Here is a 72,089-nt window from a genome sequence, read left to right as displayed (position 1 = left end):
AATAATTAATATTAATTAATTAATATTATAATTATTTATTATAATTAATTGTAAATAATATAAATAATAATTATTATTAATAATAATATTTATTATTATAAATGAATAATTAATATTATAATAATATTATAAATTAATATTATATTAATTAATTTAATTAATAATTATTTTAATTTTATATAATTTATATTTATATTGTATAAAAAATGTTATGTCCTGCACATGCCCCTTTGAGGGTCTCTGCACGGGACTGGTTCAAACACTTCCTTTACAGATAACATGACTAGAAGACTGTTAGCATTTAATCATATTTGACCCTGGAGCACTTCTTGTTGCTCTGAAGTATATATTGTTATGTGTTTAAGTTGTTAAATAATGAAATGGATAAAACGTAACATTCAATGAGTCTACTGATGCTGGATGAATGAGAAGACGTAACCGCTTGTTAAGTGAAACAAAAAGTATTTATTAAACAGAGAATGTCAAACAATGAATAGGAAATGTAATGTAAATGTAACTCTAAATAATCAAATTAAATAAAGAAAACAGGAGTGTTGCCAAAACAAAGAAATAAACATAACAAAACGATCTAACTAAACCCCAACCCACTAAACTGACTGATCAAAGAAAAATGCAGAAACAAAACCGTAATCTTCAGCTATAGCTTAACCAAACGTCATAATAGAGGTCTGCAGATCCGACCAGATTTCTGCGGCGCGGAAATAAATTTCCGAATAAAGCGCGGGAGCCGTTGGTAACGGGTTTAATTTGGGACGGGATCCGGCTGTCTAGCGATATCGCTCCAGACTCCCAAGCGAGCATCCGTATGTATGTGTGTAAATGAAATAGCGCGATGGTTTTCGGTTTTGTTCTCCTCCCTGCTCTTTAGCGGGATCGGGCACGGCGGGTAGAAAACGGGGCGGGGCGGGCAGCGGGACAACAAATGCTGAATGTAAGAGAGAGCGGTCGGGTTCGGGCTAAAACCTGGCAGGTGTGGGCGGGAGCGGGATTCAAAATTTAGTCCCGCGCAAATCTCCACTTCATAACTTCCAAACATAATTACACATGTGGCAACGCCTCCTTTAATTAACTAACACATAGTTATCCTAAGCTGCTCACATTACTAGAGTTCTCGTAAAGTACACACTGTTAGCTATTAGCAAAACAAGATCTCATATAATCCAATTCTCATAAAGATTGTTCAACTTCTCACTAGACGATAATCTGAGCTGCACAAGTTCATCTAATAAATCAATCTCTCAATAAAGAGAAAACTAGAACACAGCAACCGCAACCAAACTAATCGAAGCAAACAAGTGAACACGCCGGCCGACACAACTGAGGAGACTGGCTGTGAGCCAAGCGCTTCTCAAGAACAGCGCAAGCACATGGCTTTTATACTGCGCGGATCCAATGCTTATTTGCGCGCTGATTGAGTGACGATGGTGATTGACAGCTCACTCGACCAATGGTTGCACACATGAAACATGACAGGATACACAACGAGAGAGAAGAGAACGCAAAACGGAAAACAAGCAACAAAACATACGTGAAACGTAACAATATACACATCTATAACTAAATAACCAAATCTATAACAATATCCAAAATAATTTGTATGGCGAGGATGCAGTGGCGCAGTAGGTAGTGCTGTCGCCTCACAGCAAGAAGGACGCTGGTTCAAGCCTTGGCTCAGTTGGCGTTTCTGTGTGGAGTTTGCATGTTTTCCCTGTGTTTGCGTGGGTTTCCTCCAGGTGCTCCGGTTTCCCCCACAGTCCAAAGACATTCGGTACAGGTGAATTGGGTAGGCTAAATTGTCCATAGTGTATGAGTGTGTGTGGATGTTTCCCAGAGATGGGTTGCGGCTAAAATAAACGCCAAATGGAAAGAAAAAACGTCTGCATTTCGCGATTTATGTGTGTGTATGCGGCCCTTTACTGACAGCCATGTGTCTGGATCTTGTGGGAAAATATGCCAAAGTCCTACATGACGGTTAAAGTTTAATTGCGGTGTTTTCTTCAATAATGCCACTAATAATTGCCTTTCGGCAGAATTCAAATGAGCCATTTAAAACTAGATCAGAGGTTCTCAAACTTTTTTCATCAAGTACCACCTCAGAAAAAAATCGTCTCTCCAAGTACCACCATAATGATGAGGCAGATTAATTGCAGTTTGTGTTAACCGTACACAGAGACTAACTTCAGTTATTCTAGCTTCAAGCATGGCAAAGTTGCTTGATTTGTGTCCCGGGACATTTGAATCACATCCTGATTAATTAGCCTAAATCTGAGGTAACAAATTAACAGAAAGCCACCTTTGGTTAACAAAACAAACTTTACAAAACTAACGCTTAACAAAACAAATAACATCGAAAACATGCATTGTTTTACACAGACACAAACACAAATTTCTATAACAATGATGCAGCATGAGAAGATTCCTGAGGTAGTAACTGAAATGCCAACACAACAGTACTGGTCTGCAAAAGCGCTTCTCTAGAGCAGGGGTTCTCAACTGGTTTGGCCATGGGACCCACATTTTTACATGGTCATCAAGCCGTGACCCAACTTTTTAGGAACTATAATACAATTTTAGCAATTATACTTTTTTGTATTTATTTTTAACATAAACAAGTAGTGACAGATGCATCATAAGAAATTCACCAAGACTTACAATGAAATACTATTTTATTGCTGTTATTTAACAAAATGAATCAAATTATAGAAATATTACAAAGTAAAAACGACAAATACTGTTAATAATAAACTGTTAATAAAACATGTTTTCTGGTTTCTAAATGTTGTTTAAAAGCACCTCACTACATATGACACCGAGGCTTTAAGTCTTTTTTGTCGTCAATATATATATATCCATACTTTACATATTCGGGGTCGTACTTGTGCTTGACATATTTGTTGCAATAATTAAATGAAATTTCACATGTCAAACGGTAGGGTTGTTGCGCACACATTTCAAAATAAAAGTCCGGTATAAGCAAAATAAGTAAAAATTTTACTTTGTTTTACTTTGTAATTTAATTGTTTTACTTTTGCTGTTTTCTTTTTAAACACACACTCTGCGACCCACTGAAAATGTTCCCGCGACCCAAATGTGTATCTCCTCCACAATCGCCGCTGCCACACATTCTCTGGCTCTGCACCAAAGCGGGTGGATTTTTAGCATCTGATGTCGCGATGCACTAAAGTAAGCATTCTAAGCACACAGATGTGATCATACGCTTCAGGGAACAGCTTTCTTCCATTATTTAGTTTACCTCCGCATACCACTAGAAGGAAACCCGCGTCCCATTAGTGGTACACATACCACAGTTTGAGAACCACTGATCTAGATTAATTTCAAGATTACAGTGAGAAGTCTAGATAAAAAAAAAAACATTTAATCAATGCCCACCTAAAGTATAAACCCTGTTAATGGCGCTCATTTAAGATCAATATTATTAGCCCCCTAAAGCAATAATTGTTTTCGATTGTGTCCATAACAAACTTGCCTTCTGAACCTTAGTTAAGCCTTTAAATGTCACTTTAAGCTGAATACTAGTCTCTTAAAAAAAATCTAGTCTAATATTATAACTTCAACTGTTAGTTTTATTATTGTTCATATTATATTTCATTTATTCATATTATTATTCTTGGTTGTTTTTCACAGTTTTGAAAGGTTTTAACTTTCCAATAATTTTATGTAGTGCGCTTAAATCAGCTTAATAATCAATCCTGACTTGCTTTGTCTTATGTAATCCTTTTAAAACGCATCATTCAGACTCATGATTTAAACACAGCAGTTCATTAATTGCATGTCGATGTGTCCAAACAGATGCTGGACGTCCCGACGGTTCTGAACCTGCTCCGGCAGCAGCGAATGATGATGGTACAGACACTCTCACAATACACCTTCATCTACAAAGTCCTCATTCAGTTCCTGAAAAACTCCAGACTGATCTGAGAGCAGCGTTTCCTCCGTCCCATGATCCTCACTAAGCCTGTGAGTCCCGCCCGGAGCCCGAACGTATCAGAGCGAGACCAGAAAAATACGGGCAAGTATGAAGGACGCTGAGCCGCGCTCCGTTTTTTACAGTATTATTCACACGGATGTCAGTCCCAGCACTTTTACTCCGCTGTACATAGACATGCTGCAGCTCTGATATTTAATATACATGCAGACTGCTTCTTTTATACCCGGGTGTCTTGTGGATTTTACTAGTTTACGCATGAAGGTTTTAGCGAGCGGACACAGTGTTTGAAGACGTGTGCGTGTGTGTGTGTGTGTGTGTGTGTGTGTGTGTGTGCGGGTTTGACTTCAGTTTGCAGGACTTTGGGTGAATCTCATGAAAAGACGCGATTAAATGAAGACTTTGGTGGATAGAATAATGTTTATTTATTTATTTTTTTAACTAAATGGTCAATTAAGTGGCAAATCTACTTGGTTTTATCATGATAATAGTGTCAAAATGCACGTTTTAGGGATAAATGTGCTTGGTTTAATGGAAATTAAGCTAAAATGCCAAACTTATTGGCAAATGTGCGACATTTTCAAGAAAATAAAGGCAGATTATGCACACACAATGGTTGTGTATTTTTAAAAATGCTCAAAAAATAGTAATAAGTGGTGTTTTGAATCAATATAATGCCAAAATTCCCCCCAAAATGACATTTAATAGGCACTTTTTAAAAAGGAATGATACCTAAATGCTAATATTTATCTTATCAAAATATTGTAGAAATGTGCAGTGATGATAAATGTGCTGTTTGCATTAATATTATGTCAAAATGTGAGAAAGAATCCAAACGTTTGCTGAAAATGTGCTGCTTTCATGACAATAATGCACCAGTTTGATGTCAAATTGAGATAATCTGCAAATAAACAAATAACAATGCCAAAATTCCCCCAAAAGAGTCAAAAATAAGTGTTTTTTTCCACCAAAATGCTAAATTATTATAAGATATGTGGTAACTTTTAATGGAAATGTGCAGTGATGTTAAATGTGCTCAATTTGCATTAAAATAATGTCAAAATGTGCAAAAAAGAATCCAAATATTTGGCAAAAATGTGCTGCTTTCATGATGATAATGCACCAGTTTGAAGTTAAAAAGATAACACCCCCCCCTCCAAAAAAAAAAATTAATTATAATAATGCCAAAATTCCACCAAACGAGGCAAAAATCAGTTTTTTTCACACCAAAATGCTACATATTGATAAGAAATATGGTAAATTTTTAATTTGAATGAAAATGTGCAGTGATGTTAAATGTGCTCAATTTGCATTAAAATAATTGTGAAATAATGCTGAAAATGTGCTGCTTTCATGACAATAATGGAACAGTTTGATGTTTAAATAGAGATAATCTCTAAAAAAATACCAATGCCAAAATTCCCCCTTAAGAGGCACAAATATGTGCTTTTTCATCCCAAAATGCTAAATTATTATAAGAAATGTGGTTAATTTTAATGAAAATGTGCAGTGATGTTTAATGTGCTGGCTTGGCATTAAAAGAATGTCAAAATGTGCAAAAAGAATCCAAACATTTGGCAAAAATGTGCTACTTTCATGATAACAGTGCACCAGTTTGATGTTAAAAAGATAACCCCCCCCAAAATTATTAATAATGCTAAAATTCCCCCAAGAGAGGCAAAAATCTGTGTTTTTTTACACCAAAATGCTACATTTTGATAAGAAATGTGGTAAATTTTACTGAAAATGTCTAGTGATTTTAAATGTGCTCAATTTTCAGGCTCAAATTAAATTTTAGAAACAGGCAAAATCTATGCTTTTAACTGTTTAGAGGGTTAAAATAATGTCAAAATATGAGATAAAAAATCCAAACATTTAGCAGTAATATGCTGCTTTCATGACAATAATGCACCAGTTTGATGTTTAAATAGAGATAATCTCAAAAATAAAAATAAATAACAATGCCAAAATTCCCCATAAAGAGGCAAAAATCTGTGTTTTTACACACCAAAATGCTACATTTTGATAAGAAATATGGTAGATTTTAATGAAAATGTGCGGTGATGTTAAATGTGCTCAATTTGCATTGAAATTATGTCAAAATGTGAGAAAAAGAATTCAAACATTTAGCAGTAATATGCTGCTTTCATGACAATAATGCACCAGTTTGATGTTTAAATAGAGATAAACTCTAAAAAATAAATAACAATGCCAAAATTCCCCAGAAAGAGGCAAAAATATGTGCCTTTTTATACCGAAATGCTAAATTATTATAAGAAATGTGGTAAATTTTTATGAAAATGTGCAGTGATGTTAAATGTGCTCGCTTGGCATTAAAATAATGTCAAAATGTGCTAAAAAGAATCCAAAAATTTGGCAATAATGTGCTGCTTTCATGATGATAATGCACCATTTTGATCCCAGATACCATTATAGAAATGCCAAAATCAATAATTCCAAAATAAAGGCATAAATATGTGTTTTTTTTTAATGAAAATTATAGCAAATGCTACATTTTGGTATGAAATATGGTAAAAAAAAATTAATGTGCGGTGTTGTTAAATGTGCTCAGTTTGCATTAAAATAATGTCAAAATGTGCAAAAAAGAATCCAAACATTTGGCAATAATGTGCTGCTTTCATGACAATAAGGCACCGCTTTGAGAAACCATTATAATAATGCCAAAATCAGTAATTCTTAAATAAAAGCAGAAAGATGTTTTTTCTTTTCATAATAATAATACCAAAATGCTACATTTTTGGTAAGAAATGTTGTAAATCTCCATAAATATAATGTGCTCAGTTTGCATTAAAGCAATGTCAAAATGCAAAAACATGCTAAACCAAATCCAAATGTTCAGTTTCATGATAATATTAAACAATTTTATGCAAAAACAACCTCAATTTTTATAAAAACAATATCAAAATACCGCAAAACTATTCACAGTTTTCATTTAAATAAAGCCACAATGTCATTTAAGTGGCTTTGTTTTAATAAATAAAGAATAAAATAATAATAATAAAAATGCCAAAGTTCACTGAGAAGTGTGCTCCGTTTTAATAAAGGTATGCATTGTCGGAATGCACAAGTTTTGTTAGAAATGTGCAACATTTTCATTAAAATAATGTCAAAATGTGCAGTGATGAATGATAAATGTGCTCAGTTTACATACAAATAATCTCAAAATGTGCAAAACAAAGTGAAGATTCAAGCCAATGCACAATTTCGATGTCAAATAGATAAATATGCAGAGTTTTCATTAAAATAAAGCCATGGTGTCATTTAAGGGGGTTGTTTTCATGAACATTATCTTAAAGTACAGAAATGAGGTGGAATATCTTCTTCTCAAGAACATAAAAGAAAAGCCAAAATTCACTGAGAATTGTGCTCTGTTTTAATGAAAGTTTGCATTGTCAATGCACAAGTTTTGGTTAGAAATGTGCAACTTTTTTATTAAAATAATGTCAAAATGTGCAGTGATGAATGATACATGTGGTCCGTTTACATTAAAATAAATAAAAATGTAAAGTACAGTTTTTTAGACAATAATGCACAAATTTGATGCCAAAAACATAAATATATGCACAGTTTTCATTCAAATAAAGCCACAGTGTCGTTTAAGTGGCTTCATTTTAATTAACAGGATCTTAAAATACATATATGAGGTCTTTTTTAGAAGAATGTAAAAAAAAAAAAAAAAAAAAAAGGCCAAAATTCACTAGGGATTGTGCTTTGTTTTAATAAAAGTTTGCATTGTCAAAACGCTCAAGTTTTGGACAGAAATGTGCAACATTTTCAATAAAATAATGTCGAAATGTACAGTCATGAATGATAAATGTGCTCAGTTTACATTAAAAATAAATGAAAATGTAAAAGTATCAAGTCAATAGTGTGCAAATTTGTTGTTTAGAAGAGCTCACTTTTCATGAAAACTCAGGGTGCACTCACACTACACTATCTGAACCGTGCCCGGGCGTGTTTCTCAGTTTGTTTGACACGTGTGAGTGCTCCAAATCAGGCCCAGGCATGGTTCAGTTGGGCGACCCCGGCCAGGGGTGCGTTTCCCAAACAACGATGTAACTCGCAGCTGAACTATCATAGTATGATGCATCGGTTGGGAAAAGACAGATGTAGTGACGAGTGTTTCTCAAAACCCGTAGTTTCTCTACTATAAATGAAAAGCATTAGCGTATCCTGTGTTTTTTGTGTTCACAAGCTTTGGAGACGTGACGTAAATTCTGCTTTTAAATAGTAGGTCACCTATAGCTTTCGCCATGAGGTTGTGTTCAAAATGACATCAATGTTATTTAAGTGCACTGCAGAGGGAGCACAATTGTAAACATGAAGACTGAACTTTAAAAATACTTTGAAACCAAAGAGAGATGACTTTAATGCTTATTTTATTTTTGTTTATTCCAAGTTTAAATGTTAAAACGTTCTAAATGAATAGGGCATTGGGGAGATAAGTGGGAATAGAACACAGCCAGGAACTATGTTTCTAACTGCAGCTCCAGAGGTGTAGTTGCAAGTGCACGGTTCCGCGACGCAGTTTGTGAATGTTCGTTGGAACGATGGATTTGAGGAACGGCAAATCAACAAACTATGTTTGTACCGACGGAACTTTCGACCTTTGTTTGCTAACGATGGTTTTGGGAAATGCACGCCAGGTTGGAAGAGGCGTGCCAGAGGGCAGTTCAGTTGGGCTTTGGCGCGGTACGCTTGTAGAGTGCAAAGTGTGTCTGAGCCCCAAAACCGAAGACCCAATGTCACTTTTAAGGGACTATTTCATATGGATTTAACAATCATTCCTAACGCAAACTGTTGTAGTTTATTAAAGATACAAACCCCTCACTGCACGACAGCTGCACCTTCAGCAAACCTCCTAATACCTGCAGCACGAGGACTTTCATGATAATTTGTGGCACTTTGGCACAAGGCAACTGTATCTAGTGTGAGTACACCCTCAATGAAAATGCCCCCAAAAAAGTGTTAAATAATCCACAGTTTTCAGTAAAATCATGGCTTCATCTGAATGAAAAGTGTCAATATAAACCAACTTTGCCAAAATTAACTGTTAAATGTGCTCAGTTTAATAAAAGTTTGTATTGTCAATAAAAAAACACAAATGCTGTGTGAAATATGCTCTATTTTCTTGAAAATATAGCCAACATTTGTTCATAAAAGAGCTCTGTTTTCATAAACACAAGGTCGATATGCAAAGAAATGTAATATATAATTCTTCATTTGTTTTCCTGAGATTCATCCTGTTGCATGATGGGAGTTTAAAGCATCACGTCCAGTGTTACACCGCATGCAAAGCTGTTTTTTGAGATTTTACAAGTAAGCCCTAGCAATGGGTTTCCCTGATCAAACGCAGCTCAGACGGGAGGTTTATTTCCTATAAATATTTTACAGTATGTATTAAAAATTGTATATGAAATCTGTCAAATGTATTCTTCGTATCATATTCTCGCTTCGTTAGGGATCTCTTTCTATTTATTCCGCTCTCGCCACCTTTCCACCAGCATTCAAGAAGGAAACACCAAAGAGCGTCACAGACTCCTCCTCATCAGCTATAGTTTGGTATTTTCTAGCGGTTTGTGAGCTCACCTACTCAAACACACACCAGCTATGAACGTTTACCAAAGAATTTACAGCATTTCATTACTGATTAAGTCTTAAAACACTGTGGAACTGCATTATTCCTTGTGTTTGTGGGGGAAATTAAGAGCAGAATGTGTGAGTATCATTACTAAGATTCATATTGTCAATGCAGTATGCAAAACGGCTGTGTATTTCTTTACTTAACCCTTGTATATTATTTAAATTGACCCCTCTTTGATTATGTTGGTAGTAAATTTGCTACATTAAAACTGCATTAAGTTGATTTCAAATGTACATGTTTATTTTGCACATGTCATGGTGGATGCATAGTAACCCTTGTGTGCTGTCGATTCGGTTTCATCCACTCTGGGGGGATTTTGAGGCTTAATTTGGCCACAACTTACTCTGTGTTTCAGCAAATGGGATGATTTTTGCTGACTATTATATTTTGGGAAAATGCTTTTTGGGAAAATGTTCAACTTAACAATACACTCTGGGCAAGTTGACTCCCCTTTGGTTATGTTAGTGGCTGTTTTTGCCCCATTGACTTCCATTATAATCACATTTATTGATTGCAAAGCCATGACCTCATATAATCATGCATATCTGATTGCAGGTTTTCTCTATTGGAAAGAGGCAAAGTTGTCATTTTTACTGTTGATCATTAGTTGTAATGTAAACTAATGTAAACAAGGCACGTTTATTTCTATAGCACATTTCATACACTGGCATTTCAAAGTTCTTTACATAATTTCAATTTCAATCAAGCCTTTATTTGTCACTACACTTTCGTATAGCGAAATTTCTAAACAGGAATAAAAGAGACGAGCATTAATAAAATAAAAACAAATAAGATGAAAACAGAGTAAAGGTGGTTTTTCCATATTCCAAAACAACGGTGTATCATATTTTCTCACTTTACTCTGGGACTTGCCCATTCTGGTGATCACTCCCCACTCTGTGGACTTTTTCGGTACCTTTTAATCTATTGGACGTCTCCAACAGATTTTTTTTTTCACCTATGATCAAATGGCTAAGCAGCTTTACTAAATTACTCCTCCACCCCCCACCCCCAATTTTAACTTCTTTCTGGAAGTGAATCGCACAGCCCCTGATTTCTATCCTCTTCTGGGAGTAGATCGCTTTAGCTAGCCAAACGTAATAGAAGGTCTTGATCTCAGCCAAACGTCAGGGACTTTAACCCCCTCGCAACAGTTTTCTGTAGTTATCAAGACAAGTATGCAAGGCTCTCTTACACATATACACACACACACCGAGACACTAAACTTGTTTTGCACGGCAACAGATTGCACATTTTACCTCTTTCCAACAGGGTAAACCATATTAAAATATGCATGATTATATGCTGTCATTCCTTGGCATTTAAAAAGTGTTTATATAATGTAAGTGGGATGAAATGGGATAAAAACAGCATCAACATAGCCAAAGGGAAGTCAGTTTGCCCAGTGTATTGTTGAGTTTCAAACATTTTCCCAAAAAGCATTTTCCCAAAAGAAGATTTATTAGCAAAAGTCATGTGATTTGGTGAAGCACAGAGAAAGTTGAGTCCAAAATAAGCCTCAAAATCAACCCAGAGTGCATGAAAACATTCCAAAAGCACATTAAAGGTAAAACATATGTGCAAAGTTTGGTGCAAAATAAAGTTGTACATGTGCAATTTCCTAATACAGTTTTAATATGTACAGTGCTCAGCATATTGAGTACACCCCATTTCGAAAAATGGAAAAACATTTTGATTCATTTCTCAGTGAATATAGGCAGTGTGTTTTGGTGCATTTAAACAAAACAGATTTATTACACAGATATAATTATTAAAATATTATTTAGTCACCAAATATATTTAGAAATTGAACGATAACACAATTGAATTCAAGCCAAATATTGCAAAACTAAATTACAACCTACAAAATTTTCACAATTTATTTATTTTTATTTATGGTATTTATTATTTTTCTATTACAGCTGTACTAGTTTTTGGAGCGTTATCGTTAGTTATTTTGTTAGGCTTCAGTACTGACTAATGTAATGTATATGCACAGATATAATATTGTAGAGCTTCCTATTAAAAATTATGAATTTAAAAGATAGTGAGGGGTGTACTTATATATGCCGAGCACCGTATATAACGCAGTTATAAATGTTACTAAATTAAATTCAAAATGTAATACTGAAATTGGATAGATGTGTAAATGAAGCAGAAATGGTAGGAAAATGTAAACATCATTTGCATATATGCTAAGTGTTGGAAAAGTACATTTGCATTTTCGTCATTAGACAATGGGATGTTTTGGCAAAATTCAAAATACATTCTTAGGCCCCATTTACACTGTGTTTTTGCTTTAAAACGCTTAAGTTTTGCTACGGTTCTGCCATCCGTCCTCACTACGTCAGAGTTTTTGAGCGCCAAAAACGGAACGTTTTGGAAACGCTGAAGAGGCCGTTTTCATTCTGCTCCGTCTCAGTGTTGATGGGGGAAAACGGAGACATCTGAAAACAGAGGCGGGGCTGCAGACATTGGCCTCTCTGATTGGGGCTTTCCCTCAATATTAAGTAGCCTACACACACAGTTCAGTCCTGCATCCTCTCCTTGTAAGTTCAGACTTAGCAAGTTAGATATGGAAAACCTACTCCCGAGGACATGTCGGGTAAACCTTCAAAGGGAACAGTGTACTACATAACCTCATTCACATCATCCTAGATACATGCGTTGTTTCAATAACATGAAAACGTGATGTAAGAAACTGCTATTTTCATTTTGATATTAACAACTTAACAGACAGCAGAAATGTTGAGGCGTCGTGCTGCATATATGAGCGTCATCTTCGCTGTGTGCATATTTATAACAAAGCAGAGTCTATAAATTCACTGCCTGCTTTCATTTTCATTGAAAATTCGAAACACACCATCTCTTTTGCTGAATGTCAGTTTTAATAATCAATGATAGCTATTATAACAGTATAGAGTACAGTTTATACATTATAGGAAATAAAAGCAAGCAATCAGTCTATATGCAGAAAGTTTGGTTACATTAATCATTAACTTATCTTTGCGCTCAGCCAAAACACGTTACCTGAGAACAAGTAATAGATTCAAAAGAGCAAAGTCGGGGAACATGTCGTTAGATGTAGACAACAAGATGAATTAAATATCACGTTTAACAATTAAAGTGAGATTATTAGATCCAGCGAGAGATTGATGAACAGTCCCACAAGCACAGCTCTCCTCTGTGCTCATCTGTGCATGCCAGACTGTGTGTGTGTGTGTGTGGTCACGTGATGTGCATTTTCAGCGGTGTAACGTGGATGGAGAGCTGTTCAGAAACGCTGGGTGAAACACTAGTGTGGACGTGGATCGTTTTCATTCTAAAACGCCGTTTTAAAACTAAAACATACTAGTGTAAACAGGGCCTGAGCCAAAAAAGATGGCGAGTTGAATATAAGTGTAATGCATTGACACTCACACTTAAGATGTTTTGATGAATAGATTGTGACGAATGCTGCATTGCAGTGTGCAGTTCGTGAACAAATCATTTAACAGGTTTATTTTACGCACGTCAATTAAATTTCTGTACCACATTTTTTATTAAATTTACCAACTTGGATTAACTAAAGTTACATATGAGAATGTCATTTCCATATTAAAACCATGGTCGCAAACGTTCAATTTGTTGAAAGTATGTAACTAAATTTTCATCTTTTCACATATGTCATAGAGAATGCATATTTAAATAAATAAACACATCGCTATTTTACATGTTGCTGTGCCGTTTTGCATATTACATTTCTAAATGATTTTTTGCTAGTGATAATCTTCCATATATCCAATCTTTTCGGCCTTCAATTATCATTCAGGTTACAATTGAAGTCAGAATTATAAGCCCCCCTGAACTATCAGAGCCCCTGAATTATTCGCCCCCCTGTTTATTTTTCCCCCAATTTCTGTTTAACGGAGAGCAGATATCTGCAACACATTTCTAAACATAATAGTTTTAATAACTCCTCTCTAGGGCCAGACAGAATCTGCGGATGTTTTTTGCTATTTCTGCGGAGAATTTTGGTAAAAATCTGCGCAATTATTTTGGGAGTATCCAGCGGAGTATCTTAACTAAAACCTTAATGTATTAAATAAAAAGTAATAAATTACTGAATAAAATCTGAATAAATTCATAATTACACATTTACTCAAGTAAATAAACAGAATTAATAATGGGCTAAAAATCTCCTGAAATCTGCGGAATTCTGTGGAAAATCTGCGGAATTCTGCACGCGCAGATTCCGTGTGGGCCTACTCATCTCTAATAACTGATTTATTTTACCTTTGTCATGATGACAGTAAATAATATTTGACTAGATAAATAGCCTAACGGGGCTAATAATATTGTCTTTAAAATTAAAAACTTATTTTATTCTTGCCGAAATAAAAAAATAAGACTTTTTCCATAAGAAAAAAACTGTGAAAATTTCCTTCATCTGTTAAACATAATTCGGGAAATATTAAAAAAATTCAAAGGGGGTTTAATAATTCTGACTTCCACTGTAAAATCAGCTCATATAATTATTAGTTATCATAAAGTAATGCTACATTCCACCATATTCAGTCCTTCCAGAAGTCCGATAGTTCTTGAGATCATATATTTGACAAGATTTTTGTGTATTTTCACAGAAAAAATGCAGGAATTAAAGCAATTAATGCCTTACGTTTTGAGAAAAGCTGTTACAAATATTCATTTCAGGCTACGAATATATAAAGATGTCTGTGTAAAATCCTGGAGGACTGTAAATTGGTGCTGTTGCGGGTTTTAACCCAAACTATAGGTCATTAATATACACAAAAACAGTACATTTACATTTACAGTTTATAATATAACGAACATATCCAGACAAATGTCACACGCACGCACTCAAGACAGGTCATATTTTACTTTAAAAAGAAATCAAAAGAATAAAAAATGCATTTAAATATCTATTTTTGTAAAGTGTGCAGTTTAGTATTTAATTTATTGTGTCCACATGATACTAAACCACAGCAGTGAGCTTGAGATTGCTTGTAATTAAGGAGATCAAATTGGGAGATAATGACGTCTTATATATTATTTAAAAACGCAGAACGCTAGACCAGTCCAAGATTAGGTTTTAATAATATTTTCATATTTTTTCTTTTGATTTTTGCAATAATATGTGACCAGAAACGTTCTCAAAACAACAAAAGCATTGATTTGTTTGGGGTTAGAGAGTGAAATAAAGTGTGTTGTGTTGTTGTTGTTGTTGTTGTGAAGGACAATCACATGAATATTTCACAGCAGTCAATCTGAACAAAAAGCACAGCGTTTGGAGGTTTTGCTCTTGTTAGTGTGCGAGTGGACGATGATCAGTGTTCCCCACAATTTACTATCAACCAATCTGAAAACTGGACCTTTAAAGCCCTTTCCTGAGCTGCTTATTGGAGTACGTGGATATTAATAGCAGATTTATGTTGCTGTTTTTAAGTGTTATTAACTTTTTACCACATTCAGTTTGAAGCTATAGTGAACCTGCTGTTTACCCGGACTGATTATCACGAGCGAGAGTGTTTTATTCTGATGATGTACAGCCGCCAGAAGAGCTAAGTTATATCTCTCTTTGTAAACAACTATATTTTTCATGCAGAAAATAAACATATTTTAAATTGATGTGATGCTTTTCTCTGTCTGCTTTTACTTGTGTGGATAAAAATGTGTAGAATTTTTTTATTTATATTATGACAATTATTATTATGTATTATTTTTACTATTATTCTGCTTTTTCTGTGGGTTTTTACTTGAGTGAAAAAAACTGCATTATTAATAGCTATATATATTATTATTATTATTTTTATAATTTACTGTTATAGTTATTATTATTAATATTATTATTATTATTACTATTATTATTATTACTATTATTATATGTTTTATTATTATTATTTGGCCATTTTAGTACTTTACTAAAGTACAGCATACTGGAATAAATTAATTCAATTATTTTATATTTTCCATCTAGTTTTCTTTTAAATTTCTGTTTTATTTCAGCATTTTTTAAATGAAACAACTATATTTTTCATGCAGAAAATAAACATATTTTAAATTGATGTGATTCTTTTCTCTGTCTGCTTTTACTTGTGTGGATAAAAATGTGTAGAATTTTTTTATTTATATTATGACAATTATTATTATGTATTATTTTTACTATTATTCTGCTTTTTCTGTGGGTTTTTACTTGAGTGAAAAAAACTGCATTATTAATAGCTATATATATTATTATTATTATTTTTATAATTTACTGTTATAGTTATTATTATTAATATTATTATTATTATTACTATTATTATTATTACTATTATTATATGTTTTATTATTATTATTTGGCCATTTTAGTACTTTACTAAAGTACAGCATACTGGAATAAATTAATTCAATTATTTTATATTTTCCATCTAGTTTTCTTTTAAATTTCTGTTTTATTTCAGCATTTTTTAAATGAAACAACTATATTTTTCATGCAGAAAATAAACATATTTTAAATTGATGTGATTCTTTTCTCTGTCTGCTTTTACTTGTGTGGATAAAAATGTGTAGAATTTTTTTATTTATATTATGACAATTATTATTATGTATTATTTTTACTATTATTCTGCTTTTTCTGTGGGTTTTTACTTGAGTGAAAAAAACTGCATTATTAATAGCTATATATATTATTATTATTATTTTTATAATTTACTGTTATAGTTATTATTATTAATATTATTATTATTATTACTATTATTATTATTACTATTATTATATGTTTTATTATTATTATTTGGCCATTTTAGTACTTTACTAAAGTACAGCATACTGGAATAAATTAATTAAATTATTTTATATTTTCCATCTAGTTTTCTTTTAAATTTCTGTTTTATTTCAGCATTTTTTAAATGAAACAACTATATTTTTCATGCAGAAAATAAACATATTTTAAATTGTTGATGTGATGCTTTTCTCTGTCTGCTTTTACTTGAGTAAAAAAAGTGTAGACTTTTTAAAAATTCAATTTTTATATTTATTTTTTTATTTTATGACAATTATTATTATTATGTAATATTTTTACTATTATTCTGCTTTTTTGTGTGTTTTTACTTGAGTGAAAAAAAATTGCATTAATAATAGATAAATATCTTATTATTATTATTATTATTATTATTATTATTATTATTATTTGTACTTGTATTTGTATAATTATTAGTATTCTGCCATTTTAGTACTTTACAAAAATGTACAGCATACTGGAATAAATTAATTAAATTATTTTACATTTTACATCAAATTTTTTATTACATTTTTTAAAATTTTATTTCAGCATTTTATTTAATTAAACATCTATATTTTTCATGAGGAAAATAAACATTTTATATTGTTGATGTGATGCTTATCTCTGGCTGCTTTTACTTGAGTGAAAAAAAATATAAAGTGTTTTACATTTTTATTTATTTTATGGCAATTGTTATTGTATTATTTACTACTATTCTGCTTTGTCTATTTTTTTTTTTTTTACTTGAGTGAAAAAAATGCATTATTAATAGCTAAATATATCTTAGTATTATGATTATGATTTTTATTATAATTTTTTATTGTTATTTTTTATCATTATTATTATTATTATTATTATTATTATTATTATTATTATTTGGCCATTTTAGTACTTTACTAAAGTACAGCATACTGGAATAAATAAAATGAATTATTTTCCATTGTCCATCTAATTGTCTAATAAATATTATTTTTCATGCAGAAAATAAACATATTTTACATTGTTGATGTGATGCTTTTTCTGTGGGCTTTTACTTGCTAGTGAAAAAGATGAGCATTATTAATAGCTATCTATATTATTATTATTTTGATAGTCTGTCTGTCTACAATTAATTTAACTTTTTCTATCTAGTTTTTTTAAATACATTTCTATTTTATTTCAGCATTTCTTTTTAATTAAAGAACTATATTTGTCCAGCAGAGAATAAACATATTTTACATTGTTGTTGTGATGTCTCTTTATCTGGGTGAAAAATGTCAAATGCATCTTTTATATAATAATAATAATAATAATAATTATTATTATTATTATTATTATCATTATTATTATTATATTATTTGTATTATTATTTTTATTATCATTATTATTATTTTATTATTATTATTAATATATTTTATTTTATTAATATTTATATTATTATTATTTTATTTTATTATTATTTATATTATTATTTATTATTAATATTAATATTATTATTATTATTTAGCTATTTTAGTATTTTACTAAAATGCAGCTGACTGGAATAAATGAAATAATTTTACAGTTTCCGTCTATTATTATTTATTTATTTACTATATTTTCCCTGTGGAAAATAAACATTTTAAATCGTTGGTGAAATTTTGTATTTTTTGTGTGTTTTTTTTAATAGTGCATCATTTCTTTTATATATGCTAAATATAAAGTTCTCTTTTTGTGGGGCAGTTTTTTCTTTTATAGGGCTTTTTTAAAGTCTTTATAACAGTATTGTAAAAATGTGAACATATCTAGAGGTTAGTATTTCTATATAGTCCTGAAAGGTCAAACTGACCGAATTTATGGTGCAAAATAAATGATGTAAATGTTGAATTATGTTCAATGTTTCACAGCAACCACAAGAGGGCTCCACTTTCATTTGATGGCTGATGAATGCATCACAAATTACCAACAGTAAGCTGGAAATAGACACCATGGGAGAAACCACAGTGCATTTACCTCTCTACACTTTAATACAAATGAAGATCCACCTTTTTCTGCTCATAATAAAGTCCAATATCTCTTGTTCAGTTGTGACCTTAAACGATGTTATCATGCAAACACTACCAGACACTTTCAATGATTTCTCAGTCATATATACCAAGCTTATATATGCAAAGACAGCTTATATATTCTTTAATATTGCTCATTTAGTGTATTATTTTTTTACTCAGCATAAAAATAACCATAGATGCGGAGATGATATTAAAATGCTAACAATTACTCGTATATGGCATTATATACGAGGAGTTTAGATGCAAAAAAATCGAAATAAAATCTAAACTTTTATACTAAAATGAGCATTTTTGTTTCTGTAGGCTCGGAAATGTTATTTTTATGGTGATGTATGGGTTATTTTCATTGCATGTAAAGTGAAATTACAGAAAATAAATGCAGGAGGTTACATAAAAAGCTAATTTATGAGAGAAATTTCACTTGCTATTGAATGGGTATTTGCATCTGAGCTCTTCATATCCACATTCAGCCTTCGAATATATAAACTAAGCTAAATACGTCATAAATAATCTGTATTTATTATATTTTTGAATACTATCCATCATCTGTGTAGGGTCAGATGCTGTTAAGATTAAAAGAGTTCATATCATAAATAGATTAGGAGCAGTAGTGTAGTTTATTGCAGGGGTGTCCACACTCGGTCCTGGAGAGTTTAGCTCCAACCCTAATCAAACACACCTGAACAAGCTTATCAAGCTCTTACTAGGTATACTAGAAACTTCCAGACAGGTGTGTTGAAGCAAGTAAGAGCTAAAGTCAGCAGGACACCAGCCCTCCAGGACTGACTTTGGTCACCCCTGGTTTATTGTCCTTGGAAATTAATTTGTTATGCACACCATGTTGCTGCAGACATACAATAAACAAACAGTATTAACAACAGCAACCCATCAAAATTCAAGATAATCTCTGTTAAATAAACCTACTGCTAGAGGTATGAAGGACTTCCTATATCAACATAGTTACATCATTGATTGTTAAATCAGGAACAGCCATAAATTAAGTCTCCTATTGGCTGATGACTTCTAGAAGCTTCCTATTGGCTAGTCTACAAACTCTACAGGTCCAGAGGAGGATCAAAGGGTAATCAATTAAGCTGGAAGGGGCGGAGCCAACCTAATTCAGAGCTGTATAAAAGGTCAAAGCCGAGCAGAGATGAGCATTGTGGCATTGAGTCTTCAAGGATGGAGTTCCTTCAAGGTGTATTAGTGCTGGCAGTGCTTGCTGTGTTTGATCTGACCAACGCACAGGGAAGTTTGAGCAATGTTCAAAGTCCAAGAGGTTTCAACATGAATCTCAGAGGTGTTCCTGCTCCTCCTGGAGCCGTTTTCAGTCCTGATGTGATGGTGGCTTTCAACAGTCTTGACTCTAGGAAACCTGTGCAAGCTCCTCTCAGTCTTCAGGAGAAGCTGATGCTGCAAGCTCCTGAGCCTTTCACATGGAAGTTCCCCATTGTTGCTGAAGCCCAGAGAGAGTTTGCCACAAACTTCCAGCTGAAGCAGCCTGCATCTCCTGGCAGCACTGTTGCGGTTAACTGTGGTTCAGATCGGGTTCATGTGGAGGTCCAGCAGGATCTGTTCAGCAATGGGGAGTTGATCCAGCCAGCGGGTCTGACTCTGGGAGGACGCCCGGTTGTTGGTCAGGACCCAAACTCTGGTGTGTTCATCTTTGAGTATGCAACTCAGGACCCTGAGAGTGTTGTGATGGTAAGAACCTATTTTTGGTGGCTTATTTGTGTTGGGTAAACAAAAGTACCTCCAGGTAGCATTTTGTATGTCCCTGTCCCCCTTTTTTTTTGTTCAAAATAGGCTAATTTTAGACATAACTAAAGAATGTCAACTCTACTTTCTGGATACTTGTCCTGTTGGGTCAGATAATTAAGTTTACAGGTCTTCCCATTGGTCTACCATTATTTCAAACTAATATGAAGCCAGTATTGCTTTAACTGGGTGTTTAAAGAGGGTCAGATTGCGTGTGCATTAAGATCTGGAATAGAAACCTGCAATTGTTTATTTCCATTAAGCATCAAAGCTTTAATCTTTACTAAAGTCTTTATTTAATTTGACAGATGACTGAGGATGAGCTTGTCTACACCTATACTCTTACCTACACCCCTGAAGCGTTTCCTGGGACTCCTATTATCCGGACCAATAGTGCAGTGGTTGGTGTTCAGTGCCACTATCCAAGGTTGGTTAACTTTGTGTAATCCAGCTTGAGTCATGTGCAAATCCAAATTTTAGTTTATTCCATACTAGAGTTGGTGTCAAACTGGTAGCCATTATTACATTTAATTCAATTGTTAAAGTCCAGCTTCATGCTCTACTAGTAACCAGCAGTCCATTAATGGCTGATTCTTACCTCCAGACTTCACAATGTGAGCAGTAATGCCTTGATGCCAGCATGGACCCCTTATGCCTCATCAGAGGTTGGCGAGGATATCTTGGTCTTCTCCCTGAATCTCATGACTGGTTGGTGCAGTTTCTTGGACTTCATCCTTTCAAGATTTACGGTGTCTAAAACCTTCTCCTCTTGCAGATGACTGGTCCTATCAGAGGCCCTCAAATGTTTATTTCCTGGGAAGCGTGATTAATATTGAGGCATCTGTGATGCAGTACAATCATGTGCCTCTGCGTGTGTATGTGGACCGCTGTGTGGCAACTCCAGTACCTGATCCTGAAGCTCTGCCAAGATATTCCTTCATTGAGAATCATGGGTAAGATCATGCTGTAGAGCAGTTGTATCTCATACAAGGTCAATATTTGAAGTTTACAGATCAGTGTTTACAAAGTTAAGACTGGGTGTTTCAAAGTGGTCCTCAAACAATTGAAGGTGTTGATCAAAGGTTGACTTGACTAATCCTTTGTCTACAGTAGAGCTTTTGTCCTTGTGGTGGATCAAGCTTTTAGAAGATGTTATAAGACCATAGTTCAACTGTTCAAGGCTACTTTGACCTTTCATAAAGGGTTTCGGTTTTAACTTTCTAACCCAAGCTCTAAGTTACTCTTTGGTGTTCCTAAATAACGTTTTTATAGGCACATCTTGGTTTTAGATTAACACCAACTGGCTCTTAACCAGACATTTACAAACTCTTGCAGAGTTCAGCTTCTCTAAGCAAGCCACTAGAATTAATTGGCTGGTGTGGTGCATTAAGTGTTTGGTTATGGGCCAGAGTTTGGCTACAACCCTGGTTAAACAATTGAGACCTGAATCGGCGCTTGCTTAATGGAGACTGGCTTGCAACATTTGCCGGAAGGTGGTTCTCAAGGAACAGGATTGGTCACTGGTGCAATCTCTATTTTAGTTACTAAATTTTCCAGAGTGTCCAGACCTGCTCTTGAAGGCTTTTCCTTCTATACTTTACACCTTGATCCCTATTAACTTTCAGACCACACTGTTGGGACTACCAGTCAGTTTTAAGTTGTTAAATTGTCCTTGGACTCGTTTAATAGTTTTGGAATACCTTTAGAGTTATCCACTTTCTGCTTTAGGCCACTATCTTGTGAGTTTAGACTTGGTTTCTTTGACCTCCAACTTTAACTCTGGAGTAGTCACTTGAATCATAGCTTGTACTTGAGTCTGAGTCTCTGATCATGGGCAAGATTTTTTTATTTTTTTTTTTCCTTGTGTTATCAGGTGCTTTGTGGATGCCAAGATTACAGGTTCCAGCTCCCACTTCTTGCCCATAACCCAAGAAGACAAGCTCCGTTTCCAGTTGGAGGCCTTCATGTTCCAGGATACACCCAGTCCTTTAGTATGTACAATCGGTATAGGTTAAATCCAGCATCTTGTCTTCTGCATCTGATTTTTAATAACTTCTCCTTTCTCTTGCAGATCTACATTACATGCATTGTTAAGGCCACTGTTGCTGCTAGACATAGTGACCATCTGCACAAGTCCTGCTCCTTTGCCAATGGGTATGTTGATCACTTTAAATCATCTTTTTGCTCCTGTTGAAGGTGTTTGGTCTGACTCTTGCTTGTTGCAGATGGTTTGCCAATGATGGACACCATGGAGCCTGTAACTGCTGCGACTCTACATGTGGTCATGGTAGTGTTGAAGGCCAGCTTACAGGGGATGGCTATAGAGGTGTGTTCCTCTACTCTTGCTCTTATTGTTTTGCTCTTGACTTCAGTTATCCTGTTTAACTTTGGTCTCCTCTCTTCTAGGCCTTCAGTGGGAAGGCAAGGCCTTGGTTGGTCCTGTAGTGGTCAAAGACACGCAGAGGAATCTTGTTTGATAAAGTGAATGCCTGATGAACCAGTGCTTGCATTGAGTTTTTAATAAATGTCTGAAACCTTATCTTTGTTGTTTTTTTTATAAAAGCCACTTACCTCTAACCATGGGATTAAAAACAATGGTCTAGTCGAGTAATGTACTATAAAAGAATCATTCTCCTTAAAGTTAAAACATTTAAGAATGGCTGCTTAGTAAAAAAAAGTTTCTGTTCTCACATTGCTTGAATTAGGTCCACTGTCTTATGCAGTAAAATATACATATTTCTGGTCTTTGCTTAATTTAACAACTTCCAGGGATTAACTTGAAATTAGTTTACAAAGTATAAAGTGTTTCTCCTGTCACATTGGCTTAAGTAATATTGGTAGTTCAGGACTCTAAAACCATTGACTGCTCTCTACCAAACAATTGACCCTGGTTTAACAGGCAAGTGATTAAGTCACTTGACGTGTTAAATGGCTTGTGTGTGTGCGCACAGCATTGTTGGTTTACAAAAATCAAATGTTCTGTTGAACTAAATGTTGGTTTTATTTATTATTTTTAATTCTCCTAGTGTATGTATTAAGTCTAGTACTTCTACTGACAAACTGTTTGGTTGAGGTTGATTCTTAGAAATTATGTTGGAAATGCAGTGATAACTAGTGATTCGCAGTCTTTTTTTTTTTTTTTTTTTTTTTGTGGGACAGTTAAAGGGTACAGTAATTTATCACCTTTTTAAACCAAGTTGAAACTGGGAATTTTTCTGTTTGTTAGAAGCTGTATATTTAAACCTTAAGTTGGTTTCATTATATATTGGTCTTAAAGACCATTAATGGATCAAATAGTAATTTTAACTTGATTTTTTTTTTCTTTCCAACATGAACAATCTCTAAGCTCAGATGCCTTTTTAGATCAAAAGTTTATATAGTTTAAAGGTGCAGTAGGTGATTTTCCACAATGCTAACAGCTTAGCATAAATCTCTGAATCACAGTCCCTCTTCTGTCTAGAGCCACACCTCGAACACGAGCACCGCAAAAGAACCCTCTTATGTTAAGTGACTAGTGTTTGTCTGGCAGCATGCAAGCCAAACTGACATGCTAGTTCAAAGTGAATAGAGTTGCATGGTAAACAATATAGGGAGAGGCTAGGTGGAATAGCCCTATTGTATTGTTGTTAAAGTAACTAAAATCTACATTCTAGATTCTGTAAAAGGTCCTTCATAAAATTGAAAATAGTTTTAACAATCTTTCATTGGAAGATTTTAGTGGCTGATCAACACTTCTGTGAAGATGAAACCCATTTGTAACATCTTTGCGTGAAGCTAAAATGGTTTTAAAGCAGAACATTACCTGTCTAAGAGAAATCCTGCTGCCATGGTGTCTTCCTTTTTCCAGTGTGCAAAGATAACTCCAATATTGATTCAGGTTTTTAAAAAGTTGATTCAGCAGGTTTTTACAGATCGCTTTCTCTCTCGAATGTGTAGCCCAAACAGCGGTCGGCGGAGCTTCAAACAAAAGGCTGTGCAGACGTTCAAATCTGCATTTGCTGACAGACAGTTTGAGCTACTTATTGGAATTATGAGAGATGTCGGCTTGACTCTATTTAATTGGATGAACATTGTTTAGTTTTATGCCTTACCCAAAATCTATAAATACATTTAGATCATTCACTTTAATCATTACTATTGGAATGTGAAGACACTTTCAACCTGCACAACAACACATGCTTCTGAAGACAGTCACCTACTGCACCTTTAAGTAATATTCAGTAAGGTAGGGTAAGGAAGTAATATCCAGTCTTACAATTCAAGCCTGTCCTACTCTTTAAAAAGAAATGCAAAAATACGATGATGCATAATTTCACATTACTGAAGTTACGTTTTTGAGTGACTGGATTGTAATGTTACTATTTTCCCCAACACTGATCATATCTACCATCTGTGTAAACCCAGATTTTATTTCAGATTACCAACACTTAATATCATGAATGAATTGTCAGTTTGTTGATTGTTAAATCACGAACGGCCATAAATTAATCTCAGTTATCCTATTGGCTGATGACATTCTGGAAGCTCCCTATTGGCTAGTAGAGTTTGTGGACCCAGAGTCCACAAACTCTACAGGTCCAGAGGAGGATCAAATGTAATCAATTAAGCTGGAAGGGGCGGAGCCTACCTAATTCTGACCTGTATAAAAGGTCAAAGCCAAGCAAAGATGAGCATTGTGGCATTGAGTCTTCAAGGATGGAGTTCCTCCAAGGTGTATTATTACTGGCTGTGATTGCTGTGTTTGATTTTACAAGTGCACAGGGAAGTTTGAGCAATGTTCAAAGTCCAAGAGGTTTCTGGAATCTCAGAGGTGTTCCTGCTCCTCCTGGAGCCGTTTTCAGTCCTGATGTGATGGTGGCTTTCAATAGTCTTGACTCTAGGAAACCTGTGCAAGCTCCTCTCGGTCTTCAGGAGAAGCTGATGCTGCAAGCTCCTGAACCTTTCACATGGAAGTTCCCCATTGTTGCTGAAGCCCAGAGAGAGTTTGCCACAAACTTCCAGCTGAAGCAGCCTGCATCTCCTGGCAGCACTGTTGCAATTCAATGTGGTCCAGATCGGGTTCATGTTGAGGTTAAGCAGGATTTGTTTAGCAATGGAGAGTTGATCCAGCCAGCGGGTCTGTCTCTGGGAGGACGCCCTGTTGTTGGTCAGGACCCAAACTCTATGGTGCTTATCTTTGACTATCCAATTCAGGAGCCTGACAGTGTGGTGATGGTAAGAAATCCCAATTCTTTTCCAACCTCCATGTAGTATCTTAATGGTTGAGCTTTGAAAAGTAGATTCATGTAGTTTTAAAGACTTGTCCAGGTCAAGTTAACCTTTAAATTCTAAGATGTACTGAATGTTGTCTGGTTGTACTGTATGTTTGATCTCCCACCATTGGCATGTCCACTGGAACCCAAATCAAGAAATTTATGCTTTAATTCTTAGCAGTGCAGCAGCAGTGTCTAAAGCATCTCAAACCTGTCTAATCTTTAGTGGAACTTGTTAACTTGAGATTCTTTCATCAGATGACTGAGGATGAGCTTGTCTACACCTATACTGTTACCTACACCCCTGAAGCGTTTCCTGGGACTCCTATTATCCGCACTGATGGTGCAGTTGTTGGTGTTCAGTGCCACTATCCAAGGTACATTAACGTCTTCGGTGCTTAATACAACAGGGTAAACCACTTCGGTTCCAGCCATGTAGGTCATTGTTGAAACCAGTCCATTTTTAATTCTTTACCTCCAGGCTTCACAATGTGAGCAGTAATGCCTTGATGCCAGCATGGACCCCTTATGCCTCAGCAGAGCTTGGCGAGGATATCTTGGTCTTCTCCCTGGATCTCATGACTGGTTGGTGCAGTTTCTTAAACCTCATTCTTTTAAGATTTACTGTATCTAAACCCTTTCTTACTCTTGCAGATGACTGGTCTTATCAGAGGCCCTCAAATGTGTATTTCCTGGGCAGCGTGATTAATATTGAGGCATCTGTGATGCAGTACAATCATGTGCCTCTGCGTGTGTATGTGGACCGCTGTGTGGCAACTCCAGTACCTGATCCTGAAGCTCTGCCAAGATATTCCTTCATTGAGAATCATGGGTAAGATACTGCACTAGCGGTGTTGAATCATGTCCAGGGCGATCAGATTTTAAGTGTTGGTGAGGCCAGAGGGGGCCTAGTATAGTGAAAGGTATGCTATATTGTTAGTGTCTTTTTAATACAAGCTGTTCAACTGCGGCTCTGTCTCTCTCTGGTCAGAAATGCCCTTAAGCCCAATGTTTTTTGAAGTCTTCTGAAGATGAGTGGGCTTTTTGATCCCTTTTTAAATGATAACTATGGCCCTTTTTTTTTTTTTTTTTTTTTTTTTTTTTAAGCTTGAGCTGTTGTATTAGTTACTCTTTGGTTTTTCACAACTTGGATAGTTGACTATTTTGGTTAATCTGAATCGGATGTCCTAACTTTTTCTGCAGGGTTTAGCTTGCTTGGAGCTTCTAGTAAGACTAGTTGGGTTCTTTTTCTACCTCAATGATACACTCCTGAACTATTAGTTAAGATTCAGTTTCTTTATGGAGTCTGTAGATTTAGAATCTTTTCATATTTGGCACCTTAACTATTATAGCAACTTCAAAATGGGTATTTTGGGCCTTGCTGTTGTCAGCATTTGGAAGGGATCAGACCTTTCCAGAATAGTCTCAAGACTGTCAAGTTCTGGGATTGTTTTGTAAAAGCATGTCCACTAGCTTTCAGAGTTGCATTTGGGCTTAAGTTGCTAACCTTTCTAAAGGAGTTACCTTGAATCATTGGTAGTATCAGTTTATGCTTTTCCTCTTTGTGCCCTTACAAACATGGTTAAATAGCTTTACCCATAACTTCTGCCATCAGGTGCTTTGTAGATGCCAAGACTACAGGTTCCAGCTCCCACTTTTTGCCTATAGTCCAAGAAGACAAGCTCCGTTTCCAGTTGGAGGCCTTCATGTTCCAGGATGCACCCAGTCCTTTTGTATGTACTATTCAGTATTGAGTAAATCCAGCATCTTGTCTTTGTTATTTAATAACTTGTCTCCTGCAGATCTACATTACATGCATTGTGAGGGCCACTGTTGCTGCCAGACATAGTGACCATCTGCACAAGTCCTGCTCCTTTGCCAATGGGTATGTTGATAACGTTGAACAGTCTTTTTGCTCCTGTTGAAGGTGTTTGGTCTGACTTTTTTGTTTGTTGCAGATGGTTTGCCAATGATGGACACCATGGAGCCTGTAACTGCTGCGACTCTACATGTGGTGTTGAAGGCCAACTTACTGGGGATGGCTTTAGAGGTGTGTTCCTCTACTCTTACTGCGTTTTGCTTTTCACTTCAGTTCTCTCGTTTAACTTTGGTTTCCTCTCTTCTAGGCATTCAGTGGGAAGGCAAGACCTTGGTTGGTCCTGTAGTGGTCAAAGACACGCAGAGGAATCTTGTTTGATAAAGTGAATGCCTGATGAATTGTGCTTGAACTCAGTTTTTAATAAATGTCTGAAACCTTATCTTTGGCTTGGTATCAAGTTTTGTGAAGCCGGTTACCTATAACTGTAGGATGAAAAACAATGGTTCAGTAGTCAAGTGGTTCATAAATAAGAGAATCAATTCTCCAAATGTTAAAACATCAAGCCTGAAAATAGCCATTGAATAAACAGTTCCTTTTTTACTTAACCTGGTTTATCTACATTGAGTTTTGTGCATTAAACCTTAAATATTTCTTTTGTAAACTCTGTTTGAACAATTAATCCCAGAAAGTTAAATTTAAAGGAAGTAATGAGCGTACCTTAAACGACCATCTCCTTAATGAGAGTTTAGACCCCTTTTAAACCATTGACTGCCCTCTACCAAGTGATTGACCCTATTTTTAAAGTTTAGTAATGACTGTTCAAGTCACTTGGTGTTAATTGGCTTGCATGTGCACAGCATTGTTTACAAAATTAACCATGTTGCACTACATGTGTTTGTTAATTTTTTTTATTATTGATTTATTTTATTTATTTATTTTTTTTAATTAAATTCTATGTCAGCAACCAAGGCTTTTTTCATGGCAGGAACTTTTCAACGAATATACAATTTAAAAATCAACAAATAAAACATTAAATATTTTTAGTGTTCATAAAATTCTAATATTTTTCTGGATTCACTTTGTTAAATGTCCTTGGTTTTCATTTCATAACATCTTCTGGAATCAGTAAAGGCAAGACAGTCATGTAAAATGTTTTTTTTTTTTTTTTTTTAATAGAGTTTTGCAGCACAAACACTGAGTAGGGTTTTCACCTTGAAGCAAAAAATGTGTTCTTGTATGCCCAATACGACATCTGGTAAAAACTACTTGATCAAATCAATTAAAATTCTGTGTGAAATTGCAGGTTGGATTTCATGTAATTTGGAGTTTTCTAATGCATCCCATTCCTTTTTGCCACTTGTTTAAAACGTCAGCGTTGATAAAAGGTTTCAGCACAAATACAAATTAAAAAAAATTTAACCAAGGTGAAAATATAGTAATGTCTTAGTTTTGTTATAGTCTTAGTAATGTTATAGTCTTAGTTTTAAATCTTTTTCTTTTCTCTTATAGTATATGTATTAAGTCTGGTACTTTTATTGTAAATTAACATGAATCATTTTGGTTTGAGGATGATATTGCCGAAGATTACCAACACTTGCTATTATGAATGAATTACTAAGAACTGCCATTAGTTGAGCTGCGGTCACACTAGAGTTTGTGTGTGCGAAATTCTGTCGTATGTTGCTGCAAAAAGGGCGGGATTAGACATTTAAAAGCGAGCGATTGCTTCATGTTTTAAATTTCTGTCCAGAGATGTCATGTTTTGATTCTCGATTGGTGTCACGCAGTCAAATGATGCGAAATTTGACGCATGACCCTGCGTTTCCGGTCTGACGGATTCACGTGCGTATGAATGGAAAGGTGCGTTCGACTTCATGCTGCGCAGATCGATCGAAATCTGTCTTAAAGCGGTGCATGCTGGTTAGAAATCTTGTCCGGATTGATGCTGCGCCGACGTCACGTGACTGTCACATGTGGCATCAAAGTACCGCAACAGCGCTCCGAGATCAGACGGCAGACTCAGACTGTGCAGCTTCTGAAGGGCGACTGCAGGAGCTCTGACGACGACACCGATATTACACGATTGGCCGAGTTCACCACATGACAACAAACACGTGTATTTCGGGTCTATAATTGGACAATTTCCGATTCAAAAGTTTCAAAACAAACAATTTACTTTTCACACCCTCTCTATCCTGTACACATCTTGCTTATTAAGAGACTACAAATATTTTACTGCAGTGATCATCTTTTGTTAAATAATCTGGTTATAAAGGTTAGCTTGTTTGCACAGGTTTATTTTTAACTTTTTTTATACAGACTATTTACTGCATTCATCTCCATGAACGATTTAAATGATATATTTTAGTGTATATTTTAGTGAATAACCTAAATATGAACTCAAATAAGTCTTACAGACTTGAAATAATCATCATCGATGATCCTGCCACCCTAAAGCTCTCTTAACAAATTAAGTTAAAGCACTATTTTATTAAATAATTATAAAATGGTTTTATTATTATAATATAAATATATATTTTATTTCCTGTCTAGCAGTTTAAAGGCGACCTGCTCATTCTGGGAAACTTCTACATAGCTCACTTATTTTACCTTTTGTTCTGTTCAACACAATCTTTTTGGATTAAAATGCTTTTTTGAAAATGCTTTCATTATCCAAAATAATCTCATTTATTAAGACCTCATCAAAACACCTTGTTTTGCTTTTTACATTGGAAATTTTTTATCTATAAATGTACATATATGTAAACCCTTTTTTAGCATATTCAAACAAGAAGTATTAGCCTAAAGATTGATGTTTAACTCCTAGAATTCATGCGTATTGCTTTGTATTTAATAGACCTGTCCGTTTTTATGTTTATATTAACCTCTCATTTCCTCTTATTTATCTCATGCATTTGTTATATGTTATTCATAATTCTCCCTTATTGTTTAAAAATGAACTACAGTTTGTAGAGACTGTATTCTGTTTTATTTGTAAATGTTTTGTTGTTATAAATAAAAATTATAATGACGCCATGTGATTGGTCATCATGACTGCAGCAACTTTGAGTCCCGAAGTGTCCAGCTGTCCGTCTTGACGGCTCCGTTTTCAACTCCGCCCCCGCCTGCGCTCGGCTAATCTCGTTGATCACCGGCTGCAGCTGAGCTTCATGTCGAACGCACCTGAAGTCTATGGGAGGAAAAGCCCAGCGTCACCGCAGCTTGTATCTCAAGTCTCCTGTTGGCCGATGACATTCTAGAAGCTCCCTATTGGGTAGTAGAGTTTGTGGACCCAGAGTCCACATCTACAGGTCCAGAAATGAATCAAAGGTAATCAATTAAGCTGGAAGGGGCGGAGCCAACCTAATTCTGAGCTGTATAAAAGGTCAAAGCCAAGCAAAGATGATCATTGTGGCATTGAGTCTTCAAGGATGGAGTTCCTTCAAGGTGTATTAGTGCTGGCAGTGCTTGCTGTATTTGATCCGACCAACGCACAGGGAAGTTTGAACAATGTTCAAAGTCCAAGAGGTTTCAACATGAATCTCAGAGGTGTTCCTGCTCCTCCTGGAGCTGTTTTCAGTCCTGATGTGATGGTGGCTTTCAATAGTCTTGACTCTGGGAAACCTGTGCAAGCACCTCTTGGTCTTCAGGAGAAGCTGATGCTGCAAGCTCCTGAGCCTTTCACATGGAAGTTCCCCATTGTTGCTGAAGCCCAGAGAGAGTTTGCCACAAACTTCCAGCTGATGCAGCCTGCATCTCCTGGCAGCACTGTAACAATTCAATGTGGTCCAGATCGGGTTCATGTTGAGGTTAAGCAGGATCTGTTCAGCAATGGGGAGTTGATCCAGCCAGCGGGTCTGACTATGGGAGGACGCCCTGTTGTTGGTCAGGACCCGAACTCTGGGGTGCTCATCTTTGACTATCCAATTCAGGAGCCTGACAGTGTGGTGATGGTAAGAAATCCAAATTTTTTCTCCAACCTCCATTTAGCATCTTAATGGTTAAACATTGAAAAGTAGGTTCATGGTTCATGCAACTAAGTGAGCTGATGCTGCTTGAGCCAAAATCGGCCCATGAGTAATGTGCGCTGTGGCCTAGAGCTGGCATGACTAAGTTTTCATGTACCTTGATCCAAAACCTTTTGGTATACCATTTGTGCTTGATACATGGTATCACAACCATTTTAATTTATTTGACCGCAAACGCAGGCTATAATGTAAACGCAAAGTGTAGGCACTGCGTTAAAGATTTGAATTAAATGAAAACTGCATATATATCCCATAATAAAACGAATGACAATTAATAAACATTAATTGATTGACAGAACAAATATTAAAATTGTATAAATTTTGTAGTGCACAATTAAAACATCTGGAGTTACACAAAGTATTTATTTTTTTTAAAAAACCCATTTCTCACAACAGACTTAAAAATAAGTAACGTCTTAAAACAGCTTAACTTGTTTGCTAAAATAACAGGAAAATGCATCGTCAAAAGTTTTAATCTGCTGAGGAGTTTTGAGTGTTTGAATTGAACTGAAGGGGGGAATATTCTGAGGAGAGCTGATACTTTGATGTGGATTAACTTGCTTTCGGTTTTTGTAACGATGAGTATTTACAACGCAATCTCCCTGCAGTTTTTAATTTGGTGGCAAATTCATTTAAATTCGCACAGTTTGCTACGACTTGCTCATCCCCCAATGATGGGTTTAGGGGGTGGGGTTAGGTGCCACGTCTCTTAAAAATCGTACAATTTTGTACGACTGAACTTTCGTAAGAATTAGCCACTAAACTGGCAAAACGTAAAATGCTTTACTCATGAGATCAGGCTGGTGTTTACACATTGCCTAATTGTTTGCGTTTCAGGTCCTCTCGGTGTTTAGCATGTGTGCCTCTTGGCTAGCCATAATCTTTCAGTAATGTTTGGCATTATCATACAGCATGTTTGCCATTTTTATCTGAATGGCTGCTATTAGCTAAGCTATCTGTATAAATGGGCATTGGAGTAAATGGTGTTTGTACCCCCCCCCCCCCCCAATTCTAAGACATTGTATTGTATCTATATGGAAAAACAATTGTCTGCTTTTATTTTTTCCCTCATGACTATTTTAAAAACGTAACTTTTCAAAACCATAAAGCTCAGTGTCTTTCCAATGATGCATAATTTGTTTTTGTAGCTTACTGGAGTCAGGAACTATTACTATTTAAAGTTGGGTAGGTGTAAATCTCCAAAATTTAGTGTTTGCTTTAAATGATAGGATGTACTGAATGTTGGATCTCCCACCATTGGCTTGTCCACTAGAACCCAAATCGAGAAGTTGATGCTTCTTAGCAATGCTTCAGTGTCTTAAGCATCTCAAACCTGTCTAATCTTTAGTGGAACTTGTTAACTTGAGATTCTCTTATCAGATGACTGAGGATGAGCTTGTCTACACCTATACTGTTACCTACACCCCTGAAGCGTTTCCTGGGACTCCTATTATCCGGACTGATGGTGCAGTTGTTGGTGTTCAATGCCACTATCCAAGGTATGTTAGCGTCTTCGGTGCTTAATACAACAGGGTAAACTACTTCGGTTCCAGCTATGTAGGTCATTGTTGGAAATCTGTCCATTTTTAATTCTTTACCTCCAGGCTTCACAATGTGAGCAGTAATGCCTTGATGCCAGCATGGACCCCTTATGCCTCAGCTGAGGTTGGCGAGGATATCTTGGTCTTCTCCCTGGATCTCATGACTGGTTGGTGCAGTTTCTTACACTTAAACCTTTTGAGGGTGTACTTTATCTAAACACTTTTTTTCCTCTTGCAGATGACTGGTCCTATCAGAGGCCCTCAAATGTGTATTTCCTGGGAAGCGTGATTAATATTGAGGCATCTGTGATGCAGTACAATCATGTGCCTCTGCGTGTGTATGTGGACCGCTGTGTGGCAACTCCAGTACCTGATCCTGAAGCTCTGCCAAGATATTCCTTCATTGAGAATCATGGGTAAGATCACACACTAACAGTGTTGAATCATGTCCAGGGTATCTGATTTTTGTTTAAAGTATTGGTGGGGCCGGAGGGGGCCTAGTATAGTGAAGGGGATGCTATATTGTTAGTGAGTGCTCCTTTTAATACAAGCTGTTCAACTGCGTCCGTCTCTCTCTGGTCCTAAATGCCATGGCACTTGCTGTTAATCAATCCGTTCACCACAGTAAACTTGTGTCCTTAAGCTTAAAGTTTTTCAAAGTCTTATGAAGATAAGAATGGGCTTTTTGATCCCTTTCAAATAATAACTATGGCCCTAGTAAGACTAGTTGGCTCCTCTTCTACCCTAATAATACACTCCTGAACTGTTAGTTAAGATTCAGGTTCTTTTTGGAGTCTGTAGATTTATAGAAGCTTCACAAATTTGTCACCTTAACTAATTATAGCAACTTCCAAATGGTTATTTTGGGCCTTGCTGTTGTCCACATTTGGAAGGGATCAGACCTTTCCAGAATAGTCTCAAGACTGTCAAGTTCTGGGATTGTTTTGTAAAAGCATGTCCACTAGCTTTCAGAGTTGCATTTGGGCTTAAGTTGCTTACCTTTCTGAAGGAGTTACCTTGAATCATTGGTAGTATCAACTTGTGCCATTCCTCTTGCTTTGTGCCCTTACAACCATGGTAAAGAATAGCTTTGCCCATAACTTCTGCCATCAGGTGCTTTGTGGATGCCAAGACTACAGGTTCCAGCTCCCACTTCTTGCCTATAGTCCAAGAAGACAAGCTCCGTTTCCAGTTGGAGGCCTTCATGTTCCAGGATACACCCAGTCCTTTTGTATGTACTATTCAGTATTGAGTAAATCCAGCATCTTGTCTTCTACGTTGTTTTAATCACTCTCTCCTGCAGATCTACATTACATGCATTGTGAGGGCCACTGTTGCTGCTAGACATAGTGACCATCTGCACAAGTCCTGCTCCTTTGCCAATGGGTATGTTTATCACTTTAAATCATCTTTTTGCACCTGTTGAAGGTGTTTGGTCTGACTCTTGCTTGTTGCAGATGGTTTGCTAATGATGGACACCACAGAGCCTGTAACTGCTGCGACTCTACATGTGGTCATGGTGGTGTTGAAGGCCAACTTACTGGGGATGGCTTTAGAGGTGTGTTGCTCTACTCTTGCTCTTATTGTTTTGCTCTTGACTTCAGTTCTCCTGTTTAACTTTGGTTTCCTCTCTTCTAGGCATTCAGTGGGAAGGCAAGGCCTTGGTTGGTCCTGTAGAGGTCAAAGACATTCAAAGGAAACTTATTTGATCAAATAAATAACCTTGTTAACCCAGTCCTGGCTCGTTGCTTTTTTTTTTTTCTTTTTTCGTTTTAAATTGAAGTGTCACAACTGACTTTAATAGTTGACTACCAAAAAGAATAGTTGCAGATTTGCACCAATAAATCAGAAGCATGTGTATTTATTAAAGGTCACTTGACTTGCTCTAGTACAGGTGTCCTGGAGGGCCAGTGTTCTGCAGATTTTAGCTCCAACTGACCTTGACAAAGCTGCACGGTTGTTTCTATAAAGCCTAGGAAGCCCTTAATTAGCTAGCCCACGTGTTTCTGGGGTCGAAACTAAACTTTGCAGGACACTTGCCCTCCAGGAACTAGTTTGGACATGCCTGCTTTAATATTTCGACTTGTTCCCAAGCATGGACTGCTGTGAGATTATTCAAGTCCTGAACTCTTTGTATGTTTGCATTTTTTGCTGTAGTATCTAAAATGCAGACCTACCATTTTAAGCTCAGACCCCTAATTATCCATTTGTATGGATAACTGTCAGTTTATTTGTTTTAATTAAACAAGCCATACAAAATGAAGATTTCCTGGAATGAATGTCATGTAAAGCAATAATAAAATTAAGTTTTTGATTTATTGTATTAATAGAAATTTTTTTTTTTTAAATAATTACTTGAACCTCCGATAGATACATGTGTATGTAGTAAAAAAAAAAATATATATATATTTTTTTAAATCACTAATCTCCCTTATTTATTTTTTTTTGTGTGTGTGTGTGTGTGTGTGACAATTTTAATGCCAAGTGTGCTTAACACATTTGTTTTGACAACAGAAGCCTCCAGTGCACAAAGTGAGAACACAAACTTTAAACATGCAGTTAGCCAAGAAATCTGGTTGTTGAATTGTATGTATAGACTTATTATAAATATACAGGTTATAAGGTGCTGTGTGCGACTAGAAAGTATTGCATTGTATATTGATTTAAGGTGCTGTGTACAAGTGTGTATGAGAAGTATTGCACATTTTTATTGCACAGTTGGGGAATATTTACCTGTTTGAGGTAGATGGCCTGAGGAAAAACTTTTTTCCTTTGGCTTTTTTGTGCTTGGTGCTCTGGAGTGCTGACCAAACAGTAACTCTATTTTTTTATATATATATATATATATATATATATATATATATATATATATATATATATATATATAAAAATTTTTTATATATATATAAACTGTTTTAATATTGGTAAGTTTCTTCATTATCCATCTGTTGTTCCATCATAATACATAAATGTTTGTTCAAAGTAATTTGTGTTATTAAAATTAGGAGTCTTGTAAGCGGGTTGCACAATAAATGCACCATTAAAATTATCACAGCAGATGTGCACGTTCACATGTTATTTAAACAAACCATTCAGATGGGGCTTTGGTGTGGCAGACATAGCATCTCGAGTAACTGTTGGGCGCTTCAGACATGCACTAGAGTGTGGAGCCTGATAGAAATCTGTTTAGAATTGTGTAGTGCATGGCACTTTGTGAAGTGGTGCATCTGGTGTACGACAACCTTTAAGTTGCAGTCACACTGTACTTTTCTCCCCATAAACTTCCATTCATACGCACGCCACTGCATCAGACTGGAAATGCAAGTTTATGCAGTCAAGTTTTGCAGTTCACTGCGTTGCAAAGTTCAAGCTTGGTGAACTGACCTGGAATCGCATCTTGACTGCAACGTTAAGCTGTGGTCACACTAGAGTTTGTGTGTGCGAAATGCTGTCGTACGGCACTGCGAAAAGGGGCAGGATTAAACAAGATTATTAGACATTAAAAAAAGCGAGTGATTGCTCCATGTTTTAAATTTCTGTCTAGAGAGGTCATGTTTTGATCCTCGATTGGTCTCATGCAGTCTAGTGATGCGATTTCGCAGGTCAGAGTTCACCAAGCTTGAAATTTGCACTGAAGCAACCTGCGAAACTTGATGCATGACCCTGCGTTTCCGGTCTGACGCATTCGCGTGCATATGAATGGAAGTCTATGGGAGGAAAAGCCCAGCGTGACCGCAGCTAAACTCTTTAAAAAAAAAAACAATTAACTTTAGATTTAGAAGTATTTTTTCTTTACCATCACTGATAACATTTCTAAGCTAAAATGCTATTGAGATTATAAAAGCTTAATCTGGATCTACTTTATTGATTTATAAAAGCAAAAAATATACCATAATTTCAGGCTTTTCTTAAATTTATTCCTTTTTTAAGTGACTAAATTGTAATATATTACTTTTTTACCCAACACTGATCATAATATGTCCTTTCTGTAAGCTTTTTTTAAAGATTACCTAAACTTCTCATTATTACCTTGTCAGTTTCTTGATTGTTAAATCAAGAACAGTCAAACATTAAAAACCTCAACTCTCTTATTGGCTGATGACTTCTAGAAGCTCTCTATTGGCTTGTTCACAAACTCTACAGGTCCAAAGGTGGATCAAGGGTAATCAATTAAGCTGGAAGGGGCGGAGCCAACTTAATTCAGAGCTGTATAAAAGGGCAAAGCCAAGCAGAGATGAGCATTGTGGCATCAAGCCTGCAAAGATGGTGTATCTTCAAGGTGTGTTAGTGCTGGCTGTGATTGCTGTGTTTGACTTGACAAGTGCACAAGGAAGTTTGAACAATGTTCAAAGTCCAAGAGGATTCAACATGAATCTCAGAGGTGTTCCTGCTCCTCCTGGAGCTGTTTTCAGTCCTGATGTGATGGTGGCCTTCAATAGTCTTGACTCTAGGAAACCTGTGCAAGCTCCTCTCGGTCTTCAGGAGAAGCTGATGCTGCAAGCTCCTGAGCCTTTCACCTGGAAGTTCCCCATTGTTGCTGAAGCCCAGAGAGAGTTTGCCACAAACTTCCAGCTGAAGCAGCCTGCATCTCCTGGCAGCACTGTCGCAGTTCATTGTGGTTCAGATCAGGTTCATGTGGAGGTCCAGCAGGATCTGTTCAGCAATGGGGAGTTGATCCAGCCAGCAGGTCTGTCTCTGGGAGGATGCCCTGTTGTTGGTCAGGACCCAAAGTCTGCAGTGTTCATCTTTGAGTATGCAATTCAGGACTGCAACAGTGTGGTGATGGTAAGAACTTATTTTTGTTTGGCCACCTCCAGGATTTTTTACAGCTTTGAATATTTTAAGGCTAGTTCATGCTGTTTTTGTAGGTTATTTGACTGATTCCAGGTTGACTTTCCTTTTTTAAATGGGGTAGACCGTGTCAATCCCCCAACTTTTTGCCTTGTGCATAAAGCTAAAACAAACCACTTTGAATGTCAGATTACAGGTTTCCAACATGTTTAAGCCTTTAGTTTTCCAATAACTCAATTGATTATCCACTATGATCAAGTTTTAGATTCCCTTCCTGCACATGGATCCTGTTAGATCCAACTGGTTAGTCAATCATTGTAGATTTGTCTTGTCCTAAATTTTTGTGGAACACATCTGCGAATAGATGCCAGAATTCCTGGTGATGCCACTCCAGTTTCTTAAGCCTTGGTAGAACTTGACTTTAGATTCTTTCTTCAGATGACTGAGGATGAGCTTGTCTACACCTATACTCTTACCTACACCCCTGAAGCGTTTCCTGGGACTCCTATTGTCCGGACCAATAGTGCAGTTGTTGGTGTTCAGTGCCACTATCCAAGGTATGCTATAAAGGCTTCTGTGGTTGTTAAACCAGCTTGACTGTTTTCCATATAAATGGGTCCTGAAGTAACCAGTTCACTTTATTTACCTCCAGACTTCACAATGTGAGCAGTAATGCCTTGATGCCAGCATGGACCCCTTATGCCTCATCAGAGGTTGGCGAGGATATCTTGGTCTTCTCCCTGAATCTCATGACTGGTTGGTGCAGTTTCTTGGACTTCATCCTTTCAAGATTTACTGTGTCTAAAACCTTCTCCTCTTGCAGATGACTGGTCCTATCAGAGGCCCTCAAATGTGTATTTCCTGGGCAGCGTGATTAATATTGAGGCATCTGTGATGCAGTACAATCATGTGCCTCTGCGTGTGTATGTTGACCGCTGTGTGGCAACTCCAGTACCTGATCCTGAAGCTCTGCCAAGATATTCCTTCATTGAGAATCATGGGTAAGATCATGCTAACTTTGTCCCTGGTCTGCAATGGTAGGTATATTATCAATGTTCTGCAACTGGTTTTCCAAATTGGTCTAACTAGTTTAGTCAGGGTTTTGATCTGGCAAATGTTGACCACACTAATCTTACTGGGGCTGTGGGGTTAAATGGCAGTGGCAGGCAAGGTCATCTGTAGGGTGTTATGGCTTCTCGCTGGAGCCAAGCAGAGCTGAGTCAGGGTTGTACCTAGGTCATGGACCACTCTTGAAACTAGTTTGCTATTAAAATCTTATTAGTTAGGCCAAAAGGGAGTGCCCAGTTCTGTGTGTCCTACTACTTTAGTATGGTGAAATGAATGCTAGACTCGGTAAGCACCTTTCAGATGAAATTCAACTTGACTCTCTTGTCAAACCCCAGGCACTTGCTGTAACCCTTGACCACTTGGTGTTTCCCCTGTCCTGAGATGCTAGGTGTTTTTGTTACTTAATGTTGATGCCTTTTTTTTTTTTTTTTTTTTTTTTTGAGCTGATGTCAGTTATTCTACTGAACTCTGCAGGGTGGCTTCCCTCTTGGAATTTAATTTGACATCCCTGATTAGAATAACTAGATGAGAGGTCTTTAACTTCTGAGTAGGCTTTAATTTGCCTAAAATGAGCTTCTATTTGGCTTTAGCTGACTTGGCTGTCTTTCTACGCTGATGGTACACCTCAACTGCAGTAGACCTTGAGTTGGTTCATTTAAAGTTGGACTATTGTTTTTAGAATCTGGAACATCCTGATCCTCTAGAACAGGTCATGAAACTTGTTCCTGGAGGGCCGGTGTCCTGCAGATTTTTAGCTCCGACCCTAATCAAACACACCTGAAGCTAATCAAGGTCTTGCTAGGTATATTTGAAACACCCAGGCAGGTGTGTTGAGGCAAGTTGGAGCTTAACACTGCAGGGTGACCGGCCAGCCAGGATCGTGACCCCCCCCCCCCCCCTTCTGGATTGGTATTTTGAGGCTTGCAGTTGTCCACGTTAAGTGCATCAGCTCTTCAAATTTTCCGAAGACTAGGTCTTTTTTTTTTTTTTTTTTTTTTTTTTTTTTTTTCTCTCTCCCCCTCTCTTTCCTGCAGTGTTACACTTGGACAATTGCTTTCACTTTCTCCGGGTCTGTTGCCTTGAATCACTGGTATTAATGCCTGTTCACTTGCTTAACCCTGTGTAAGGAATTTGTTTGCTTGACTTCCATCAGATGCCTTGTGGATGCCAAGGCTACAGGTTCCAGCTCCCACTTCTTGCCCATAACCCAAGAAGACAAGCTCCGTTTCCAGTTGGAGGCCTTCATGTTCCAGGATACACCCAGTCCTTTAGTATGTACAATCGGTATAGGTTAAATCCAGCATCTTGTCTTCTGCATCTGATTTTTAATAACTTCTCCTTTCTCTTGCAGATCTACATTACATGCATTGTTAAGGCCACTGTTGCTGCTAGACATAGTGACCATCTGCACAAGTCCTGCTCCTTTGCCAATGGGTATGTTGATCACGTTGAACAGTCTTTTTGCTCCTGTTGAAGGTATTTGGTCTGACTTTTTGTTTGTTGCAGATGGTTTGCCAATGATGGACACCATGGAGCCTGTAACTGCTGTGACTCTACATGTGGTGTTGAAGGCCAACTTACTGGGGATGGCTTTAGAGGTGTGTTCCTCTACTCTTACTGCGTTTTGCTTTTGACTTCAGTTCTCTCGTTTAACTTTGGTTTCCTCTCTTCTAGGCATTCAGTGGGAAGGCAAGGCTTTGGTTGGTCCTGTAGTGGTCAAAGACGCGCAAAGGAATCTTGTTTGATAATGAGTAAACTTGAGTAGGTTTATTAAATAGCTTTTTAAATTGCTCGTGTTTTTCTACTTAAGCATGAATGTCAGTATACTTGGGTACAAAACTCCCATCAAAAACATTGTGAATCCACATTACTTCTAGTAATGCACAAACCCACCACTTCTGCAAGCTCAGACCCCTACTTGCATTGTCTTGGATGACTGTCAGATTCTTGATTACTTGAATAAACACTCATAAAAGTTTCTTTGTGTTTCCCTTATTGTTGGTGAAAGGAAGTTAATTTTTATTTTCCCCTCATTTAAATTAACAAGTGTTTTTATTATTATTATTTTTTTAAATTATGGTAATTTTCTTAATCGCTAAACTACTGTTAGGTAATGCATTGTTTTGACAGTGTTACAAAACTGAATCTCTTTAACTTTAAAGTTGTTACATGAAATTGAAAAGTCTTCTAAGTGAGATTTACACTAAATCTGGATTAAACCTCTTATAACAAGATAACTAGTCTCAATTGTTTTACTTTAAGACTTATCATGAATTCAAAACCAAGTCTGAGGCTTTGGTCACACTGGAGTTTTTGCTAAATGCAGCAGACCTGGCCTGCAAGCTTGTGAAAGTTTTGCCGTTTGTTTCATTGCAAAGTTTAAGGTGGTTGAAATCTGACCAGCCAATTGCATGATGTGACTGTATGAGACAACCTAAATATCAAAACATGACCTCACTGGAAAGTTATTTCTAATGGGCACTGCTCCCACCGAATAATGCTGTCAAAATTTATTGCAATTTAAAGGCTGACTTGCTTTTTTTTTCTATAAAAAGCAACAATACCATTACAATTTAACATTATTTCCTTTTTAACTCTACTAATGAAGTTTTTGTAAGCTGTGTGTACAGAACTGTGTAGGTGTAATATGTCCAATGTCATTGGGTTAATGTAAAGTTGTTTTATTATTATTTTTTTTAAAATTAGTTTTCCAGTATTTTGACAGGTATAATAATTTCCCCAATACTGATCAATATTTCTATAAGCTCTTTTTGGGTGATGTGGTGGTGCTGTTGCCTCAAGAAGATTACTGGTTGGAGCCTTGGCTGGGTCAGTTGGCATTGCTGTGTGGAGTTTGCATGTTCTGCCCATGTTTGCGTTGGTTTCCTTTTGGGAGCTCCTGTTTCCCACACAAGTCCAAAGATGTGGTACAGGTGAATTGGGTATGCTGAAATTGACCATAGCGTGTGTTTGTATGGGTGTTTCCCAGTGATTGGTTGCAACTGGAATAGCATCCACAGCAAAAAATAAATAAATAAAAATACATGCTGAATAAGTTGGCAGTACATTTTGCTGTGGTGACCCCAGATTAATAAAGGGACTAAGCTGAAAAGAAAATGAATGAATAAGCTCTTTTTTTATTTAAATTACCTAAAATCACATTGATAAATTGTGAGTTTGTTGATTGTTAAATCCACAACAGCCATACATCAAAAACCTAAACTCTATTGGCTGATGACATTCTAGAAGCTTCCTATTAGCTAGCCCTAAGCTCTGCAGGTCCAGAGGAGAATCAAAGGTAATCAATTAAGCTGGAAGGGGCGGAGCCAACCTAATTCAGAGCTGTATAAAAGGGCAAAGCCAAGCAGAGATGAGCATTGTGGTATCAAGTCTGCAAGGATGGAGCTCCTTCAAGGTGTGTTAGTGCTGGCTGTGATTGCTGTGTTTGATTTTACAAGTGCACAGGGAAGTTTGAGCAATGTTCAAAGTCCAAGAGGTTTCTGGAATCTCAGAGGTGTTCCTGCTCCTTCTGGAGCCGTTTTCAGTCCTGATGTGATGGTGGCTTTCAATAGTCTTGACTCTAGGAAACCTGTGCAAGCTCCTCTCGGTCTTCAGGAGAAGCTGATGCTGCAAGCTCCTGAGCCTTTCACATGGAGGTTTCCCATTGTTGCTGAAGTTCAGAGAGAGTTGGCAACAAACTTCCAGCTTAAGCAGCCTGCATCTCCTGGCAGCACTGTAACAATTCAGTGTGGTCCAGATCGGGTTCATGTGGAGGTCCAGCAGGATCTGTTCAGCAATGGGGAGTTGATCCAGCCAGCGGGTCTGTCTCTGGGAGGGCGCCCTGTTGTTGGTCAGGACCCAAACTCTGGGGTGCTCATCTTTGACTATCCAATTCATGAACCTGACAGTGTGGTGATGGTAAGAAATCCCCTTTTTTCTTCAACCATCATGTAGCATCTTAATGGTTGAACTTTGAAAAGTAGGTTCATGTAGTTTTAAAGACTTGTGTCCAGGTTAACTAACCTTTTTAAATGAGAGAATGTACTAAATGTTGGCTCTCTAACCAGTAGCTTGTCCACTGGAACCCAAATCAAGAAATTGATGCTAGAATTCCTAGCAATGCTGCTGCAGTGTCTAAAGCAGGGGTCACAGACCCTGTTCCTGCAGAGCTACCTTCCTGCATAATTCAGTCCCAACCCTGATCAAACACACCTGAACCAATTAATAGTACCTAAAGCAGCACTTTATGATTGCAAACAGGTGTGTTTGGTCAGGGTTGCAACTAAAATCTGCAGGAAGGTAGCTCTCCAGGAACGGGGTTGGTGACCCCTGGTCTAAAGCATCTCAATTTCTCTTATCTTTAGTAGAACTTTAACCTTAGATTCTTTCATCAGATGACTGAGGATGAGCTTGTCTACACCTATACTGTTACCTACACCCCTGAAGCGTTTCCTGGGACTCCTATTATCCGGACTGATGGTGCAGTTGTTGGTGTTCAATGCCACTATCCAAGGTTTGTGCACTTGATGGATTACTCTGCCAAAAATGTAAGTTTTACACAAGTGGCTCCCAGGAATGCATTGCTATTTATGAATGCTCAACCTTTAGTGCTCGCTTCCATAGTGGAGTGAAGAACTTCGAGTCTTTACCACTTTATCAAGGACTCGTTTAACTGCTTAGGCTACACTCTTGATTTGTAAGTGTTTCACTACATGTCTAAAGTGGGTGCTCTGCTTCTTGAACTCCAGTTTTCACTAGTTTTAGGACTAGGTTAAGATTTAGTTTTATTTAGAAACCTGACTTTAGCAAGAAGAAAACTTATAATTCTTCTTCCAGGCTTCACAATGTGAGCAGTAATGCCTTGATGCCAGCATGGACCCCTTATGCCTCAGCAGAGGTTGGCGAGGATATCTTGGTCTTCTCCCTGAGTCTCATGACTGGTTGGTGCAGTTTCTTAAACCTTTTTCTTTCAAGATTTATGTTGTCTAAAACCTTCTCCTCTTGCAGATGACTGGTCCTATCAGAGGCCCTCAAATGTGTATTTCCTGGGCAGCGTGATTAATATTGAGGCATCTGTGATGCAGTACAATCATGTGCCTCTGCGTGTGTATGTGGACCGCTGTGTGGCAACTCCAGTACCTGATCCTGAAGCTCTGCCAAGATATTCCTTCATTGAGAATCATGGGTAAGATCATGCACTAGAGTTGATCCACTTCTAATATGGACTACTGTAGACCTTGGACATGATTCAAGTTTCTATAAATCTACCCAAGACTAGATGAGTTGTTGGATGGGGTTTTAATCCACTTTTGATAACTAGTCCTTTTTTTGTGCTTGAGTTGATCTTTGACTAGTGTTCATAGGCTCATACCTAATGCTGCATTTTGACCTTAATCCTTTGGTTCTGTTTTTAAAGTACTCCTAAATTTGTAGGTCTGCAACTGAAGTGATCAACTTTAGAGATAGTACTAAACCAAAATTGACTGCTTTTAAGACTTAAGTCAACTCGCTGCAAAACTCACAATTGAAAGGTTCAACAATATGTACTTGACGTTCCTGCTGGATCACTTGTGCAGTTTGGCTCCGGTCTTAGTGGTTAACTTCTGGACCGCCTTACAGACTTGTTTTCGTAGTGAAGCAAATCTGACAGGTCTTTGCTCCTGAACTCACCATGTACCCAATTGTATTGACTACTCTAGACCACGTTATACTCTAGAAACTTTCCAGATTTATATGGTGAGACTTGATAGTCCATGCTTTGTGCATCAGTCTAAGACCAGAATGGTATTTGCTAGTTTAGAACCACTTTAAGTCTGTCCACATGTGTTTACTTTAGTTCTGGATATTCACTGTCCTGCAGACCTTGTTTGGACCCCTAATTTTTTTTATTTTTCTTCCATCAGGTGCTTTGTTGATGCCAAGACTACAGGTTCCAGCTCCCACTTCTTGCCTATAGTCCAAGAAGACAAGCTCCGTTTCCAGTTGGAGGCCTTCATGTTCCAGGATACACCCAGTCCTTTTGTATGTATTGAGTGTTCTGCAAGTCAAGCTTCTCTTGCTCTCTGCATTGTTGATCTCTTATCTACTGTCTCTTGCAGATCTACATTACATGTGTTCTGAGGGCCACTGTTGCTACTAGACATAGTGACCATATGCACAAGTCCTGCTCCTTTGCCAATGGGTTTGTTTGACTTATTTTTGTAATTTTAGCTCTTCTATTAGATCTATTTATTTATTTTTTTTTTTAGCATGGACCTCAACTTGTCAATGTTGTCTAGGCTTTTGTTGACATTGCTTAATCTGGACAAACACTTTGGCTAAAGATTTGAGCTGCATCTGACAAATATCATTCTAATCAAAGGAACAAGTTGAATAGACTTAATGTGTAGAAAAATTTGTCTTTTGCTCCAATTGATAAACAGTGTACATTTTTTTACCTGTGTAATGTGATATAACTGCAACCACAGGCTTGAGGTCTAGGTTGAGTCCCAAAGGTTCAAAGCTTTTTTTTTTATTTATTTATTTTTTTTATTATTATATAGATAGATAGATGCTGCTGTAGCTTTCTCTTACAATCATCTTTGTTCCGTTTTATTTCCTTCAGATGGTTTGCTAATGATGGACACCACAGAGCCTGCAACTGCTGTGACTCTAAATGTGGTCACGGTGGTGTTGAGGGTAACCAACTTACTGGGGATGGCTTTAGAGGTATGTTTTACTCTTGCTCTTACAGTGTTTGCTTTTTTTTTTTTTTTTGACTTGTATGCTCAAACATATTTTTCTTCTCTAGGCATTCAGTGGGAAGGCAACGCTGTGCTTAATCCTATTGTGGTTAAAGACATGCAAAGGAAACTGATTTAATAAAACCCCTTAAGCTATCATTGTTTCTGACTTTTTTTGCTTTTATTTGACTGGCTTTATTTTTTTGCTGCTTTAAGTCATGGTGATTTAATGTTACAGTAAGTAATTTAACATCTAATTGGCCCGGTCAGGGTATTTATTTTTGTCCCCAACCTAAAAGTTGGCCTGGGTGAAACACCATGGGATATATTTTATTAATGTTTAAGAATCTAAGGCTAAAATGATTATCAGGTCACTTGTGACTATTCTTGTCAAGTAGCTTGAAGCATTTAAATGAAAGACATAAATCATAAACTTGTAGTAATGACATGAAAAGAGATGTGTTTTCCCATGGTTATTTCAAATAGATGTCTGAAATGCATATTATATAAACTGCTTTAATGTATTAGTACTGTCAATTGACAAAGAAATTAATCAAATAATTTTTAAAATACTGAAACTTCAGTTTTGTCTAATGTAAAATAATGCAAACTTCTTTTTTGTTTCTGATTTGTTTAACTTGCAACATTTTATTTAAATTTCAAAGCAATGCGTTTTGCAAATTATAATAAAGTAAATGCATACAATTGTCCACAAAGGAAAAAACCCTGCAACTTTATTTTTTTTTCAATATAAATGTTTATTTCAAATTAATGAGTTAAAGCACTAATAATAAACAATATAAAATGTTTATTAAACTAGAAATTAGATGTTATTAATTTTGTTTGATTAATTTCTTGTTATTAAATATAAAATTTTACTAGCAAGTGTTAATGTATCTTTACTAATAAAAATGTATAACCCGATGTTTAATATATGGTGTAGTAATTTTCAACTTGCATTTAACAAATGTTTAAATATAAAATGTGGTGTGTGTGTGTATAGTAGAAAATGTTTAATACATATTTTAATGTACAATAAAGAATTTTATTTTTTATATAGTTATATTATATTTAACTTATATTTATATTGTATTTTATAAAATTTATTTTTATTAAACATTTTGATTTTATTGTGGACTTTTAGATGAGTAAAAACTGAATGGAAATTCGATGTTAATCTTGGAGCATTAGGATTACATATAAGAGTATTATTTACATACTGCGTAACAACATGGTGCTCTACTGAAATGTTACAAATCACTTGAACTATGTAATGTACATATTCATTTGCTACATGTAAAGTGCTGTAAAAAAAAAATGTGGAAATGCACAAATCTAAAGAGCCTAAGTTTGACTTTGGAAAGTGTATATGAGATCTGTTTAATAGTTCACCTAAAAAAATTGTACACCATTTACTGTCCCTCATGCGGTTTGATATATTTCACTTGCCCTTTTCTTTTGCGCAAGATATTTTGAAAAATGTAAATTATATAAAAATGCTGTAACCCAGCGGTGTCCAATCTTGTCCTGCAAAGTTTAGTTGCAGCCCCAATCAGACACATCTGAACCAGCTAATCAAGCTCTTAAGCAAGGGTCACACTGCAGTTTTCTCCCCACAGACTTCCATTCATACGCATGCTAATGCATCAGACCTGAAACTAAAACGTCAAGTTTCTCAGTTCACTGGTGTAGATTTCAAGCTTGTTGAACTCTGACCTGAAAAATGGCATCACTCGACTAATCGAATTAAAACATGACCTCTCTGGACAGAAAATTAAAATATTGAACAACCTCTTGCTTTTTGTAAACATCGCTGTTTAAATGCCCTTTTTGCAGCGCTGTACTACAAAATTTTGCAAGCTCAAAACTTTACTAGTTTTTCTAGAAAAGATCTTGCAGGTGTGTTGGAGCTGAAATTGGCAGGACACTGGCCCCCTAGTACTGAATTTAGACACCCTGGCCTAGTGAGAGCCTGATTAGCTAACCCAGCTGTGTGTGATTGGAGTTGGAACCAAACCTGGCAGGACACCGGCCCTCCAGGACTGAGTTTGGACATCCCTGTACTAATCATTGACTGTACTCTGGAAGTCATTTGAGGTAGATCTTAACATTCTTCAAAATAACTTGGTCATATAATAATAATAATGATGATAATTTGGCTGAACTGTCCCTTTTTAAGGGCACTGAGTCTTGCCTCTTTTCAGACTTGGATGCTTTCTACGCACACTCAAGTGGCCAAGAATGCAAGGGTGCTTATTAACGCAGGCCCAAACATGAGCTAAAAGTGCAATAACAAAAGTGTGTCAGTGGCCCGCCCATTTCAAAGCACAGTTTGTTCCAGATTACTCGCATGACATTTCTCCTGTACATTTGCTTTTGTTTTTTATTATTCTTAAAGGCGAGGTGTATAGCGGTAAGCAATGAAAACAATGCTGGCAGCAGGTCACATGACAAAACAATATTATACAGTATTACCAGGTAACTTTAACCATGTATGTCTCAAATAAAAAAACACACAACCCTGCTGAAAAAAACTGCTTAAACCAGCCTAGGCTGGTTGGCTGGTTTTAGCTGGTCGACCAGGCTGGTTTTAGAGGGGTTTTGGCCTAGCCAGGCTGGGAGCCCAGCCAAAACCAGCTATGTCCAGCTTAAACCAAGCTGGTCAAGCTGGTTTTAGCTGGATTTAGCTGGTCATATTCCAGCATGACCAGCTAAGACCAGGCTGGAAATGGCTGGAAACCAGCCTGGAAATGGTCAAAACCCCTCTAAAACCAGCCAACCAGCCTAGGCTGGTTTAAGCTGGATTTTTCAGCAGGGAATAAAAATCCTCTATTAGATGTCCTTATTAGAGGCCTTTAATGTAGAAATAAATGTGATTTTTGACATTCTTTTAAGATAATATTGCCACCTTGGGTCTCAGGGGTTGCAGAAATGCAGTGAATTTCTTGCTGAAAAATCCAGCTTAAACCAGCCTAGGATGGTTGGCTGGTTTTAGCTGGTCAACCAGCCTGGTTTTAGAGGGGTTTTGGCCACTTCCAGGATTGTTTCCAGGCATTTTTTATCTTAGCTGGTCAGGCTGGAAAGTGACCAGCTAAAACCAGATTCACCATCCTGGTTTAAGCTGGTTTTGGCTGGGCACTCAGCCTGCCTAGGCTGGTCAAGCTGGGTTTAGCTGGTCATCTCCCCGCCTGTCCAGCTACAACCAGGCAGAAAATGGCTGCAAACCAGCCTGGAAATGGCCAGAACCCCTCTAAAACTGGATTTTTCAGCAGGGTTTACTCTCTGTCTGAACACAAGTGAACAACATCTCTGTTTGGTTTTTTGTACAGGTGGTGCTGCATATGCTGTATCTGTCATAGGCAGTCTGGGCGATCTCTTAACGTTGCATCTTGCATGTAAGCTAAGTTGTTTGAGTCTATTCCCCATTCAACATGCTTATTAACAAAATCCACCATCTACTAGCATTGCAGTATTAAACAGCAGGATCTGTTGTTTGTTGCCCTGTCCACATGAACACTGGGATTTTGTAAATGTTTTCTCCATTTTCATCTAAGAATGTCCTCTGGGCCCAGTTTTTCAAAAGGTTTAATCCGGATAAAATTGATCCAGATTTAGTAATCCTTTTTTTTGCGATCCATGATCACCTAGCTTACTTTTTGAGCCAGTTTTTCAAAGCAACATCGGATTGGATCAATCTGATCCGGATAGGAACTTTTCAGGATTGCTGAATCTGGATAACCAGTGCTCAAACAGGACACAAAATCACAATGTAAAACTATAGATATGTAAAGAGCAACAAGTAGAATAACTAGTGTGGGGTCAACATAACTTTATCTTTACTTGAAATGAAAACACACATTTAAAACAAACTAAAAACAAGAAAAACCCCATCCTCCTCCAGCAGTCCGCTCATCTGAGATCTACAACACAAACACTGTACATTGAGGATGTCTATAACAAGCCTCAAATATAGATGTATTGAATTAAAAAAAAGACTTGATGTCAAAAAATATCAGACTTCCTCATCTGAAGTGGAGAGAGCAGCTTGTCTGAGTGTAGCCTTTAGGACGCAGATCTCAAGTCTGGCCTTGGTTTGCTTCAGTTTGGTCAGTCATTTGTTCCTCTGCCAGATGAAGCTGTACTTCTGCCCTTTCAGTATCTTTTTGCAATTGTTGAAAGGTATTTCAAAAATCAGTGATTGCCATTCTTTGCATTTTTTGGGTTGTTCTGTAATCCTTGCATGCATCACTAATAAATCTAAATATATATATTAAAAAAATTTCCATTGTGATGAATATATACAGTTGAAGTTGGAATTATTCGCCCCCCTGTTTATTTTTTCCCCAATTTCTGTTTAACGGAAAGCAGATTTTTTTACAACACATTTCTAAACATAATAGTTTTAATAACTCATCTCTAATAACTGATTTATTTTTTTTTTAGCTTTGTCGTGATGACAGTAAATACTTTTAGACGAGATATTCTTCAATAAACTATTCAGCTTAGTGACATTTAAAGGCTTGACTAGGTTAATTAGGGTAATTAGGCAGGTTAGGGTAATTAGGCAAGTCATTGTTTGACGATGATTCTGTAGACGATTGAAAAACAAAATAGCTTAAAGGGGCTAATAATATTGACCTTAAAATGGTTCTAAAATAATTAAAAGCTCCTTTATTCTAGCCGAAATAAAACAAATAAGACTTTCTCCAGATAATTTTTTTATCAGACATACTGTGAAAATTTCCTTGCTCTGTTAAACATCATTTGGGAAATATTTAAAAAAGAAAAAACTCAAAGAGAGGCTAATAATTCTGACCAACTGTATATCAATTGGTGACAGAATAAAATGTATTATTTTTGGTCAATTTTGGGGGATTATTTAATGAGGCTAAACTCTTTCCACTTTGCTGTAGGCCTATACTGAAAGGCTGAATACATTAACACCTCCCTAATCACTGTAGCCTGACGGATGAACAAATACTATTAAAACCTTATGAATAAATAGGATATCTTGAAGATACTGCATGATCCAAATATTGTATTGTTTGATACATTTTTTAAGTTTTCAGTACGTTTTGGCCATAAAATCCACGCTGAATCCACCCTTCTGATGGGATCAGTTTAATTTGAATCAAAGTGATTAAATCCTACAAAAAAGTTCTGAAAAACCCAAACTAAAGGTTTGATCCGGATCAAAACCAAGACTGGATTATGTGTGCTAATCCAAATATGTAATCCGTTTTTTCTTTTGAAAAGCCCATTTTCAAAATTTGATCCAATCCGTTATCTAAAATCCCAGTGGATAACTTTTGAACAAGCAGGCCCAGAAGATGGATAGAAAGTCCAAAAATCTTGGAAAAAAATTAAGAGGGAGTAAATGAAAATAAACACATTTTCAGTTTTGGTTTAGCTGTCTCTTTAGCATGCATCACTGTGTTTTCATGTGCAAAGTGTGTTTCCATATATAAAAATACCCATGTATGTGTGGACATGGCCTGAGAAAGAGGTTCCCAAAACTTTTCAGCCTGCGACACACAAAATAACAATGCCCGTGACCCTTGACCCCCATTATCCCCTGGGGCAGTTACTGTATAAATATACGAACACACCAATAGGCCTATATGAACGCAAGCATATTGGCAACATAGTGCAACAGGCTAACTCCCATATACTGTACTTTTGTTTTCACTTGTTTAATCAACTATTAACCTCACCTAATGAGCGCAATGTTTACAGCACAAGTCTATTCTTGGTTTCATTTTGAAGACCACCACTTGGTGGTCATCTGCCACGTCCGAAACCGCATACTTCCATACTATATAGTACGCTAAAATCAGTATGCGAGCCGAGTAGTATGTCCAAATTCATACAATTCGAAAATCAGCATGCGAGAAGTACCCGGATGACTTATGACTTCCGGTGAGATTCTGGAGTGCGTATCCCATGCACGCTGCGCTATCCCATAATGCCCTGTGAGCAAATTCATAAAGGGAAGTGAAGCGACGCAATTGACGCAGGTAGGTCATGTGACCATGACAAAATGGTGGATGTAGTTTGTCCGAATTCCATTCATATTTTCACATTCATACTGTATAGAACGTACTTTTCTAACGGCCGAGTAGTACATTTACATTCAAATACAGTACCTACTGAGTAGTCGGCAGTTTCGGACGCAGTTATCCTCTATGTTCAGTCGTAGCCTGTACATTTATTTTTAATAAACATGAGTACTGTATAGGTGTTAGAAAGTTAGCCATTAAATCAATTTGTTGCAACTGATGCTATTGCTGGTTTATTAAAGAGCCCATATTATACATGAAATAGGGTCATATCTTGGTTGTAAGGGTCTCCAACAACAGTCTAATATGCATGCAAGGTCAAAAAACACTTTCATGGTCTTATAATCTGCATTTATTTTTACCTAATTATCCCAGCGACTCCTGTATGAATCGTCCAGTGATTCATTTGTTCCCAAACCCCTCCTTAGCGCGAAGCTAATCTGCGCTGATTGGACCGATGACAGTCTGTTGCGATTGGTCGACTGCCTTCAGTGAGAGAGTGAAATGCCCAACAGCTAATCAGCAATATAAAAGTAATCACAGTTCATACACGCTTGATAGTGTAGGCGTGAATTTTAGCTGCCAGTGGGTCAATGTAAACACAGATGATGGACTTGAAAATTCAGACGATTAACTATTTTATTGAGCAAAAACTCCAAAAACTGTTGAGGAGATCTCCTAGCTTCTCACTCTGCTCTTTTCACAGACACACACACACATATTGCACACACACACACACACACACGCACTTAACCCTGCTCCGGACGACAACGCGCGCGCGCACACACACACACACAAACACACCTCCGGACGACAGCGCGCGCACACGCACACACAGACACACACACTATTCCTCCTCGTCCACAGAGCTCCGTTAACAAAGCAGCACGCGTCGCGTTTTTAACGTGGCTTTGCACGCGATAAGAGAATATAGCCAGTTAACCTGATACAGTACACGCGGTTACAAGTAACAAATCACAACTAAATACATTTGCAAGCTAGAGTCAACGAGACAACTTTAATCGCACGTACTTACACTTGAGAAATGGAGGAAGAAACCCATCCTGACGTCCATTAGTAAGTTACTCTTTACTGATCCTTCCTTTAACAAACGCTGATGAAGTATTCTTTGTAGCCTGTAGTTTCCAGAAGTTTCCAGTAGTTTCCAACTGCTTGGCTATAATGCTGAGGTTTCATCTTTGGGTAGAGACTCAATATATCCATCTGCAGTGTGACTTCAATCGACCAGCATGTTTGTGTGTGTGTGTGTGTGTGTCTGGGTTTCTGCGTCAGAGGGCGGGGCCTCAGGTTTGAAATCTCCCGGGTTTGCGCGTGCACGTGAATAACTTGGTTTCGTTAGTACGTCATGGCGAAACACCTAATGACTCGGTATCAAGGCGACTCGTTTGAAGCACTATGAGTCGACTCTTTTATAGATGAATCAACAGTTTTAAACACTGTACACTTACAGATTTAAGCCTTAGCTGGATATTTCACTTCACTTAGAGCTGTTACACACTACATGGAGGGGAATTTTCATAAACCCATAATATGGGCTCTTTAATATAATGTAAACACCCCAGGGGTCACAACCCTGTGGAGAAAAGACTTTGCATGTTGTTGTTGTTGTTTTTTTTTTAAGTGTAACGATTAGCTACTATTTTATATGTTCTGTAGGTAATGGATAAAATATGGTAATTCTATTAGTTTGATCAAGTTTATTTGACTTTTACCCCCCTAATTCTCCTATGACCCCCACTTTGTAAACCACTGGTCTGAGAGAAAGAAAGTAAAGAGTGCAGATTTATTCCTGTTCAGCTAAAACTGATGGTGTAATATTGAGACGTTGCGCCTTACAGGGTTAATACTACACTGAAAGTGCTTTATCATTCACAAATCAAGTCTCTTCACGAGATTCAGATATGGCAAGCCAGTGTGCATTATGGGATTGGCCTGGAAGTGTTTTAGCATGGTTTGCTCATTCCTCCTGCAGAATCAAGTCAAGTCTAGTTTTATTGTCATCCTGCCACACGTGAGGGCTTACAATAGAACAGAATTACAGGACCGCAGTGCTACACACCAGTTAACCCCTAAACCGTTGCCTGACTCATTGAACATACAGTAGACATGAGAATGATGTTCAACCTAAATGAATGCCTGTCTTTAACACTTTGGTGCATAGATCTGTGCTTGTTGAAGAACACAGATGGATGTCAGGTTGTAGCTGAAGTGAAAAGTTTTAAACGTTGAATGAAGCTAAAGTTATATATCTTTGTTTATGGAAATGATAAAACACATGTATATGAAGTAAATGCTCTAAATGCTGTCCTCCATAATAGACATTTTCTCTCAGGATACTGTGTGTAAGTTCAGTAATATCACATTTATGAAACCCAGGCTCATTCTTAAACATACAGTGGACGTTTCTGGAGACCGCGAAATACGACCCGGGAGGTATGTATTTCTGCTCTTTGCGCCTTTTCGTATCTCAAATTTCTCTTGCGAGTGCCATTCGTGCCCGCGCTGTTCTCGCGTGAACCCACCAGAGGCCGCTGTCGACCAACCAGTGCAGTCGGACTGACTGAATGATTGACTGGGCGACCGGCCAATTGACTGACCCACCCTCCTCCTTCCCTGAACCCAACCAATTTTACAGATTGACCCGCCCATCCACTTACTTCCCTAAACCCAACCAACAATTTACAAAAGCCGTCCAGGAAAAGAAAAGCTTCGGCTACATAAGTGGCGGTCTCCAGAAACGTCCCGGGAGGTATGTATTTTTGCAGTTTTTTTTTTTGGCGAATCTGCGAGAGGCCGCTGTGTGCGAATTAAAAAAAAAATTAATTGATTACATTTTTTTCGAATCTGAAATGTCTAGCGAGTGCCATTCGTGCCCGCGCTGTTCTCGCGTGAACCCACCAGATGCCGCAGTCGACCGGCCGTCTGTCCGACTGACTGAATGATTGACTGGGCGACCGGCCAATTGACTGACCCACCCTCCTCCTTCCCTGAACCCAACCAATTTTACATATTGACCCGCCCACCCACTTACTTCCCTAAACCCAACCAACGATTTACAAAAGCCGTCCAGAAAAAGAAAAGCCCTCGTCTGATTTTTATGACGTTTTCAGATTTTACCACATTCTCTCACCCTGTTGTTCACTCGTCCATTTTATTTTTTGGAGTCTGTTTTTGTCTTACCGGATTTCTGGAACCTCTCTTCCCTAGATTTAAACCTGGTCGTCGTTGTGGTCATCTCTTTTCTGCGTCTCAAGTCCGCCGACGTACACGTCAAGCTTACTGGACGAACTGTTTGCAGCGGGAAAGCCCTCTACACTAGGTAAGCAGTCAGCCCCGTATCGTTTGCTTAAAAAAATGAAATGCAGCCATATGTACCTTCGGCTACATAATTCGTGGTCTCCATAATTGTCACGGGAGGTACGTATTTTTGCAGTTTTTGTTTTGCAGAATCTGCGAGAGGCCGCTGTGTGTGCTTTTTTTTTTCTGAATCTCAAATGTCTCGCGAGTGCCATTCGTGCCCACACTGTTCTCACATGAACCCACCAGAGGCCGCAGTAGACCGACCGTCTGTCCGACTGACTGAATGATTGACTGGGCGACCGGCCAATTGACTGACCCACCCTCCTCCTTCCCTAAACCCAACCAACGATTTACAAAAGCCGTCCAGAAAACGAAAAGCCCTCGTCTGATTTTTACTACATTTTAGTATTTTACCACATTCTCTCACCCTGTTGTTCACTCGTTCATTTTATTTTTTGGATTCTGTTTTTGTCTTACCTGATTTCTGGAACCGCTCTTCCACAGATTTAAACCTGGTCGTCGTTGTGGTCATCTCTTTTCTGCGTCTCAAGTCCGCCGACGTACACGACAAGCTTACTGGACAAACTGGTTATGGCAGAAAAGCCCTCCACACTAGGTAAGCGGTCAGCCCCTTATTGTTTGCTTAAAAAAATGAAATGCAGCCATACGTACAGGAGGTACATATTTTTGCAGCTTTTGTTTTTGTGAATCTGCGGGAGGCCACTGTGTGTTTATTTATTTATTTATTTATTTCCCCGAATCTCAAATGTCTCACGAGTACCGTTCGTGCCCGTGCTGTTCTCGCGTGAACCCACCAGAGGCCACTGTCGACCGACCGTCTGTCCGACTGACTGAACATTAATTGTGCTGTGGTGACCCCGGATTAATAAAGGGACTAAGCCGACAATAAAATGAATGTAAGTAACGCAGTTACATTGACTTTAGTAACTAATCAAATGACTCAAATTTAAAATGTAATTCATTAGTTTACTGTGTTCCACCAAAATTGTCATTATAATACAGTAATGCGTCACTGTGGAATGCCTTACACTCAACTCTGCAAATTACATACCAAATTTGAAGTTAATATCTCAAAAAATGAGCTTTCCGTAAGATTTTCTTTGGCCACAATACCAGACATCAGCACCAGTTTACAGTGATGACCATATAAGGGCGCCCCCTATGTTTTAAGGAATATGAACCAATTTTTTTCATACTTTTTGACTTTTATTTGTGAAGTAGACATCAAATTCTAAGGTAGTTCGTGAAGTTTGGTGGTAATCGAATTAAATGTAGCCTCTAAAAACATCTAAAAAATATGTACATATGGATTGCTGTAGCAAAGTAATGCTTTACAACTCTGGAGAGAATTCTTGTCGTAAATTAATGTACAGCTGTTGCTCAGTAATATCTATCAAACATCAGTCACTACATTTGAAAACTTGAAATGTTAAGCTTTCAAATGAAATATAGTTTGCCATGGTTGCTTAATGCTTAGACTACAATATTATGCTTCAAATAGGTAACAGTAATGGGTCCCACAGGTTATAGGGTGGCATTAAACGTGTTTTAATCTGTTGCATTAAACAAAAAACAAAAGCACCCAATCAAATAATAGTCAAATATGTATTCAGAAATCTTAGACCTTTCCAACAACACTGTCATGATTAGATTAGGATTTGATTGCAAAATCAGCGACGTAAACTAGTGCTAGTAAATGCCTTTCTGTGCTATAGTGATCCCCAGTGTGAGATTATCATTGTTTTAAAGATTCGCCAGTACACCTTTGTTGATGACGGTGTGGACCTGCTGTTACAGGCCTGATCGGAGATGAACAGGAATGTTTAATGCCTTTTAATAACCTCAGTGTTTTCAATGCAGTTCTCACTCCTCCTACAAATGGGCTGCTCCAGACTGATGACGCAGTATTTCACTAGAAGGAGGTCAGCTATAATTCACTAATAATTCTTAAAGCCGTTTACACTGAATATTAATATTAATAATGCATCCCAGATAATTATACAAGACCATTTTTGACACTTGAAGGAACAAGTTAATTTTTTAAGATTAATTGGTCACACTTTACAATAAGGTTCATTAGTAAATGTTAATTAATGCATTTACTAACATGAACAAACAATGAACAATACATTTACGACTGTATTTGTTCATGTTAGTAAACGTTAGTTAATGAATATACAGTAGTTCATTGTTAGTTCATGTTAACTCACGGTGCATTAACTAATGTTAATAAGCACAGACCTAGATGTTAATAATGCATTAGTAAATGTTTAATTAAGATTAATAAATGCTGTACATGTGTTGTTCATGTTACTAAATGAATTAACTAATGAACCTTGTTGTAAAGTGCTACCGATTAATTTTATTTGTTTATTTTTTTTATTAATAATTATTTTAAAAATTCACATATATATATTTATACCACAGTTCTGTCTGGTTCTCGAATCTGATTGACTGATATCTATGAAATATTAAAGTAATATCAGCACTCGTACAGGCTCTTCACTCTTGTATTACTCCGCCCGCACGAGAGGCAAGCAGAATACTACAGTTTGACAAATATTGCTGCTGTTGGACAACATAATGTACTTTTGAGGCTTTATAGGTGAGAATGTAGATGTTTTGATTGCAACTATGGCGTTCATTTATAAGGATAGTGCCTGTTTTTAAATATTTATACTTTTAGAGATTCAGCGCATTGGCGGCCATCAGACTGTCATGCTAAGCAGAGGAATGACTGTGATGTTCCACCACAAGATGACGACAGAGATCGCATAATAAGTCCTTAGGGGAGAAAAACAGCATTTTTTTCAGTGTACGTTTTAAAGTACAGCTGATCTAATCATTACAGAACAGGTAAGTGACTTTCTAAGTCGATCTCTCTCTTTTGTATGTTGTAGTGCTGCATTTATACCACAGTAATCTGCTAGTGTTTGCTTTGGCTTTTTCAGGGTTAAATATTGTGATCTCATTGCCACAGAAAAAACTGGGAAATCTCTGAAGACTGATGCCATTTCATGCTGTTCAGCCTTATAATCTTAAAATGTGAGCAAAATCAGCTGTTTTGTCTTTACTTTAGACATTACGCTAGAGAATCATTCAAACACTAGCTCAAAAGTGACGTTGATGAATGAACAACAGTTTCTGCTGTTCTGACATCAGCTGCAGATGTGAATGAATAGCTGAAAAAGGTAGTTGCTTTTACATAAGAGTTTTTGAGATTATTATGCAGTCGAACTGTTGTACAAACACAATATCACACTTGTAGCAGTGGTATATGGTTGTATATCGTCACTGGTGGGACACTAAGGCACTCAGCCTGTGGCTTGAAGCTAACGCACACCTTTTAATGTGCTTCAAGATCAAAAGTGAATGATAAATAAAAAGGCCAAATATGATTAACAACATTTAAACAAAATAAAAGGTAATTAGAAATAGTTTTGAAAGAAAACACCTGACACACCTGAAACACCTGAAGACACCTGGAAGGAAAAGTCTAAAAACTAATTGTAATTTTTTTTTCCCTGAATGAAAGTGATTTATTTATTTATTCATTTATTTATATAGTACTTCTTTTAATTATTAACTTTTTTGTTTAAGTCTCCCAAAAAAGCATAAACTATTTTTTTTCACTTACTAAAAACCATGCATTTTTATTTTATTTTATTACTTAAGTTATTTTTGTTTACGTCTCTGAAAAGAACATACATTTTTATTATTTTTAATTGTTATATATATATATATATATATATATATATATATATATATATATATATATATATATATATATATATATATATATATATTACATACACACACTACATACACACACACACACACAGTGCTCAGCATAATTGAGTACAGCACATTTTAAAAATGAATATTTTCCTCCATTTCTCAGTGAATATGTAATGTATTTTGGTGCATTTATACAAAACAGATCTATTAGATGGATATATTAATTAAAATAATATTTTAGTTACAGAAAATATTAAGAAATTGAAAGAGAACACAATTGAATTTAAGGAAAATATTGGAAAAATAATTACAACCCTCAAAATTTTATACACATTTTTATAATACATTTTTCAATTTATTTGCTTCTTGATTTTTCCTCTTTTCTAAATTTGTATTTATTATTTTTCTATAACATAAACATTTGGCTGTACTAGTTTTTGGACCGTTATCGTAAGTTATTTTGTTAGAGAAGCTCCAGATTTGGCTTCAGCACTGACTAATCTAATATGCACAAGTATAATATTGCAGAGCTTCATGTTAAAATTATGAATTTAAAAAATAGTGATGGGTGTAGTTATACATGCTGAACACTGTATATGTATAGATATGTGTGTATATGTATATGTAAATGTATATTATGTTTAGAAATGTTGAAATAAATCTTCTCTCTGTTAAACAAAAAACAAGGAAAAAATAAACGGGGGCTATTAATTCTGACTTCAACTGTATATACAGTATAAAGTAACATTTAAGGTATTTCTTCTAGATCAAACTACAGCTGATCAAATCATTACAAAACAGGTAAGTGACTTTCTAAGTCGATCTCTCTCTTTTTATGTTGTAGTGCTGTATTTATACCACAGTAATCCGTTAGTGTTTGCTTTGCTTTGCTTTGGCTTTTTGGGGGTTTAATTATTGTGATCTCCCGATTGCAACAGAGAAATACTGGGAAATCTGTGTAGACTGATGCCATTTCATGCTGTTTAGCCTTATAATCTTAAAATGTGAGCAAAATTAGCTCTTTTGTCATTACTTTAGATATTACGCAAGAGAATCATTCAAACACTAGCTCTAAAGTGATGTTGGTGAAGTAGCCGCGGTTTCTGCTGTTCTGACGGAGCTGGTCCTAGGTTGTGGAATGCTCTGCTCCTCTGTATTAGATCTGTTTCATCCCTGTCTGTTTTTAAATCTAGTTTGAAAACTTACCTCATTGATTTGGCATTTTATTAGTGAAAATTGTCTATTTTAGCTTTAATTCTATATATACATATTTGTTTAACAGAGCTGATTAATACACTCCTGCATGACAAGGATTAAACAAACAAACACTCAATAACTCCAAGCAGACAGAGTTGATTTAAAGGTGTTTTAATGTAATGATTTGGATGATTGTGAGTGTTTGTAGTGGCTTTCCTCACAATCTCAGACTATATTAATCTCATCACTTCTTCCCCTTCTGCTGGTCACATGCGGGTTTTTGGCCACATCCGCCTTTTCCTTGCTCTCCACCAGGACCGTGTTTGTGTCCGTGTTCATGTCCATGTCCGTGTTCGTGACCTTTTCCGTGTTCATGACCTTTTCCGTGACCCTTTCCATGCTTTTTATAACAACAAAAAATGCACTTTAATTTAGATTCCTCACTTATGTTGCTAAATGAGTTTTCATTAGAATTAAAAACACATGTCTGTCTTTACTGCTGCTAAAAAAAGGCGATTTTACAGTAATGGTTCACTCCTGACATTGATCTTAAAAGATTTTGGCTGCTCTCCTATCAGAATATTGGAATAATATAAGGATTATGTATAAATATTTAATAATATAAAGATTAATTGGGCTTGAAGACATACTGCGACTTACTGGAGTAAAATACCCTTTACAAAGAAATATTTTGGATGAAAAATATGTCATTACTTGCTGCTAAATGTACGGTGTGGATCTTTTAAACTGTGTGTGTGTATGCATATGTGTTAATATATATATATATATATATATATATATATATATATATATATATATATATATATATATATATATATATATATAAGAGTTCAGTCTGGTTTATGAATCTGATTGGCTGATCGTATGATACAGTATTATGTAATAAAAGACACTAGTACAGCCTCCTCACCCTTGTGTATTACTCCGCCCACATACAGTGACAGCAGATCAATAAACTCACTACAGTTTGGCAAATATTGCAGCTGTTGGACAACATCATGTATTTTTGAGGCTTTTTAGACAAGAATGTAGTTGTTAAGATTGCAGCTATGCAGTTTATTTATAAGGATAGTGCTTATTTTAAATCTTTATAATTTCAGAGAGACATTGCGTCGGCGGCCATCAGCCTGCCATACTGAGCAGAGCAAAGACAGTTGACATTCCACCACAAGATGGCGACAGAGACTGCATAATAAGTCCTCCTTAGGGGAGAAAAACTCAAACTACAGCTGATCAAATCATTACAAAACAGGTAAGTGACTTTCTAAGTCGATGTTTCTCTTTTTATGTTGTAGTGCTGTATTTATACCACTGTAATCTGTTAGTGTTTGCTTTGCTTTGGCTTTTTCGGGTTTAATTATTGTGATCTCCCGATTGCAACAGAGAAATATTGGGAAAACTCTGTAGACTGATGGCATTTCATGCTGATCAGACTTATAATCTTAAAATGTGAGCAAAATCAGCAGTTTTGTCTTCAATTTAGACATTACCCTAGAGAATCATTCAAACACTAGCGCTACAGTGACGTTAGTTAAGTAGCAGCGGTTTCTGCTGTTCTGACGTCAGCTGCAGATGTGAATGAACAGAGGAAGAAAGTAATTCCTCATACAAAATAGTTTTTGAGACTGTGTTTGATTTTTTTTTATATACACGGTTATACCATCAAACTGTTGCATGAACGCAATATCACACGAGTAGCAGTGCGCTTAAGCTGTATATCCTCATTAAATATCTGTACTGGTGTTCTTGCTTTGTTATGCTAAGAAATAAATTAGTTTTGCTAATCGCAAAACAACATAACTAAAAACTAAAAATAAAATAAATAAATAAACAACACTTAAAATAATGAATGACAATCTCCAGTATATGTGCATCTGAATTCAAGAGTCATTGGATTACCTGGCCTTCTCCCTGAGAGATAGAAAACACAAACATATGATCAGCATCAAATGAATCAGTTCAGTAACACTTTAGATTAGCTCACAGTTCATGTTATCAAATACTGGCTCATTACCTGCCTATTCTTAAAATATTAACTGTTCATTAGTAGTTATAAAGTATGATATTATTCTGCATCCCTAATCCTACACTGTAGAAATATCCCTAAATTAGCAGCCTTCTGTATTTTGTGGTTCGTGTTTTTATTTTTTCCCCGTTTATTTCTGCCTTTGGATTGCGTTATGAGATGTTGATCTTTCTTCTGACAACTATTAAACTAATCAAATGGCCTGGCACCTTCTTGTCTCTGGGACATGTTGATTGAGCATCAGCCTGGTCGGTCTGGACTGGTTTTCATCCCCAGGTTCTCTGTTTTGATTCATACTGTGCAGCACATTGGTCAACCTCTGGTTGTGTTAAATAGTGCTATATAAATAAATTTTACATTGACAAACTAAAAACATTGGAAAAAGTGACTTTAATTTTGGTTTTTAATAGTTTTAGGGTTTTGTTGTTTGGGTTAGTGTTGTATATAACGCTATAAAACTTTGTCATAAACTGCAGCACGTTTTCTGTTATCGTACAGAATTATTTCCCCACATATGATGTCTTATACATTATATTATTCACTAAAATATCAATAAAAGTCACTTTGTTAAACTGCAGAGTTGAATTTTCAACATTAAACGTCAACAGAGCAGAGATCAGCATCCCATAATGCAACTCACAACAGCAAATAAACAATTACCAGACATTTTGGTACAGTGTACTCAATACCTAGACTTAACTTCTTTCATACTAACTGTGAATAAGAAAGTTATTAGTAGTTTACCAAGCTAATGGTTTGTTAATACTGTAAACTGTGACCTAAACTAAAGTATTTTACCATCATTTCTATTGGTGTAGAATTGTAGTGTAAAAAAAAACTACTATCTGAAATGTGTGTTTGTCATACCTGAGTGCAGGGTTTCTGGTCGCTAGCACACTGCTGCAAATATACAGTAGGAGTCTTTTAATTTACAGTATATGATTTGTTAAGGTAAGCATACTAGGTCACACTTTATTTTGATGGTCTGTTTGTTGAATTTTAGTTAAACTGCAGCTACATGCCAACTAACTCTCATTAGATTATAAGTAGACTATTAGGGTTAGTGTAAGTTGACATGTACTTGCAAAGTTTCTTATAGTCAGTTAAATGTCTGTTGAAGGAGCAGAATCAGCAGATATTAAGCAGACAGTCTACTAATACTCAAATGGACCATCAAAATAAAGTCTTACCACATTTTTATTCTACATTGAATTTGAATACATATTGGAAAGAAAATGTGAATCTGCTCACCTGCTTTTGCTCTGCAGGAGACAAAAGAATAACAGAAATGAGGATTAATACGGATCAGGTTTTTTATTAGTGCTGAGCAAAACATTAATCGTGATCATTTACACAGTTTGTTTTGACATGACATAAGTGTGTGTATATGCTGTGTATATTTATTTGGTATATATAAATACACACGTGCATGCATATATCTGAAAAAATCTTTATTTATTATTAGATTATTGCAAAGTCATTCATTCATTCATTCACTCATTTTCCTTTGGCTTAGTTCCTTATTCATCAGGGATGAACCGCTAATTTATCCAGCATATGTTTTACACATTGGATACCCTTCCAGCCGCAATCCAGTACTGGGAAACACCCATATACACTTATTCACACACACACACACTCATACATTACGGGCAATTTAGTTCATCAGTTCCACTATAGCGCATGTGTTTGGACTGTGAGGTAAACCGGAGCACCCAAAGGAAACCCACGCCAACACGGGGAGAACGAGCAAACTCCACACTGAAATATCAGTTGGCCCAGCTGGGACTCAAATCAGGGACCTTCTTACTGTGAGGCCACAGTGCTAACCACTGAGCCACCGTGTCGCCCCATTATTGCAGATTATATATGAATTTGAATATCTATGTAACAAATTTTTCTTGTGTATGTGTGTGTATTATATATACCTAATAAATATATAAAGTACAAGCGCATATTGTGCCAAAATCAACTTTTATTTTGGATGCAATTAATCACGATTAATCTTTGATAGCTGTAAATTGTATTTAAATTAATACACTTAAATGAAATGAAAATGAAAATTTATATTATATATTATAAAATAAACAGACAGACAGACAGACAGACACAGATAGATAGATATGTGCTCAGCATATATAAGTTCACCCCTCAAAAATCTCTCATTTAAATGAAAATTTTTTACTGGAAGCTATACAATATTATATTTGTGCAAATACATTAGATTAGTCAGTGCTAAAGCCAAATCTGGAGCTTCTCTAACAAAATAACCTATGATAACGGTCCAAAATTTGCAAAACAACATTTATGTTATGTTAAATGTTATGTTAAAACATAAAAAAATTGCAATAGTTAAATTGAGTTTTCTATTTCTAAAGGTGACTATTTCTATTTCTATTTTCAGTTCAGTGACCGAATATAAAAATAAATAATTTTTGTTGAAATTCACCAACAATTATTATCTATATTCAAAATAGGTTGAGTTCTCATTTATGCTTAGCACTGTATATATATATATATATATATATATATATATATATATATATATATATATATATATATATATATATATATATATATATATATATATATATATATATATATATATATATATATATATATATATCTGTGCTAATTTATATACACATTCTCAAATCTCTCTTTTAAATTAATATTTTAATAGGAAGCTAATAATATTATATTTGTGCATATACATAGTCAGTGCTGAAGCCAAATCTGGAGCTTCTCTAACAAAATAACTTCAAAAGTCCAAAACTAGTACAGCCAAATGTACATGTTATAGAAAACTATTAAATAGAAATTTAAAAAGATGAAAAAATCAAGGGAAGCAAAAAAAAAAAATGTAAAATTTAGTTGAAATTTTGTAGGTTGTTATTTATTTTTGCAATATTTTGCTTGAATTTAATTGTGTTATTGTTCAATTACCAGACATGTTATGTGACTAAAACATTATTTTAATAAATATATCTGTTTAATAAATCAGTTTTGTTCAAATGCACAAGAATACACTGCCTATGTTCACTGAGAAATTGAGAAAAATATTCATTTTTAAAATAGGGTGTACTCAATTATGCTGAGCTTTTTATATATATATATATATATATATATATATATATATATATATATATATATATATATATATATATATGAAACAAGAATATCAGTATAATAAACTGAGAAAACTTACGTGAATCACTCATGTTGATGATATTTTCAGATATGCAACACGACACTAATACTGCACAATACGAAACACAAACATAAGACTGATAAGATAATATGCCTAGGCATGCATGTTGCAGTTATTATTATTTTCTAATTGTTAAAGTTACATGAGATAAAATCCTTACTGTACATTTGACATCACAATGATTCGCCCTGCTGTGAAGCTTTTATTCTCTTTTTAATATTTCCCAAATGATTTATAACATTCAGGAAGTTTTTACGTTATTTCCTATAATATTTTTTCTTCTGGAGAAAGTCTTATTTGTTTTATTTTAGCTGGAATAAAAGCAGTTTTTTATTATATATATATATATATATAACCTAGTTAAGCCTTTAAATGTCACTTTAAGCTGACTACTAGTATACTAAAGAATATATAGTCTAATATGTGCTGTCATCATGGCAAAGATAAAAGAAATCAGTTATTAGAGATGACTTATTAAAACTATTATGTTTATGAATGCATTTGAAAAAAAAAATTCTCTCTGTTAAACAGCACATGGGAAGTAATTTTACAAGAATTCACCGTTCACAGGAGAGCGAATAATTTTGATTTCATCTGCATTGGATGATCTCTCAGTGTTGTGAGTCCTGCATTTATCAGGAGCCGCTGAATGAAATAGAGGAAAGTCTTACCTCTCGTCTGCTCTTGCTCGTCCGTGTGTTTGTGCACTTCACTGGCTTGTATTTATACTGGAGAGCCGCCCTCAGGTGACACACACACACACACACCTGCCCATCCGCACCCAAAGGAGGATCAACAAGTCTTAAAAGGTCATATTTGCAGGGAATACTCAGTGTGCTGAAAAAAAGTGTGTGGATTTCATGAATGACAAATAAAAAGATGCTTAAAATGTATGATGTAATCTATGATCTGCACTATAAGACATGCAGGGTTGTATTAATGCAATGTTGGGTCAAATGTAGACAAACCCAACATTGGGAGGATTTTTAACATTGAATTTTAATTATTCAAAACCTTTAATTCACTCTAAAACATGCTTTAACTCAATGCTGGGTCAAATATGAGCAAGCCCAACTGCTGGGTTTAAAAAGTGTCATTTAAAGTGCACTGAAAAACAATTTAACCCAACATTGGGATAATAGAAAAAACATTTAAAAGCATAAAAAAAATTTAACTCCACCAAAAAGAGCAATTTATATTTAATTAACCCAACATTGTGTTAATAATGTACAAAACAAATTAACCCCACGTGTTGGTTAATAAAAATAAATGCATTAAAAACAAAAAAGAAACAGTTATTTAAAATACATTTAATAAAATGTAATGCCACCAAAAGAGTAATTTATATTTAATTTATGCAGCATTGTGTTAATAATAAAAAAATAAAAAACTATTTAACCCAACAATAGGTTAATAAAAAACATTTTTAAAAAAATTTACGCCACCAAAAAGAGCAATTTATATTTAATTAACCCAATATTGTGTTAAAAATAAAAATAAAAAAAACACAAATTAACCCTACAATCAGTTATTAAAAAAACATTTTTAAAAAATGTAAAGCCACCAAAAAGAGTAATTTAAATTAAATTAACCCAGCATTGTGTTGATAATATACAAAATAAATAAAAAAAACTAATTAACCCAACGTGTGGGGGAATAAAAATAAATGCATTTTAAAAAAACAATAAAAAACTAATTAACCCAACAATCAGTTATTAAAAAACATTTAAGAAAATGTAACGCCATCAAAAAAAAAAAATTATATTAAATTAACGCAGTATTGTGTTAGTAATAAAAAATAAAAAAAACTATTTAACCGAACAATGGGTTAATAAAAAACATGAAAAAAAAATTAACGCCACCAAAAAGAGCAACTTATATTAAATTAAGCCAACATTGTGTTAATAATAAAAAATGAAAAACAATTTAACCCAACAATGGGTTAATAAAAAACATCTAAAAAATGTAAAGCCACCAAATAGAGCAATTTATATTTAATTGACCCAACATTGTGTTAATATTATACAAAATAAAAAAAAATGAATTAATCCAACGTGTGGGTTAATAAAAATAAATGCATTTTAAAAAACAATAAAAAAAAAACAATTTAACCCAACAATCAGTTATTAAAAACATTTTTAAAAAATGTATAACGCCATAAAAAGAGTAATTTATATTTAATTTACCCAAAATTATGTTAATAATAAAACATGAAAAATAATTTAACCCAACAATGGGTTAATAAAAATAAAAGCATAATTTGTATTTAATTAACTCAAGATTGTGTTAATACATAATTTTTTTCTTTTTTAACAAATTAAAACAGCTTTTGGGGTAATTAAAAAAACATTTAATAAAATTCGCCAACATTGGGTTTGTCTATGTTTGACCTAATCTTGGGTTGTGACAACCCAACATTTTTTTCTTTTTGGATATATATTCTGACCTGTATTTATTCAGTTTTATAGAAATAATGTATTTTTAAATTATTAAGTGCCTAGTGGTGATGCATTTGGTAGTGCTGTTGCCTCACAGCAAGAAGTTGGCGTTTCTGTGTGGAGTTTGCATGTTCTCCATGTGTGGGTTTCCTCCGGGTGCTCCGGTTTCCCCCACAATCCAAATACATGTGGTGCAGGTAAATCTTACATTTTAATTCCCCTATAAAAAAAATAAAATAAAATAAAAAGTTGTTGTAACTGAATTTTGGGTCAAATATAGACAAAATCATCAACTGCTAGTGTTAAATTTAATTAACCAACAATAGGTTAATAAAAAACATCGAAAAAAATTAATTTAACCCCCACAAAAAAAGAGTAATTTGTTTAATTAACCCACATTGCGTTAATAAAAAAAGTTAATGATTTTTATTTACAATATGCCATATTTTAATATACAAGCTAATTATTCATGTTACTTTCAAAAAAATGCTGGTCTGCTTTAACCCAATGTTGGGTCAAATATGGACAAACCCGATTGGGTTAAAAAAGTGTCATCTAAATGTCATTTTAAAAAATAACCAAGTTTGGGTGAAACATGGACAAACTCAAAAGTTGGGTAAAAAAAATATTTAATTTAAATAAATAACCCAACATTGTGCTCTAAAAAGGTTGGGTTGTTGTACTCTAAAATATAAATGAGAAAAAAATCTAATATTTTAATTCACTCAAAAAAAGTTGCTGTAACTCGGGTCAATTATAGACAACTGAAGCAGCTGATCTTCATTTACACTGAGGAAGGGCAGCGGGTTGCTGAAAAACTACTGAGAGATTTCAGCTGCTGTCTGGGCTTTCACTGCCAAACTACGCCTTCCTTTCTTCATATGTTCAATACCTTTTCCCTGCATCATTTCATTTTATTATGCATAACTTCATTTGTAAACTAGATAGATTTGTTTTCTTTGCATATATGGATTTCTTTGGTTGCTATCAACATTTGGTGACAATGTCAGGTCAACGGCACCTTTAGAAATATGCTTTCTGAGAAAAATGGCAATGTTCAATACTTATTTACCTCACTGTATATACCAGCTGCATGTTAACGCAAATTTCTAATCAGCCAATCACATGGCAGCAGCTCGATGCATTTAGCCATGTGGACATGGTCAAGCTGATCTGCTGCTGTTCAAACCAAGCATCAGAATGGGGAAGAAAGGGGATTTATGTGACTTTGAACGTGACATGGTTGTTGATGCCAGACGGGCTGCTCTGAGTATTTCAGAAACTGCTGATCTACTGGGATTTTCATGCAAAACCATCTCTAGGGTTTACTGAGAATAATAAAACTAAGAGAATATATCCAGTGAGCGGCAGTTCTGTGGGCGCAAATGCCTTGTTGATGCCAGAGGTCAGAGGAGAATGGCCAGACTGGTTCCAGCTGATAGTAAGGCAACAGTAACTCAAATAAGCACTCGATACAACCGAGATCTGCAGAAGAGCATCTCTGAACACACAACACGTCCAACCTTGAGGCGGATGGGCTACAGCAGCAGAAGAGCACACCGGGTGCCGCTCCTGTCAGCTAAGAACAGGAAACTGAGGCTACAATTCACACAGACTCACCAAAACTGGACAATAGAAGATTGGAGAAACGTTGCTGCTCTGATGAGTCTCTATTTCTGCTCACACATTCAGATGCTCGGGTAGGAATTTGGCATCAACAACATGAAAGCATGGATCCATCCTGCCCTATATCAGCGGTTCAGGCTGGTGGTGGTGGTGTAATGGTGTGGGGGAGATTTTCTTGGCACACTTTGGGCTCATTAGTACTAATTGAGCATCGAGTCAACACCACAGCCTACCTGAGTATTGCTGCTGACCATGTCCATCCCTTTATGAGTACAGTGTCTCCATCTTCTGATGGCTACTTCCAGCAGGATAACGCACCATGTCATAAAGCGTGAATCATCTCTGACTGGTTTCTTGAACATGACGATGAGTTCACTGTACTCAAATGGCCTCCACAGTCACCAGATCTCAATCCAATTGAGTACCATTGGGATGTGGTGGAACAGGAGATTCGCTTCATGGATGTGCAGCCGACAAATCTGCAGCAACTGAGTGATGCGATCATGTCAATATGGAGCAAAATCTCTGAGGAATATTTCCAGTAGCTTGTTGAATCTCTGGCATGAAGGATTAAGGCACTTCTAGAGGCAAAAGGGGGTCCAAACTGGTACTAGTAAGGTGTACCTTATAAAATGGCCGGTGAGTGTAGATTTGTTTTATTTTTTACACACCAAAAAAAAAAAATAATAATAAAAGTAAATAAATAATTAAATATATATATATATATATATATATATATATATATATATATATATATATATATATATATATATATATATATATATATATATATATATATATATGTACACACACTAGGTTACCATAACCTAATGTTGGGTCAAATAAGGACAAATAAGGGTGTCATTTAAATTTAATTGTAATAAATCAACCCAACATTCTGTTTTTGTTCATGGTTGACCCAACATTGGGTTAGGTTATCTAATTACCATTAGATTAACAACCCAGCATTTCTTTAGAGTGCACCTAACATGCTTTCTGTGCATAAAAAATCCAACGCAGACAGTCAAGTGTGCCGTCTGTGACGCATCGACATGCAGGTTTGCTTCTAAATGTTCAGGTGTAGCTGCTGCTCGTTGTCCGCCTGCACAGGAATGTTTTCGTCTCATTCATACAGTCTGAGTAAAGAAACGCCCAACATATTTTGGCAGATCTGCAGAAACAGATAGTTGAAGGAATCATAATTATACACGGGCTCCGTTTCTGCTCCATTTCACAAACCAGAAAGTCTGCAAAAGTCTCGAGTTTACATGAGGAGAAAAATACTGACAACACCTTTTATTCATTCACCTTTCATAATGCATGGATGCTGACTGATGATAGAGCCCAGGGCATCACGGTGGTGCAATGAGTTGCAGGATCGCCTCACAGCAAGAAGATCGCTGGTTCGAGCCTCGCCTTGGTCAATTGGCATTTTTGTGTGGAGTTTGCATGTTCTCCAGGTGTTGGCGTGGGTTTCCTCCGGGTGCTCCGGTTTTCCACACAGGCTCAAGTTTACATGAGGATATACTGTAGTATAGGTGAATTGGGTGGGCTGAATTGTCCGTAGTGTATGTGTGTGATTGAGTGTGTTTCCCAGTGATGGGTTGCAGCTGGAAGGGCATGCGCTGTGTAAAACATATGCTGGAAAAGTTGGCGGTTCATTCCGCTGTGGCGACCCCAGATTAATAAGGGACTAAGCTGGAGTAAATGAATGAATGAATGCTAAAGCCCAGAGTAAACATTACTATAATATACTTTAATATTTTACCGCAGTAAAATACACTGTAAAAAGCAATTACACTAGTTGCTTTACAATAAAAGGTGAGTAAACCAGTTGCCTAATGGCACTTTTACTTAAATAAAGTCAGTATACCCATTGACTTAACTTTAATAATCATGAACAGTTTGTTTACTTAATAATTATCAAGGCATTGAGTTTACTCGTTTTTTTCAAGTAAAGTCAACTAATTCCTGTATACAGTGTAGTAAATTGTAGTATACTGTAGTATAATTTAGTATTTACTACATCCGACTGCAACATAATTAATAAACTGTATAAAATACTGTAGTATAGTTCACAGGTTACTACAGTAAACTTGTATTTACTATAGTATTTTGTCTGTTGTAGGTGCGGAATGGTGGCTCAGTGGTTAGCGCTGTGGCCTCACAGCAAAATCGCTGGTTCGAGCCTCGCCTTGGTCAGTTGGCATTTCTGTGTTGAGTTTGCATGTTCTCCCGGTGTTGGCGTGGGTTTCCTCTGGGTGCTCCGGTTTCCCCCACAGTCTCAAGTTTACATGAGGATATACTGTAGTTTAGGTGAATTGGGTAAGCTGAATTGTCCGTATGTATGTGTGTGATTGAGTGTGTACGGGTGTTTCCCAGTGAAGGGTTGCAGCTGGAAGGGCATCCGCTGTGTAAAACATATAATGGATAACTTGTCGGTTCATTCCTCTGTGGCGACCCTGGATTAATAAAGGCACTAAGCTGGAAAGAAAATTAATGAATGAATGATTGAATGATAAAGCCCAGATTAAATATTACTATAATCAGGGCTTTACATTAACGCCCGCCAAACGCGGGTAGATTTCAGCTTTGACCGGTTAGACATCCACTCCCACAAGCCACTTTGCCTGGTTGGAAATAATTTTGACATTGCAGTTTTCTTAAAGCAGGGTTTGATTGAATGTAACCCCAAACCAGGATTTTTCCTTCACCAAACTTGACAGATTTCTGTGACAATCTTGTCCTTATGCTGGTTCCAGTAGGTCTTCTGCAGAATTGGTGATGATTGGGATGCAGATCAACAGATGATTCATCAGAGAAATCCACCTTCAACACTTTTACAAATGATCAACTAGAAGTCAAGTTGGTCTTCCAACTGGGATTAACGACAAGACTTTAAGGTAGTGTATTTGAAGAATGTGAAATAAAAAATTACTCCATGACTGCAGGTCAAGATCTTTTGAGTCAGGATATTTTTAATACATATTTAGGTAGTGAATTACTCTTAAATGCGTTTTCTTGTTGATG

The 72,089-nt window shown here is 36.1% G+C and overlaps 6 protein-coding genes, 1 long non-coding RNA gene and 1 other non-coding gene across 9 annotated transcripts in view; 6 read left to right on the top strand and 2 right to left on the bottom strand.

Moving 5' to 3' along the window:
* The window catches only part of ptpn21 (protein tyrosine phosphatase non-receptor type 21), an 80,343-nt gene extending 75,460 nt beyond the window's left edge, over positions 1–4,883 (top strand). For both annotated transcript variants that reach the window (XM_087289857.1, XM_087289856.1), the window contains one exon: positions 3,832–4,883. In XM_087289857.1, the coding sequence (XP_087145983.1) occupies positions 3,832–3,960 (129 nt within the window). In that variant the 3' untranslated portion in view covers positions 3,961–4,883. The remainder of the gene's footprint in view (positions 1–3,831) is intronic.
* Positions 4,884–19,581: 14,698 nt separating this feature from the next.
* Positions 19,582–22,719, top strand: LOC100536860 (zona pellucida sperm-binding protein 3-like). The gene is made up of 8 exons (XM_087290068.1): positions 19,582–20,126; positions 20,489–20,607; positions 20,785–20,888; positions 20,956–21,133; positions 22,054–22,171; positions 22,252–22,334; positions 22,406–22,506; positions 22,587–22,719. Exons 1-8 carry the CDS (start codon positions 19,605–19,607, stop codon positions 22,655–22,657), a joined length of 1,296 nt encoding a protein of 431 aa, XP_087146194.1. The 5' UTR covers positions 19,582–19,604; the 3' UTR covers positions 22,658–22,719.
* Positions 22,720–24,852: 2,133 nt separating this feature from the next.
* On the top strand, positions 24,853–27,690 carry zp3.2 (zona pellucida glycoprotein 3, tandem duplicate 2). The gene is given in 8 exon segments (NM_001025186.1): positions 24,853–25,394; positions 25,691–25,809; positions 25,914–26,017; positions 26,087–26,264; positions 27,048–27,165; positions 27,235–27,317; positions 27,391–27,482; positions 27,559–27,690. Coding segments are annotated over 8 exon segments (1,284 nt in total). The 5' UTR covers positions 24,853–24,875; the 3' UTR covers positions 27,630–27,690.
* Positions 27,691–30,677: 2,987 nt separating this feature from the next.
* zp3 (zona pellucida glycoprotein 3) lies at positions 30,678–34,555 on the top strand. Its single transcript, NM_131331.1, is given in 8 exon segments — positions 30,678–31,204; positions 32,660–32,778; positions 32,884–32,987; positions 33,059–33,236; positions 33,934–34,051; positions 34,124–34,206; positions 34,278–34,378; positions 34,459–34,555. Coding segments are annotated over 8 exon segments (1,296 nt in total). The 5' UTR covers positions 30,678–30,682; the 3' UTR covers positions 34,530–34,555.
* A 2,505-nt stretch (positions 34,556–37,060) lies between these two features.
* zp3.1 (zona pellucida glycoprotein 3, tandem duplicate 1) lies at positions 37,061–40,658 on the top strand. The gene is made up of 8 exons (NM_001109741.2): positions 37,061–37,605; positions 38,050–38,168; positions 38,264–38,367; positions 38,435–38,612; positions 39,833–39,950; positions 40,031–40,113; positions 40,186–40,277; positions 40,354–40,658. The coding sequence occupies exons 1-8, from the start codon at positions 37,084–37,086 to the stop codon at positions 40,422–40,424; spliced, it is 1,287 nt and encodes a 428-aa protein (NP_001103211.2). The 5' UTR covers positions 37,061–37,083; the 3' UTR covers positions 40,425–40,658.
* Positions 40,659–42,056: 1,398 nt separating this feature from the next.
* On the top strand, positions 42,057–45,557 carry zgc:173556. The gene is given in 8 exon segments (NM_001109742.1): positions 42,057–42,597; positions 43,074–43,192; positions 43,516–43,619; positions 43,687–43,864; positions 44,583–44,700; positions 44,778–44,860; positions 45,284–45,387; positions 45,470–45,557. Coding segments are annotated over 8 exon segments (1,296 nt in total). The 5' UTR covers positions 42,057–42,078; the 3' UTR covers positions 45,541–45,557.
* A 14,335-nt stretch (positions 45,558–59,892) lies between these two features.
* Positions 59,893–62,736, bottom strand: si:dkey-248g15.3. Its single transcript, XR_015512945.1, has 3 exons — positions 62,652–62,736; positions 61,658–61,669; positions 59,893–60,137 (listed from the first exon to the last, which is right to left on the bottom strand). It is a non-coding gene; the product is annotated as a si:dkey-248g15.3 (transcript).
* Positions 62,737–62,957: 221 nt separating this feature from the next.
* Positions 62,958–65,693, bottom strand: LOC137488060 (uncharacterized). The gene is made up of 3 exons (XR_015512962.1): positions 65,667–65,693; positions 64,993–65,043; positions 62,958–63,046 (listed from the first exon to the last, which is right to left on the bottom strand). It is a non-coding gene; the product is annotated as an uncharacterized LOC137488060 (long non-coding RNA).
* Between the last annotated feature and the right edge of the window lie 6,396 nt (positions 65,694–72,089).

This window comes from Danio rerio, chromosome 17 (genome assembly GCF_052040795.2).
Source record: "Danio rerio strain M-AB ecotype USA chromosome 17, GRCz13ab, whole genome shotgun sequence".
Taxonomy (NCBI): Eukaryota; Metazoa; Chordata; class Actinopteri; order Cypriniformes; family Danionidae; genus Danio; species Danio rerio.
Note: the sequence above shows the minus strand (reverse complement) of the source record. Positions and strands in the feature narration are given on the sequence as shown.

What these genes read in the sequence shown, in the direction of transcription:
- zp3.1 (NM_001109741.2), top strand. Translation starts at nt 37,084, where the DNA reads ATGGTGTATCTTCAAGGTGTGTTAGTGCTGGCTGTGATTGCTGTGTTT. An exon ending in ACTGCAACAGTGTGGTGATG is followed by an intron (nt 37,606 to 38,049) that starts GTAAGAACTTAT and finishes TTCTTTCTTCAG; the next exon opens with ATGACTGAGGATGAGCTTGT. An exon ending in TCCTTCATTGAGAATCATGG is followed by an intron (nt 38,613 to 39,832) that starts GTAAGATCATGC and finishes GACTTCCATCAG; the next exon opens with ATGCCTTGTGGATGCCAAGG.
- LOC100536860 (XM_087290068.1), top strand. Translation starts at nt 19,605, where the DNA reads ATGGAGTTCCTTCAAGGTGTATTAGTGCTGGCAGTGCTTGCTGTGTTT. An exon ending in TCCTTCATTGAGAATCATGG is followed by an intron (nt 21,134 to 22,053) that starts GTAAGATCATGC and finishes TTGTGTTATCAG; the next exon opens with GTGCTTTGTGGATGCCAAGA. An exon ending in TCCTGCTCCTTTGCCAATGG is followed by an intron (nt 22,335 to 22,405) that starts GTATGTTGATCA and finishes TGCTTGTTGCAG; the next exon opens with ATGGTTTGCCAATGATGGAC.